At 38.4% G+C, this 72,089-nt stretch overlaps 2 protein-coding genes, 1 long non-coding RNA gene and 3 other non-coding genes across 6 annotated transcripts; 4 read left to right on the top strand and 2 right to left on the bottom strand.

The window, feature by feature from the left end:
- Nucleotides 1-15,452: 15,452 nt before the first annotated feature.
- On the top strand, nucleotides 15,453-15,524 carry Trnaa-ugc. Its single transcript has one exon. It is a non-coding gene; the product is annotated as a tRNA-Ala (tRNA).
- An 881-nt stretch (nucleotides 15,525-16,405) lies between these two features.
- Nucleotides 16,406-16,477, top strand: Trnaa-cgc. The gene has a single exon. It is a non-coding gene; the product is annotated as a tRNA-Ala (tRNA).
- Nucleotides 16,478-19,257: 2,780 nt separating this feature from the next.
- On the bottom strand, nucleotides 19,258-20,427 carry LOC103515472. Its single transcript, XM_008480413.2, has 2 exons — nucleotides 20,153-20,427; nucleotides 19,258-19,784 (listed from the first exon to the last, which is right to left on the bottom strand). Exons 1-2 carry the CDS (start codon nucleotides 20,276-20,278, stop codon nucleotides 19,371-19,373), a joined length of 540 nt encoding a protein of 179 aa, XP_008478635.1. The 5' UTR covers nucleotides 20,279-20,427; the 3' UTR covers nucleotides 19,258-19,370.
- Nucleotides 20,428-27,651: 7,224 nt separating this feature from the next.
- On the top strand, nucleotides 27,652-27,723 carry Trnaa-ugc. The gene has a single exon. It is a non-coding gene; the product is annotated as a tRNA-Ala (tRNA).
- Nucleotides 27,724-49,500: 21,777 nt separating this feature from the next.
- Nucleotides 49,501-51,093, top strand: LOC113470036. The gene is made up of 2 exons (XR_003393250.1): nucleotides 49,501-50,333; nucleotides 50,907-51,093. It is a non-coding gene; the product is annotated as an uncharacterized LOC113470036 (long non-coding RNA).
- A 4,364-nt stretch (nucleotides 51,094-55,457) lies between these two features.
- Nucleotides 55,458-65,620, bottom strand: LOC103515473 (myosin-2 heavy chain-like). Its single transcript, XM_026828172.1, is given in 8 exon segments — nucleotides 55,458-55,463; nucleotides 55,651-55,808; nucleotides 56,182-56,188; nucleotides 56,689-56,952; nucleotides 59,655-61,067; nucleotides 61,070-62,394; nucleotides 62,512-64,656; nucleotides 65,501-65,620. Coding segments are annotated over 7 exon segments (5,211 nt in total). The 5' UTR covers nucleotides 64,550-64,656; nucleotides 65,501-65,620.
- Nucleotides 65,621-72,089: the final 6,469 nt, after the last annotated feature.

A 72,089-nucleotide genomic window follows, 5' to 3' on the forward strand; every position in this document is an offset into this window, starting at 1 on the left:
TGAACGCGGACTCCGAAGAAGACGAGGATGAAGAGGAAGATTTCAACTGAAACAATTCAAGATTCAAGAAGAAGATGAAGTTTTTTTTCCTTTTTTTTATCTTTCATTCTTTTGATCTGGTACGTTTTTTTCTAGTATTTTTTTCTTTATATTTTCGTCTTTGACACTCTTCACTTTCTATACCTACAATCAATTTATACTTTGGTATAGATTAAATAACTAAAAAGAGCCTTATTAAGACTACACATTAATAGGTATGACTAAACAGATTGATACTGAATTGAATCTATTCAATTTCACACACAAAAGTCCGAACGTTCTTGGTGATTCATACATGAATGCCAAGAAAAGGTTGTTAAGCTTGGAAAAGAAGCTCGAGAAATCGCCGGAATTCAGACAGGGTTATAATCAGGTCCTACAGGATTTCTTGGACTCTGGTCACATGTCTCTCTCTGATAATATTTCAGGTGTTTTTATACCTCATCATGCCGTCATAAAGGAAAGTAGCACAACGCCGATCAGGCCTGTATTTGACGGCTCTTGTGCTACGACAAGTGCCAAATCACTCAATGATGTTCTGTTCTCAGGTCCGAATATTTATTCGGACCTCTTTATCATTCTAATCAATTTTCGTCTGTTTAAAATAGGTATTTCAGCCGACATCAGAAAAATGTTTCGGCAAATACTTGTCCGTTCAGAGGACCGAAAGTTCCAGAAGATACTGTGGCGTTTTAATCCACAGGATTCTATTTCTTCCTACACCTTGAACACGGTCACTTTCGGTTTAAAGCCATCCCCATGGTTAGCACTTCGCACAGTGAAGCAGTTAGCTATTACATTTAGTTCGCATGTTGTTAGATTCAGGCAGCATGAGTCATTTCATCACTTATCCCTGTGCAAAAAAGTTGGGTCTCACTATTGATAATAATCCGACTTCGGTTCAAGGTATTGGTTCTACATCCAAGTCTGTTTCAGGTCAGACTTTTTTCTCATTTTCATCTCGCTTTGATTCCAGTGTTTCATTTTCAGTTCACGCACTTGTAGTGGACCATGTGACTAACAAGTTACCAACCGCTCGCATTGATATTCAAGCTTTGAAACACTTGCAGGGTCTACAGGTATCAGATGATTCATTCTACGAACCTCAAAGTATCAGTGGTATACTGGGTGCCTCATTGTGGCCGCTTTTAATACAGAGTGGTCAAATCATTGGTGAACCTAACTGTCCGATTGGTGTTCGCACAAAGCTGGGTATCGTTGTCATGGGCAATGCCCCAACATATTGTGATGATGGTGACTCCAGCATCCTATTCTCTTACCACAGAAGGAACATGTAACTACACTCTTAGTAGAACATTATCATAAACATAACCTACATACAGGGTCTACCTTATTATTTGCACTTCTCCGAAATAATTATTGGATTCTGGGTGCGAGGAACTTGGTTCGCAAGAAACATGGTATTTTCAAAAGGCCAGTTGTTAAACTTTGTCCTTTACCTACCCAATAGTACCTACCTAACCAGACTCAACAACACATGCTCTTCTTATGTAATATTTTGTAAATAGTTATTTACCTCCTGTCATTTATTCAATTTTATGATTTTTTCAATTTAATTTTGTTGCATTTCAGCATTGTTTGCATTTTGCCTGCAATTTTTTTTGTAGGGTCTAATTTTTGTATATATTTATTTATTATTTATTCATTTTTATGATGATAGTTATTTTTTCTTTCCTCATAACTTTGTTATTTTTTGACCAATTTTCATGATTTTTTTTCTATTTTTGCTTCTTGCATATTCCTGTGTATCATAGCTTTTGAAAGCAGATCCTTTCAAAGTGGGGGGTATAAAGCATTACATTTAGAACTTGTTTCAGACATGACTACTTCAGCATTCATGGCAGCGTTGAAACGATTCCTGGCCCGCCGCGGTCCTATACTTCATTTGTATAGCGACAACGGTACCAACTTCATCGGAGCTAAGAATCAGTTAGATGAGCTTTATTCCTTTCTTAGTTCTTCAGATTACAGGGTGACTATGCAGGACGAGCTGAACAAGCATCAGATTAGTTGGAAGTTTAGTGTCCCCTCTTGTCCTCATATGTCCGGTATATGGGAGAGTGGAATCAAAAGTGTTAAGTCTCACCTGTATAAAATTATTGGCAATCAAATATTATCATATGAGGAACTGACCACAGTTCTTACTCAAATCGAATGTTTGTTAAATTCCAGGCCTTTATGTCAGCTGAGCACTGATGATTCTTCCGAACCTGTTGCTTTAACCCCCTCTCATTTTCTTACCTATCAACCTTTAGCTCACTTACCTTCACGTGACGTTCTTTCAGAACCTGCCAACAGATTAACTCGTTACGAGCTTCTGGACCAAATGATTCAAACATTTTGGAAAAGATGGAGCTCTGAGTATCTGAGTACATTACAAGTTAGAAACAAGTGGGACAAACAAAATAATACTATCTCTGTAGGTACTGTTGTTTTAATAAAACAGGATTCTTTTATTTCGCCTTTGCATTTCGCCTTTGCAATGGCTTCTAGGTAAGGTCACCAAGATATTTCCTGGTAGCGACGGTGTCATTAGGGTGGCAGAGGTGAAAACCAAACATGGTATTTTCAAAAGGCCAGTTGTTAAACTTTGTCCTTTACCTACCCAATAGTACCTACCTAACCAGACTCAACAACACATGCATTTCTTATGTAGAATTTGTAAATATTTATTTACCTCTTGTTATTTATTCAATTTTATGAATTTTTCAATTTAATTTTGTTGCATTTCAGCATTGTTTGCATTTTGCCTGCAATTTTTTTTTGTAGGGTCTAATTTTTGTATATATTTATTTATTATTTATTCATTTTTATGATGATAGTTATTTTTTCTTTCCTCATAACTTTGTTATTTTTTGACCAATTTTCATGATTTTTTTTCTATTTTTGCTTCTTGCATATTCCTTTGTATCATAGCTTTTGAAAGCAGATCCTTTCAAAGTGGGGGGTATGTTTGATAGTAATTAAACTTGTATAAACTTTGTCAAAAATGGTACCACTCTGAGTACCTAGCATAGGCTCGAGTGTCTATCGAATCTACATTCAGTTCGTTTCTAACATATTAACAGAGCGGTCAATAGCTTTCACTCTAAGATTCATTTATATCATTTGTGCTGCATCATATAAGTACCTTTGATTTTGGCCTTCAGCCTTTGTTATCAGTGAGTGAATAGTGTGCTCTAAGAACTCAAATTGCAATCATTTTTAATTGTATTTACCATTTAACCAAATTTCAATCAAACATTTGGAACTAAAACTACCTAATTTTACACCAATTTCAACCATTTAAAATCTATAAATAACCAGTAGAAAAAAGGCTTTCCTTTTCCTTTCTCCCTCCTTCTACCTCTATAGGGACCCCGTATTGTCGCATACCTACGCGCGCGACGCTTTCTAACTAACGGGTTTTTCGAATAAATTTATCTACTGGTACATGGTACGGTAAGTTTTCTGTTCTTAAAACATTCTTCATTTTCATTGAACCTATCCTATCATATATACAGTCCTCTAAATTTCAAAACCGATAACACTTTCTATCAGAGGTGCCTACACGTGTACGTAATTTTCAAAGACTGAAAATTTGGCTGCAATTGAAAAAGAGTACATCTACATATACGTAGTTCCAAGTAAAAACCATAAATGGGTACCTGATAGCTGAGAGTGTGATCTTTCTTTTAATATTATAGTGTCTGAGATGTCCAAATTTGGGTTTTTAGACCTTAACCATGTTACAACACCTCTACACCTGTTCTTAATGACCTAATCAGTCTCTGGCCAGGAATCATTTCAATGACAACCAAATGAAGAGCCACTCCTTTTCCATGTTGTCCCATGATCTGATATGGATCTTCACCGTTAATATAGTCATCACTTCACCACTTCCTTGTGTCATCAGAAAATAAAGCTCTCATCAATTATACCTGCTCTAATTATTTACATTCAGGTCTACATATTGTAGATACTGACACAAAGGGTTTGTAACTTCCTATACCATTTGGTGTGGGCAGAATAAAATGACCCATCTTTCAAAACAGGGATTTAGAGCAGCATTCCCTTATTAAGAAGCATCATTGGGTTGTAAGCTTGGAAGCCAGGACGTCAAATATTATGATTGTAATATTAGCAGAAAAATGAACAACTTGTAACCTGGTCAGGTCACTGAGACAGTACAAAGTGGCCCACTGAGCGTCTTTACAATTTTATTTTTATGTCACCCATCCAAATTGATTTTGTGCATGTATGGATTGGATAAAGGATTCCTAAAAACTATGAGTATTTATCCAACCTAGTGAAATAGTCAAATTTCCTCCTGTAACTCATACATAATTAAGAGACTTTCTTCAGCATCTTATTACGGGGCATTGAAAGTCTCTGGGTTGGGAATCGGGTCTTAGCTGTAGACCCAGCTTTTTAATTACATGTTTCTAAAGTAAACGTACAATGTACAAGACATAATAAACTGTTTTTTACACCATTACACGAATGCAACTGAGTAGATATACATAATATCCTGTACAGGGTAACTATTAACAGTCATCAGGCATTGAGGCCATATTCCCAAGAAATATCTTGGAAATTTTTTGACGGGCTAAAATCAGCTGAATGCTTAAATTCTTGATTTTTATCCCAGGGACTTCCTGACCTAGGGGTGGGTTTCACTAACCTTCTCTTTTGATGGAGACACTTTGGACTTTACACATTTGTATTTTACAAAAAAGATCTCATATTTGATTGTTTAAGATTTGGCACATTATAAATCAGATATGGTGAATTGCCTTCCACATTTTCGAATGTTTCAAGTGTACCTGCAAAAATGTGACGTCTCTTGAATGTATTTGATTATCCAAAGTGATTTCAACATACTCCTCAGTGATGTCAACTTGTCCTCCAAAGATTTCAGCATGTTCTCCAAAGGTTTCAACATCTCCTTTAAAGGTTTGAACATGTCCTCCAAAGATTTCAACTTGTCCTCCAAAGATTTCAACATATCCCTGTATATCATAGTTGCAGTGTTGTTCTAATGGAAACAGGAGGTAATGTAACTAGCTATGGGTCTGGAACAATGTCTGACATAAAGTTAACACGTAATGTTGACTTAATAACAAGGTATTTAGTAAGTTGCACTCTCATTATTCTCCCTTAACGTTATGCCTTCATTAGAATATTCCACAAGCTTACTGGAACTAGTTTCTCTATGAAGGGGTAACTCATACCTACTCACAGAAGCCTCCGGATATTTCTCAGTATTGAACTCTCTTTTCTTCTTACAAAATTTAATGTTGTTCGTAAATTTCTGGTTTCTCAAATTTCGGTACCGTTCTAAGTAGTGGTTTCCCCAATTTCAAGCAAAGACATTGCATCTGAAAGATTTGTTTTAGCAATTCCTCAAATGTACCTAACTATGTTTTTGATACATATCTCGTATGATGAAACCTATCCAAAACACTTTACAGCCACCCTTTTCTTCCCAATCCGGTGCACTTCCGCAGACACAATCCGGGGTCTCGAAAGAAGGTCAAGTGGAAACTTTTGCTGGAACTTGTGAATTCCTAGACGTAATTTTCTGACATGATGAGAAAACTGTTTCGCCTGCTGACTCCTTGTCAAGTGATGTTGTTTGCAGTTCTAATCCCATAATTCAAAGTTGTTATTTGCATATTGTATGCTATGATAACAAGCAAGGATATTGGCCGGAGTTATGTATGTGTGTATGAACATTAGCATTCTGTGTTACATGTATCTTACAAGTTTAGGAAGTCACTCGGCCGGGGAGGCTCGGGGATGGTGTGTTCAACTTGTTGAATGGAGACTTGTATGTGTGTATGAACATTAGCATTCTGTGTTACATGTATCTTACAAGTTTAGGAAGTCACTCGGCCGGGGAGGCTCGGGGATGGTGCGTTCAACTTGTTGAATGGAGACGTTTTGAGACAATTGTGCTGGGAATTTCTTGATTCATAAGAGTTCATCAACACATTGAATCCAGTAATAAGAGTACACATTTAGGAAAGCCATCTTCCATGACTTGTAACAATAATCTTTGATCCTGTTCATCTACGATCTCTTACTAGTATCTTGCGAACATTTGACGATAGGACTCGTCTAGGATCCAAACTTGGTTCAAGTTTCATTTCTCTTTTCGATCAAACCAACTCAAACTGCACTGCAAACTGCACCCCAATCCCTACAGATATGTCCAAACATATATAGTTGACTGGCCGTCGATCGACGAGGAGAAATTATGTTATCGAGGCAGTGTGGACGGTTCAGTCAACACCGATCGACGGCCGGTCAACTATGTGTGGACACACCTTAACAGATTCATATCCTGACATAGCCCCCAAGCCTACCAAATAACAACCCCACGATCCCCACCGAACATTGCTACCTAAGAATCGGTAACACTCCCACGATGATTGTAAGAATCGGTAACACTTCCACGATCATTGCTACCGAAGAATCGGTATCGGATCGACACGGACCAACCTCACGAGCCGGTTTGCAAAACACGCAAGATTGAGCTGTATTTGAATAAAACAAGGCCCGAGTGGAGGAGACCAGAAGACCCCTTGGTGTTCAACACGTCTTTGTTACATCCATAACTTCTATTTTAATCACCATCACCAGGAAACTTTAACACAACAAATTTGCTTTCATGAGAGAGGAAAAGAGCTGAACAGGGTGGCCGGATGGTTCAATGGTTTAATTCAATCACTTGTGAACAGTGGAAGGCATTGGAGCCACACCGCGAAAGAGAATGTGTGATCAATGAAATCCCTCAGATTGAAAGCAATCTCAGTGGGGTCTAATCGTTACCGTTATCCAATGAGGCAATTTCTTATATTAGACCCAATCGCCTGATCTGAATGATTAATATTGGTCCAATTTGAAGAAATAGGAATCCTTGGTTTAGGAAATATAAAAATTGAGTCATAAAAGACAAGTCAAATATGAATGTATATCTAGTCAAGAGAGGCCATCAGGTAAAAGATATTCCCATTATATTGAAACTATGACTAAGTTTCCGGAATATTACAATGCAGCTCATACTGAATACTCAAAAACTTTTGAAAACTTTTAAAACACGGTTGACACAATCGCCAATATGTTTTCACTTGTGAACAGTGGAAGGCATTGGAGCCACACCGCGAAAGAGAATGTGTGATCAATGAAATCCCTCAGATTGAAAGCAATCTCAGCGGGGTCTAATCGTTACCGTTATCCAATGAGGCAATTTCTTATATTAGACCCAATCGCCTGATCTGAATGATTAATATTCGTCTAATTTGAAGAAATAGGAATCCTTGGTTTAGGAAATATGAAAATTGAGTCATAAAAGACAAGTCAAATTTGAATGTATCTTGTCAAGAGAGGCCATCAGGTAAAAGATATTCCCATTATATTGAAACTATGAATAAGTTTCCGGATGCAGCAATGCAGCTCATACTCAATACTCAAAAACTTTTGAAAACTTTTACAATCGCCTTATAGAGGCAATCCAACATAAAACAAACCTGAACAACATTGAGAGCATCCTGTATGAGATGTTTGGGATTAGAATGACAGTAGATGAAGTGATAAATGAAATACAAGTCGACATTAACTTAGCAGTACTTCTGTTGTCTCAACAGGTCAAAATTATCAGCAGGCTACTGAGCTACGCAGGAGCTTGGATATCAGCATTAAAATTATGCTAAAAAATTGTCTAGCATAATTCTTGTTGAGCCTTGAGCCCCACGTAAATATATTCTAGCTTCATTGAGTCTGAGCATGAACGGTTTGGTCAGACTGGGATCATGATATCACGGAGTTGTCTTGTCTTGATTCTAAGAAATTCATCAGAAAAACTGTTTAGAGTCTTTGGAACTGAGTATCAGCGTACGTATAAAAGGAAATGCTCCTAGTTTTGCTAAAGAACTCACCATAATACATGAAATTATTTAATATAACTTTTACACATACATTTCCCAATTTGCATTCTGTTGACGATTCCCAAACAAAAGAGCATGAACGGTTTGGTCAGACTGGGATCATGATATCACGGAGTTGTCTTGTCTTGATTCTAAGAAATTCATCAGAAAAACTGTTTATAGTCTTTGGAACTGGGTACCAGCGTGCGTATAAAAGGAAATGCTCCTAGTTTTGCTAAAGAACTCACCATAATACATGAAATTATTTAATATAACTTTTACACATACCTACATTTCCCAATTTGCATTCTGTTGACGATTCCCAAACAAAAAAACTAGTCGGGATTACGGGCGCCGAGCTTGGCAAATCCAGAACAGTCAAAGATATTGAATTATCATTATGTAGAACATTGCAAACACTGGTTATATTTCATGCAGTGTGCTCGTTGTTCCATGGGAAATGTAAACAAACCATCGAGGCGGGAAATTAGATCCATGGGTTGTGATTAACTTTTTCATTATTACTAAAGCTCATGATTCCCCCTCGTTTCTATAACTTACTTGTCCCTTCCCTCTGCTGTCATTTTATGTCTTTATCTCGGGGATTGCATGAACATTTTGGAAATTTAAATAATAATGGTATCAAGTATAAGCGCTCCAGTTGATGTCGGAATTGTCATTCAGTTTTAGATCGTATTATTTACTCTCTCAAATGTATATCTTCACCTCCTCTTGTTCTTCAGGGTGGCGAAAGCTCGGAGGTTTGAGTGTTTTTCATGCTCGGTCGCAATTGAGTTCTTTGTGTTTGTGAGTCATGAGGATACCTTTACCATTCACTCATTTGACAGTCTTTCTGACGTGATGGAGTAATACATATGTGGCTAATGTCAATGGAGAAGAACTGAAAGAGGCTCAGAAATATAATATGTACCTGTGTATTAATAACAAAATAAGGCTGCCTACTTGTTGGTTATTCAATAGTTAAGTTTCTCTAAATCAAAATGTGTAAACAAAAAAAAAAATCAATTCAGTCCACCACGTCCTAACACATCACCATTTCGTTTTAATTAAATGACACACGCTCTGGCCCGCCACCCATCTTTTTTATCAACCATAAATATCTTCAGGGATTTGCGGAAATATCAAAAAATTATTAGATTGATCTGCACAGCCATGGAACGCGTGTTATTAGAGAACAGAATGTAAACAACAGCAAAAACATAAAAGAAGAAAAAAATAATAACCAGAAAGTGAAAGTTATTTGGAATTGACGATGACGAATATGTTTATAGAAACATTTTGAGAGGGGGGCAAGGAGAGGCTAATGACTGTGGGTTAGTTGAAGAGGGTGGGCTGATGGGTCAAAACTTAATGATGATGGATCAGGATGCGATATTCAAAGCCATTATCCGAACCCCACAAACACACCAGACCACAGAGCTGAGAAAATACCACAAACCTTTTGAATAAGTATTATCTCTGGTGTTCGAAATGTATAACATTTTGCGGAACATTTTGTTATGGATGCGCTATCGCTGTTCTATTAAGAGAAAAGAGGACCTATTGACCAAATGCTGAAATAAATCTTTTCGAAACTGTCATGAAAATTATGATGGTTATATTGAATGAAACTGCGCATTGTGGTTAAAGCTCATAAAATAATGTGATTACGAAACAGCTAAAAGAAGTACATACAGACAAAGGTCACCAAAGCAATTATGATGCAATGTGTTCAAAATAGAGGTCTTAAATCTACAAAATGAATACCTAGGTTTTGGAAAGATAAAATAATTGAACAGAACGTATCTAATAACAATAAATTATCACCAATTGAAATGGATGAACTTGGACAGTAAAAGATAAAAAACAGAGAATCTAAAAAAACAATAATGGGGGAAAAGCTTATTCAAATTAATTGAAAGTACACACCTAAATGAAAATAAATAACCCCGAAAAAAAATCCCAATACTTCTATCTAAAGCTGAAATCTTCCTGATCAGCATTCTCGATGTATTAAAAGGCGTTAAATATATCCTCTAAACAGTCTAAACCCTCTAAAGGACTACCCACATTATAAAGATAAAAATAAAGAAGAGATTGTAATTCGGTTTAATCAATTGAAAGTAGTTTCTGGTATAATGTTTGTTATTTCCTTTTGATATAAATGTGTTGGCAAGGATGTCGGTTCTAATGAAAACAAAAAGAAAATTGGAAGAAGAGAAAAAAATCTGTTCCCGCAGCGTTCATTGCAAGGGGTTTGAAAAATTGTGCTGGGAGATGTTTCTATGCCTCACACCACATTTCTCTTCTTGAATATATTTTTCCGACAGTGCTTCTCAGACTTTGTAAACTCGAAGAACATTGGAAACACAGATTCGTTTTAGATGTTTCTGTTTTGTATTTTGCTGATATTGTCATTAGAAATAGAATGGACAAGTCTATTTCCAATGACAATATCAGCAAAATACAAGACAGAAACATCTAAAACGAATCTGTGTTTCCAATGTTCTTCGAGTTTACAAAGTCTGAGAAGCACTGTCGGAAAAATATATTCAAGAAGAGAAATGTGGTGTGAGGCATAGGAGAAGAAGCAGAACCAGGAGTGGAAAGAGGAAATAAAAAGAGGATTCGAGAAGCAAGAGAAAATTGAGAGAATATTGGAAAAGAACGATGGGATGGATAAAGTTTAATTAAATGCTTAAGATGGAAACAGAGAAGGAACGGCAGGTACGGGAGATAACAGTGCTCCTTACTAATGTTTATAAATTATCCTCAATTCTTTTGCTTCTTTATTTGTATAGGGTCAGAAGTGGGCGTATAGACTTCCCAACTAGGCCTTTTCACAATTTTCTGACTACGACTGAATTGGGTCTTTTCTGAAAATATTTTCGCGTTGTTTGTCAAAACTCAAGCTTCTTTTGAACACCCATTTGATCTTTTTTGAGCCTCTTGAAAGATTGACTGATTGAACATCTTGGGGGTATGCTTGCTTGCTTCCTAACTAGGCCTTTTCACAATTTTCTGACTACGACTGAATTGGGTCTTTTCTGAAAATATTTTCGCGTTGTTTGTCAAAGCGCGTTCTTTTGAACACCCATTTGATCTTTTTTGAGCCTCTTGAAAGATTGACTGATTGAGCATCTACCGATAACCGATACCGCATTTGAATTTGAACTGATCTGAATCAAAAGATCTCATCAAGCTTCTAAAAGCAAAGCGTTTCGTTTAGTTTTAGACAGCTCTGCTAGGAGTTTTAAGAGTTCAATTTATCATTTCTGAAGGCTCTTTCCGTACCCCCCAATTCACCATTTTTCGGACAGGTAAGTTTTTTATACATGTACAAACTTCTGCCTTGGAGACCTGAAGAGTGTCTCATATTATTTAACCTACGCAAAGTTGCAAAGCCTAAATCAAGGTAAGTTTTTTATACATGTACAAACTTCTGCCTTGGAGACCTGAAGAGTGTCTCATATTATTTAACCTACGCAAAGTTGCAAAGCCCAAATCATCACTCACTCACACTCTCACACAATACATCACTACAATCGTCTGCACGAGGAAATCTATTCCAAATCCCTGATTGTCTCTCGGATTACGTGACCAAAGCCTCTCGAATTCAAAATTCCAACTCGGAATGCCATTCCGAAAAGTGTCAAAGTTGGGAGGGCGAAAAGATAACGGAAATGACACGTTACAAAAATTTCCTCACAGAAATCCACGCCATATCCCTGAGGATTTTGTGTAATCCTGTCAACCAATACAAAACTTTTTTCTTCTTCTTCAACGGATAACTTTAAAAAACAAGATATTCATTTTTTTTTTTTTTTTAATTTAAATATTTTTTTCCTCTCGCGTATTGATTCGATTTTCAAGAAATATAAAGTGTATTTTTACGGTTGTTTTCAAAGCCCACATCTTTTTCTCGTACCTTCCCCTTGTCACCAGCTGCAAAACCATTCGGTAACATTGGATTTTCTTTACAACAATGGTGAAAGATGTCTTGGTGTATGTTTATTGTTTAATGTTCATATTAGGTCCATACCTATGTATCACACCACACTCGTGGATACATTTCGAGAGTACAATGAATGGAAATCGTGTGAGTTACTCAGAAAACGATTTAACAGGAGCAAAATTTCGTGAGTCGGTCCATCATTTTGTGGTCAAATTCTCAAACAAGGATAAAATATTCCATGCCCAGGCTGGGATTGAACCCAAGCCCTTCTGTACACTAGACGAGCGTTTTGAACACTACTGCTACTCCACCGATGACGAAGTATGTATCCATATCCTAATAATATACTTGTACTTATAGGTTGTACACAACCGTGTTTTGAACACTACTGCTACTCCACCGATGACGAAGTATGTATCCATATCCTAATAATATACTTGTACTTATAGGTTGTACACAACCGCAATACAGTGAATGTACTCTGCAGTCCCGATCTTCAGCAAAAGGCAATCTTCATGGAAAACCAAGTCCCCATTTGTGACATTACACGATGTACAAAATAAGCGGTACCCCATTTGTCTCCTTGCTAATACATGCAAAATATTGCAAAACAAGTGCAGCGCGCGGGGTCTGATGTAGGTAAAAAGCTTTTATAATTCCCCCTCCCAACGCGCCGTGGAAGGGGTTGGGGTCTAAGGGTCGGGGGTGAGACATATTGAATTCCAAAGGGTGCACAAGATATGTGTTAATTCAAATTGATAGGGTGTTTATCTTGGCCTCCAGGGGTTTATAATGAGATAAAGTCATTTTCGAAAACACTCTCCCTGTGCCACCCCAGTTTTTCCTCTTGATATGTGTTAATTCAAATTGATAGGGTGTTTATCTTGGCCTCCAGGGGTTTATAATGAGATAAAGTCATTTTCGAAAACACTCTCCCTAGGTGCCACCCCAGTTTTTCCTCTTATAGGTCTTATTTAAAAGTTATCCTTGAGACTCGAGGGATTTTGTTCTTTGCAGTTTGTATGCCTTTTGTTCTGGCTATGTCGATAGTGTGTTTGTTGTCTATGTCAGTATTAAGGAGTCAGTAGGGCAGCGGTGGTGACGATTACTGAAACACATTTATAGCTGATGTATGTATGATCGGAGCTGTGGAGGAAGAGTGGCTGTAAACATTGGCAGTCCCTTTATCGTCCATTTGTCGTCGAAGGGTCACTGGTCAGGGGCCTTTTTTGTCGGACGAATCTTTTTCCCCAATATGTATCTGTAACGAATATTAGGACTGTTCTAATTGAACGTATTGAACTCCCTCAAGATTGATTTTTTGTCTCCAGCTATAATTTGGGTACGTCTACGTAGCTCTATGTTTAACATGGTTGTATTAAGTCAGGATGAATCAGGACCAATCTCGTCATCTGCTTGCAACATATTGAAGGATATTATTTGTGACTGGTCCAATTTTTACCGATAGAGGTTTCATATGTCCCTTGTTGACAAGAGCACAGTCCCATGTTCTACTTAGCGCGTTAAACATGTCAATTGGGGAACAAACATTACAATAACATCGCTGTCAAAAATAGAACACTCTCGAGATCCAGGTATCTCGGCGGTCCCTTTTGACTTGTCCTGCGAGGTTGACGTTTGACAGCTGTTGATAATTTCGTTTGTTTGTCTTGGGGATTCGATTTCAGTCGGGTACATCGGTTATCCTAAAATCAATACACCTTTATTTTTAGGGACTTGAATATTTATTTTTGGGGACCTTTTTTTGGGGGACACATCTAAAATGTTACTTGATACGTAATGTCATGGTTAGATGAAAATTATTTATCTTTGTTTAGTGGCTATCCAATACATCTCCGTACTAACTTTATGATTAATCCTGTCGGGTATTCCCATCCTTTACGGGATTACACGGTTCACAGTCAGGCCTTCTTCGCAAGGAGTTGGTTGGTGCTGCTAAACTTGTTCCACCGGGAATCGACAGATTAAAGATCTATGGAATTAAACATCCATGGAGACAGATTAAACATCTATGGAATTAAACATCCATGGAGACAGATTAAACATCTATGGAGACGGATTAAACATCTATGGAGACGGATTAAACATCTATGGAGACGGATTAAACATCCATGGAGACAATTTTAAAATAAAATGAAAAGTACTGCACGGTTTTCTGTAGGGAAATTCATATAAACAGACAAAAACAATGCTACACAAAAAAACTTTCACGAGAAAAGAAAACAATCCTACAAGCTTACCTACAGGGTTAAACTTGAGTACTTGGAGCTTTCGGGCGACAGTTAATAAGACAACTAACTGTACTGGGAGCTAGGACCAAAAAAACTTTCACGAGAAAAGAAAACAATCCTACAAGCTTACCTACAGGGTTAAACTTGAGTACTTGGAGCTTTCGGGCGACAGTTAGACAACTGTACTGGGAGCTAGGACTTTACCTTCCATAATTATCTCTAGAGTCTAGACAAGAGTATACCCTAATCAAATTACTAGATAAAAGTATCTATTAAAAAGGTTCCCTGTATCGAAAACTACTGATATGTTGTGATTCTAGCAAATAGTTAAAGTAAACATCTATGGAGACAGATTAAACATCCATGGAGACAGATTAAACATCTATGGAGACGGATTAAACATCTATGGAGACAGATTAAACATCCATGGAGACAGATTAAACATCTATGGAGACGGATTAAACATCTATGGAGCATTCATACTTGGTCATTGGTCTAAGTAGGTGTGTCATTTTCCTTAAATTCAAATTCATGGAAAGATATGGATAACCCGGAGCTGAGTTGCAGATTGCAGTATGGGTTGGCGATTCAAATTTGACCGAACAGCAAGAGAATATAAATTAAAAGCACTCAGTCAATGAGATACTTAAAAAATAATAAAAAAAATAGGTAGGTAGGTTTCGTGCATGTGCATATTAAGTTTCACGATGAAATAATATTGTCCTAAGAACTAAGAAGGGATCTAGGATTATTTGTTGAAATCAACAATAATGCGCGTATTGCATACTCTGAGGTAAACCAGGCGCACATACAATAAAATGTACCTATGTGTAAAATGGGATAATAACGTAGGAAATGTGACTCATCCTTTATTGTGCACCCTATACTTTTGTATAACCTCAAAATAATACAACAGTAGAAAAGAAGGTAGGCAAGCATTGTACGTCTTTAGAACGAGTTTATAACACACTATTTCTGCATCATCATTCAATATCCTTGTCTTCTCTTTTCAGATCTTTTCTTCCCCTTTCCCGACAAACTTCACCTTGCCTTTTCTCTAACTTTCTGATTGGTACTCTCTATAGTTTCAACGTTGTTTGTTCGAGTTGTGCTTGCTGATCGCTTGTTTTCGGTGTTCTCAAACCATCAGGAATACAGATCAATTTGAGATCGAGACTATTGAGAGTTCATTTGATAATTCTAATGAGTTAAAACAAAGGTTTCCTACCCTACTTCCTTCTTCAGATTCTACCAGTTCTGCATCATCATTCAATAGGGGATATAGCTCAGTGGTAGAGCGCATGCTTTGCATGTATGAGGCCCCGGGTTCGATCCCCGGTATCTCCAAAATTTTTGCACTGATAACTTACGCTAAAATCCATCCACTTGGTTTTTTTTCCATCTTCTATTTATTTTTATGAATTTTTTGTAGGTGTGGTAAGCTGGTAAGTTTCACATGAATTGCACTTTATTGTCAATAAGACCGCAATAAATAATAGATAGATACCTAAATTATTGTAAAATTTCCAATTTTCCATTTGATGCTGTCACTTGATCAGGCGGTATATGCTGCTAATTCACTTTCAAAACTGATTAATTAAAGGGATATCCGCCAGCCTAGTTGGCTTAGTTGATAGTGCGTCTACCTTGGGCCGCGGGTTCGATTTCGGGGACAGATTTTATCCCGAATTTTTGTTCTCGGATTTTATCCCGAATGTTCATTTTAGGAATGGCTAGCTTTCTCTTATCCTGTCTTCCTTCTCCCTTCGATTTTGGGACGATAAGACCTTAGCAGTTACAGTTCCCTCTGTCAAACCTCGACAGAAAGGGATTTCCCAAAGGAAGTAGTAGGACTCGCTGTAGGAGGCATTTACCTATTTGAATCAAGTATGGAAATCCTTTATTTTCATTTCTTATTCTTATTGTTTTACAATGGAAAAACATGGTATGTACCGGGCACATTGTACGCGTACACTGTAGTAGGCATACGAGTTTATGACCAACATCAATGAATTTCAAATATTCCCGCGCTTACTATTGATTCAATTAAAACTACACTCGCGCCATCTATTGCATAAGAAGAGAAGTTTTAGCAGAAGTGGCGATATTTTGTTCCCTGTTTTGTTATTTTCCACTAAAGTAGAGAATAGGTAGCGCCACATTAGAAAAGTGTTAATTTATGAAGCTTTGAGTTTTATATTTGACTTTTCTCACTCGTCACATTTCAAGGGGATATAGCTCAGTGGTAGAGCGCTCGCTTCGCATGTGAGAGGCCCCGGGTTCAATCCCCGGTATCTCCATTGTGATTTTTTTTTTATTATTGCTTGCCTCTTGCTATTTTAAAAAAATCATACTTACATAGTGAAATTGGTCCATAACGATTTTACATTTTAGTCTGTCTAGGAAGCTATCTAGACAAGGAAAGCGATACCAACTCGATTTCACTAAAGGCAATGTGGGGAAAATAAGAATGGTACATAAAGAGGTAGACAAATACTTAATACCTACATAGGTACAAATTCTTTTGTCATGAAATTCAAAGACCAAAGTACAAAACAAAGTACAAAAAGCGAACCAGCCCCCAAATTCAGCAGCATTTCTCACACCAACCACCACCTATGTTGAACACACAAAACGAAGTATTCAAATAAACCCACCACGTCGTAACAAATAACAATAGAGAAAAAAGCAATGACGATATTGGAAAAAAAGGTAAAAGGTACAATGTAGACTTGTAGACGTAAGAAAGGGAAATCAAATAAACACAGAATAACACCTAAATCTTGCCCGGCACCACACAGCTAGCCCCCCTCCTTGACAAGTTACCACTTTGTGAAACGTAAACTTGTAAACTGCTGGCAAGCGTCTAGGACGGAAATACGGCGTGGACTCGTCACAAAAGAAGGAAAATTTCTTAAATAGTGAGGAAACCAAGACATTTTATAACTCGAAATAGAATCTGGATACCACCTTAAGAAGAGCTGGTTCATATGGCTCCGAATAGAACTGATGGCATTCATTGTGAAAATCTGAATATGCCGGAACGCAATCAAAACCCTATTCGGAGCTTTGAACTTTACCTATGTTGTTTCGGAGGAAGGATTTTCCTGACAGACTTTGTCAAGTATGCCGTAATGCCATTCACCGAGGAAACAACGTCACATTCACACTGTATCCAAAAGATTGGAAGAAACGGGGGATGGATAAATTGAATAGAAACAAGGTTGGAAAAGCACAAGAGAGAACACCAACCAGCCTTTGTTGAAAAGCTCTCGGCTGAACAAAAGATTTTGAACTGCATCAGGCACCGTGTTTCTCATGTCGCCATTATTTTCTCCAGCTCAGATTTGTTGAGTTCCTCGTAGAACAAATAATAACTCTCCCTCTCCTTCCTCTTTCTCCTTGTCTTCTCTTTTCAGATCTTTTCTTCCCCTTTCCCGACAAACTTCACCTTGCCTTTTCTCTAACTTTCTGATTGGTACTCTCAGAACACCAACCAGCCTTTGTTGAAAAGCTCTCGGCTGAACAAAAGATTTTGAACTGCATCAGGCACCGTGTTTCTCATGTCGCCATTCATTATTTTCTCCAGCTCAGATTTGTTGAGTTCCTCGTAGAACAAATAATAACTCTCCCTCTCCTTCCTCTTAGAACACCAACCAGCCTTTGTTGAAAAGCTCTCGGCTGAACAAAAGATTTTGAACTGCATCAGGCACCGTGTTTCTCATGTCGCGAATATGCCGGAACGCAATCAAAACCCTATTCGGAGCTTTGAACTTTACCTATGTTGTTTCGGAGGAAGGATTTTCCTGACAGACTTTTTCAAGTATGCCGTAATGCCATTCACCGAGGAACTTGACATAGAATTTACGATTTTTATAATAAGAATAAATCCAGTTGCACATTTTTTTGGACACTCTGTTCTCTGTCAATCTATTGTACAACACCTCCAGATGCGTGTTATCGTAGGCTCCTACTATATCGAGAAAAGCTACGACAAAGTAGTGATTTTTAGCATATGTCTCCTGTATTTTCATATTTAAAACCCTTCCTCTTTCTCCTTGTCTTCTCTTTTCAGATCTTTTCTTCCCCTTTCCCGACAAACTTCACCTTGCCTTTTCTCTAACTTTCTGACTGGTACTCTCTTTCAACGTTGTTTGTTCGAACAACTTGAGATCGAGACTATTGAGAGTTCATTTGATAATTCTAATGAGTTTAAACAAAGGTTTCCTACTTCCTTCTTCAGATTCTACCTAGGAAGATTGATCCACAGAAAAACTTGACTTCTCATATCTAGTAGGTATTAGGAGAACTTGTTATTAAGATTATTAACCTTGTATTACCGACTCGTCGGATAAGAAAAGTCAAGATTGATAATAATATTTCTTTGTTTGACATTAGATTTTCACTTGACTTCTCATATCTAGTAGGTATTAGGAGAACTTGTTATTAAGATTATTAACCTTGTATTACCGACTCGTCGGATAAGAAAAGTAAAGATTGATAATAATATTTCTTTGTTTGACATTAGATTTTCATTTAGCAATCTTACAATGACAGGATTATACCCTACCAGAACAATGAACGAAAGAGTGAGTCGTCAAAACTTCAGACACAAAATGGAATGAGGAAGACAAGAGAAAAGCAAAGGCTCGGAGAGGGAAAGGGGCCGAGGGTTACCCTACCAGAACAATGAACGAAAGAGTGAGTCGTCAAAACTTCAGACACAAAATGGAATGAGGAAGACAAGAGAAAAGCAAAGGCTTGGAGAAGGAAAGGAGCGGAGGGCGAAACAGGATGAGGAAGCTGGTGGAAAGTAAAAATGTAACTTTAGGCAAATTGTATTGAAAGGATACGCACACATGTTTTATAGGAACATATACAATTTCGAGACGATGATGATGTGAGAGAGATTTTTTTTTGTTTTGTTTTGCTAATGTATTTTCCATGTTATCTAACAAGACTGTTAAGTGTTAACTTACGTATACTATTCTTATTTCTTTGCTTAGGTTTGTAAAGTTGTACTTAATTGGCACCTTTTATTCAAATAGGCTTTCCATTTCTAAGTTTCTAATTCTTTCAAGTTCCAAGCTTCCATGAAAGTAATCCATCTCGAGAAATTTGAGTATTGCCTTGAAATTGACAAAAAGAAAACAAGAGCCTACGTTCTACACCTGACGTGACCAAGTGACTAAATTAAAATGGGAACAAACTATAACGCGCCTCCGAATTCTGTGCTGATCCACTCAACGATTCATCCTTCGCTTGCTGACTGGCACTGGCTTTCGTTAGATAAACAGACTCGTACAACCCCACTGCTGACGACTCCAGCACCAAATTCCTCACAGACTCTTTCGTCTTATGTCCCTGACCCGATTCCTTGATGATTTGTTTGAGATCCTCCAGGATCCTCTTATCCCGTTCTTGTTTGTCCATGGCGAAGAGGTTCTCGAGATAGTTGGAATGCTGCTCGACCTCGATGAAGATGGAATCGTTAGGGGAAGGGGGACTACGGCGGGAATTGCCCGGGTTGTGATCGGGGAAAGGACTGTCACCGACTTTGTTGAGGACGAAGTATCCGTTCCCCTTGATGTTGACGTTGATGTAATGCTGAAACCAGAACAGATATATAGCCCTCAGCGATATAAAGACCACTGTAGCTGAACAGGACATTGCAAAGAGTTAGTTAGTTAGTTAATCGGGTTAGGGGTATATCAGAAACAGGTGCCGAACCCCTAGAATCTAGGGGTGACCTAGAAGCTGTAGACTAGTCTAAACTCTAGAAGTCTAGATCAAAATTTAGCAATTTAAAACCGCGAATTATTTGCTACACAGAGGGAGAAAAAACTGTCATGGGACTCAAAACTCAGTTTAACAGTTGTCGAGTTTTGCCGTTTCCAGATAAGCTTGGAACACAAAAGGATGTTCCCTATAAAACAGTATCAGGAATAGTCAGGATGGTACCGTTCTTTACTTACCGCTGCTAGTGGGGCAGGATCAAAATCAATACATAGAATCAGTTGGAAAAGGCTTGGTACAACAATCAGTAAGCACAATATGGTCATAGTCACCATGATCCTCAAGTCTATGTGGAATTTGAACATAAAACACCTAGTTGTTAAAATATTTTACACAACTGGACACTGGAGTAGTTAATAACATCATCAACAAGGATTTAGATCCAACTCAATCCAAGTCCATATTTTCCTACCCCTTTAGAAATCGATCTTTTTGAGTTTTCTTAAATTGAACACAAAAAGTAGGTGGTTAGTGTCGCTGGATCGGTAAATGCAGTTGTGTTGTTGTTCACGGTTTCATCTGGTGTCTTTGTGTTGTTCATTTGTTTACTGTGTTTGTTGTTTCATCTCTGGTGTCTTCTGGTGTTTCTTTACATTTCGCATATTTACTCAACAATTTTTCAATGTTTCTACGTCCATGAGTCCTTTTTTCTTTTCTTTTTCCCGGCATTCGTTATTTGAAATGGATGGACCACGCCTGAGCAGAATTCAGTGACGTTCAAACAGGATCGGCCTTTGTCGTCATTCTAGTTAGATGGGCATGAGCCTCTCACGCTCAGACCATCTGACAAACCACGGACTTTCACACCCTCGGAAAGTAGTTGTAACACATTCTAACTTTACAATTAAACCGTGGTCTAACAACCAACTAAGCCTAAACACCTAAATGAGAACCTATCTACAGTTCTAACACATTAATTTTCTTTAGACCCAAGTTCTCAATTATTAAAATCTAGTGGGCGGATTGGAATAGGTTTTGTCACCCAGACATATATGTATCAAACAAACGTGATAGCCTACATGGGGGTTAACAACAGGTGGTATCCATGAACACATACTGTTGGATCATAATTCACTAGCTTAATATCTGAGGGGGTTAAAGCCGTCTTTCTAAATGGGACAGTTTTATGGTAACCCTGGTATATCTTATATTATAAGAACAAGATCCATTCACTCATTCACATTTCATAGTTCACACACTGATCGCTCTATCTCCAGAACCACAACACCTAGAAAGCTGAAATTTGGTAGGCATATGCCTTGTATGGGCTAGCGCGGGTTCGATTCCCGCCCGGGGCGGATTTTATGCTGATGGGATAATGTTCGTTCTCGGAACGGCTGACTTTCTCCTATCCCGTCTTCCTTCTCTCTTCCATTTCGGGGAGATAAGACCATAGCAGTTACAGTTCTGTTTCCTCTGCAAAACCCTTAAAAAAAAAAAAAAAAAAAAAAAAAAAAAAAATCGATCCCCCTTCCATACCCTGACACCTTCAGCACTGGCCAGGAAGCTACGGGAACAAGTAGGTAACACATATTTATCGCACCAACAACATTTAAATCGGTACCTACCATGTATGATTAATACAGGATATTTTCCATCAGAGGTGTTATCGTCAGGGAAAAATAGACGAACATGTAGAGCAGGATACAACTTGTTATCTGTTTATATTATAGGTATAACAGCATACTTTCCAGCATGGTTTTGTATCGGCGTGTTGCTCTTCATGACAGCCACTCTTTCCATGATATCCACTCATCAGCCCTGTAGAAATGTCCTCGTTCCCTTTCCGGTTGTTTATCCATTCCTTCTTATTATTTTTATTAAATGAAAGCATGTATAATTTTCTTCCTAATGAACCTGGAATGTCTTCAAACATGATGTAATCATGTAACTATGTCTATGTATGTACAATGTAAGTACATATCACATACCTCCATGTGTATGTACGTAAGGGTATGTACTTGTGCATCTCGAATACTCATAATTTGAAGAAGAAAAGAAGAACATCAGTAACTTATACTCTTCACAGTTGGGGGGAGGGGGTTTTATTGTTTGTTCAGACAGCCAGATATGTTTCGCCATTGTTGGCATTATCCGTGTAAAACCTTTTTTAAAGAGGTTTGATAGAGGGAGGTGCTAAGGTCTTATCGTCCCGAAAGCGAAAAGAAGACAGGATAGGAGAAAGCCAGCCCTTCCGAGAACGAAATTCAATTCTCCTTTCCTATGAAACCAATACGTCCGTCATGTTTGTCTACATTTTCTACAATGCTGCTCATTTTTTGTTTTAATTTTTACCTAAGCAGGGGATACTCTTCACAGTTGGGGGGAGGGGGTTTTATTGTTTGTTCAGACAGCCAGACATGTTTCGCCATTGTTGGCATTATCCGTGTAAAATCTTTTTATAAACAGGTTTGATAGAGGGAGGTGCTAAGGTCTTATCGTGCCGAAAGCGAAGAGAAAATAGGATAGGAGAAAGCCAGCCCTTCCGAGAACGAAATTCTATTCTCTTTTCCTATGGAATCAATACGTCTGTCATGTTTGTCTACATTTTCTACAATGTTGCTCATTTTGGCATGACTATCTCCTACAATTTTCTCCATATTTGTGTTGTGATTGATATCAGTGGATATTAATTCCATTATTTCCACCAAGCAATACTATTATCTATCATTCATATGCACTATCTCTCAGTTTCACTCTTTTTTTGTGCCTAAGATCGCAAGTACAAGTACCTCATATTTGTACTCAAAAAGCCCACTCCAAGGCTTAGGTGTAGGGGCAAACAGCCTTAAAAGGATGGGTTAAGCTTCTACAAACAAGTAACTACCTCTTTTTAGCCCAAGATCGTACGTACAAGTACCTCATATTCATACACAAAAGGCCCACTCCAAAGCTTAGGTGTAGGGACAAACAGCCTTAAAGGATGGGTTAAACTCCTACGACCAAGTACCTCAAGTTGCATCAGTGTACAGACCACCCTGAACCTTCTAGACGTAATGTAGTACGTACCTAGTTCCCATATGACTAACATGAATGATGATGAAAGTTGACTGAGGCTCATAAATAAAAAACCGTAACACTCAGAAGTCAGAAGGTAATGTTGGACACAGGCCATACAGACTGCCATGCCCTTAGTAGGGGGAAATGTGAGTGACTAATAAAGCTGGGGTCTACAATCTCATGCTGTAGTCACACCTTACCTCTGAGAATGCTCTGAGACTATGCTCGAACAGTCTCCAAGCATTCGTAGTGGCAAAGATCAGGAGAATTGTTCTTTATTGCTTTGATCATGCCAAAGCCCAGAACCATTGACTTGTGTCAGACAGTCGGAAAGAGTAAAGCTGTCTCCAGACATAGTGGAACGCGTCGATCGACCATCGATCGGTGAATCTATGATGTTGAGACACCGTACAGTTTCAGTCGACGTCGATCGACGGGGTCGACTGTGTGGACACAGCTTAATGGTGCGTTTCTACTTTCTACTCACTCGGCATGATCTGTATTCATTTAAACATTTTAAGCAAATAACACCAGAAAACTTTTTTCAATCAGCAAAACCCATACAAGCAGATCTACGAAACCTCTTCTGACCACTAACCAATGAACCTGCACCTCCCAGACACGGTGGCACACATTAGTTCCAATGGACATAAGACACAGGATATGGGACTCGCGGTGAAAGGGGTATTCGTGTCCGCTGCTCAACCAGTTTTTAGCCTGATCTCAGAATCTCAGTGATCTCAGCAGAGAGGGGAACCGGGTTACATCATCATGGTTTATTGGCTTAAGGAACTTCGTAGCTCTCCTGAACTAATAAGGCTAGCCCCTCACTGTCAGGTAGACCTGATCAAGTCCGCCACCTGATAGTGTGTGTGTGCTCATCTGCTATCAGGTAGACTTGATAGGCGGAACTTTTCAGCCGCACCTGTCAGGTCTACATGATAGTGTGTGTGCTCATCTGCTATCAGGTAGACTTGATAGGCGGAATTTTTCAGCCGTAGCTGTCAGGTCTACCTGATAGTGTGTGTGCTCATCAGGTAGGTAAACCTGAGAGGTCTACCTGATAGTGAGTGGCTGGCTTAACAGAATGGTTTGAGGATTATCGTAATAGTAGGTGGTTAGTGTCGCTGGATCGGTAAATGCAGTTGTGTTGTTGTTCACGGTTTCATCTGGTGTCTTTGTGTTGTTCATTTGTTTACTGTGTTTGTTGTTTCATCTCTGGTGTTTCTTTACATTTCACATCTTTACTCAACAATTTTTCGATGTTTCTACGTCCATGAGTCCTTTTTTTTCTTTTAATTTACTCAACAATTTTTCAATGTTTCTACGTCCATGAGTCCTTTTTTCTTTTCTTTTTCCCGGCATTCGTTATTTGAAATGGATGGACCACGCCTGAGCAGAATTCAGTGACGTTCAAACAGGATCGGCCTTTGTCGTCATTCTAGTTAGATGGGCATGAGCCTCTCACGCTCAGACCATCTGACAAACCACGGACTTTCACGGTGTGTTTCAGTAAAACTTTTTCCTTTGGTATTTCTGGTACTCTTTTCTCTTTTGTCACCTGTTCTCAATAGGTACTCCTCTTTTGTGGGGATAAACGGACATATTCCTGACAGGTATTCATGTATTTCTCTGACACAAGTGAGTCCAAAGTTGAACTTTTTCGAGTTCCTCTGAAAGTGAGAGTGTAATCCCACCTCTTCCTGTTCACCCTTCCATCCCCTCTAACCTCCCTCTCCCCTCTTTCTCATACCTCAGACACCCCTGAAGGAATGTCACTCATCATCTTGCCCAGGCTCTCTGAAAATACCGAGAGGAAAGAGAAAAAAGGATATTTACAGGGGCGTGTCCACCTACTTCTGAACCAAATTTTTGCAAGGATGCTTTTAAGGTATTTTTCGGACAATTTTTAGTACAATTTTCGGATTTCGTTCTAACTTTTCACGAACTGAGCACAATCTTTGATTGACGTTTTTGCGTACTGGAAGTCAAAGCAACTATAAACGCGATACCGTATTAATCACCGTTCCAGATACTGACGAGGTGAAGATAGGTGAAAACTTTATCTAAAGAATTTGATCCTAACTCAGTGTTGAATAACTAGTTAGATACGGTTAGTCAAAGAACGTTTATACCATGGAGGTAGGAATTGCATGATGGTGTGGACATCAGCATGACCAAGATTCGTACAAGCTGAACCCATGTTTTGGGGCTGTTTACACCTTATAGCTTATACCTAAGCCTCGGAGTGGCCTTTTTGTGTATGATCAATTGATCACCATCATAACCAAGAACTTAGATCACCTACAGATTCATTTCGTCTTTATTTTAATCCAGTTTCGGACATTCATCCATCCCCACGATTTTTTTTTCTTTTTTTTTACGGCTTTCTTTCTCCTAGAGGAGCTCTTCCACCCAACCACTAGTTTTCGGTTGTATGATTTCTTCAGAAGTCTCGATCTCCCTACCATACCCTGACACCTTCAGCACTGGCCAGGAAGCTAAGGGAACAAGTCGGTCATATTTATCACACCAACAACATTTAAATCGGTACCATGTATGATTAATACAGGATATTTTCCATCAGAGGTGTTATCGTCAGTTCTGGATAATTTCATTGAGGTCATTGGTTTACCCGCACTGATTATTATGGAATGATTGGAATGACCCGTAACCGGGCACTCAATGCGAAGTTCTTGCCAAAAACAGTAAAACTTTTTCCTTTGGTATTTCTGGTACTCTTTTCTCTTTTGTCACCTGTTCTCAATAGGTACTCCTCTTTTGTGGGGATAAACAGACATAATCCTGACAGGTATTCATGTATTTCTCTAACACAAGTGAGTCCAAAGTTGAACTTTTTCGAGTTCCTCTGAAAGTGAGAGTGTAATCCCACCTCTTCCTGTTCACCCTTCCATCCTCTCTTACCTCCCTCTTCCCTCTTTCCCATACCTCAGACATCCCTGAAGGAATGTCACTCATCATCTTGCCCAGGCTCTCTGAAAATACCGAGAGGAAAGAGAAAAAAGGATATTTACAGGGACGTACCCACCTACTTCTGAACCAAATTTTTGCAAGGATGCTTTTAACTGAAGCCCTATCCATTCCTTCTTATTATTTTTATTAAATGAAAGCATGTATAATTTTCTTCCTAATGAACCTGGAATGTCTTCAAACATGATGTAACTATGTCTATGTATGTACAATGTAAGTACATATCACATACCTTCATGGGTACATACATGGGTATGTACTTGTGCATCTCGAATACTCGTAATTTCATAAATAATAATACTCGTATCTAACGTTGTACACAGAGATCTACACAGCAAGCTAGTAGGTAGGTTGTTACATAGTTACACTGCTGTAAAGAAATGTCAATTAGTAGATAAATCACGAGGGTGACTGTATCTATACTTACCTCAGGAACCATAGGCCGACCGTAACGAGTTTGCAAAAAAGACATCAAAAAGAGCACTCACAAAGGTAGGTATGTAATTATTCTTAAAAAACAACGAAAATACTCGAGACACTGCTGTAAAGAAATGTCAATTAGTAGATAAATCACGAGGGTGACTGTATCTATACTTACCTCAGGAACCATAGGCCGACCGTAAAGAGTTGCAAACAAGACATCAAAAAGAGCACTCACAAAGGTAGGTATGTAATTATTCTTAAAAAACAACGAAAATACTCGACAAACACTCAAAACACAATGTATAAAAACACTAGTTGAAAATGAAAACACAACTAAAATTAACTAAATAAACTGCTAGAAAAAAAAAATAATAAAATAAAATAAATTCCAAACCATTTACATAGGTACTATGACTGTTTAAAATGTCAAAAAACGAGAAACACTTGTTGCTTGATGGTGCTCAGAATCCAAATGCACGATTTTTAGGAAAACAGAAAGTTATTTTAGGAATACGGTTGGTCCAGCGCAGCAGTAGCCAATAGCACACGCACAATGAAATGAAATCAAAATTCAAAATTCCGTAACGGATTTTCCTTTCTCGCTCTTCTTTGTAAGGCACTCCAAATTCGAGTACTTGTAGGTATGCTCACGAATTTTCGCATCAGCAAAATGCAGGGTTGCCATTTATTCAACAAGACTGTCCGGAGTCCGGACCTACCTTTAGGACTTCGATATTTAATAATTTAATATGTGTTAGGTTAGGTGTCTAAGTATAAGGAGGTACCTAGGTAGCCGAAATTCAAAATTCCGTAACGGATTTTCCTTTCTCGCTCTTCTTTGTAAGGCACTCCAAATTCGAGTACTTGTACGTAGGTATGCTCACAATGCTCACGAATTTTCGCATCAGCAAAATGCAGGGTTGCCATTTTTTCAACGAGACTGTCCGGACCTACCTTTAGGACTTCGGCCCTTAATATGTGTTAGGTGTCTAAGTATAAGGAGGTACCTAGGTAGCCGTTTGGCAATTTTGGTGCTAATTAAAATGCTTTTTCTACCTAGCTGTATCGTTTATGAACCAATTTGAATTCAGCACACTCTCTCAAGACTATTAGTGTTTAACTTTAATTGCCAAATAATAAAAGCAGCTATATTTTCTCCTCAGATTACTATTTTAGTAGGTACACACGTAAATTACATCATTAAAAGCATGATAATTATGTTTAATTCTCTAAAAGTTATGTATCTTAGGAAAGTCATTCAATAGGGGATATAGCTCAGTGGTAGAGCGCATGCTTTGCATGTATGAGGCCCCGGGTTCGATCCCCGGTATCTCCAAAATTTTTGCACTGATAACTTACGCTAAAATCCATCCACTTGGTTTTTTTTCCATCTTCTATTTATTTTTATGAATTTTTTGTAGGTGTGGTAAGCTGGTAAGTTTCACATGAATTGCACTTTATTGTCAATAAGACCGCAATAAATAATAGATAGATACCTAAATTATTGTAAAATTTCCAATTTTCCATTTGATGCTGTCACTTGATCAGGCGGTATATGCTGCTAATTCACTTTCAAAACTGATTAATTAAAGGGATATCCGCCAGCCTAGTTGGCTTAGTTGATAGTGCGTCTACCTTGGGCCGCGGGTTCGATTTCGGGGACAGATTTTATCCCGAATTTTTGTTCTCGGATTTTATCCCGAATGTTCATTTTAGGAATGGCTAGCTTTCTCTTATCCTGTCTTCCTTCTCCCTTCGATTTTGGGACGATAAGACCTTAGCAGTTACAGTTCCCTCTGTCAAACCTCGACAGAAAGGGATTTCCCAAAGGAAGTAGTAGGACTCGCTGTAGGAGGCATTTACCTATTTGAATCAAGTATGGAAAGCCATTATCCGAACCCCACAAACACACCAGACCACAGAGCTGAGAAAATACCACAAACCTTTTGAATAAGTATTATCTCTGGTGTCCGAAATGTATAACATTTTGCGGAACATTTTGTTATGGATGCGTTATCGCTGTTCTATTAAGAGAAAAGAGGACCTATTGACCAAATGCTGAAATAAATCTTTTCGAAACTGTCATGAAAATTATGATGGTTATATTGAATGAAACTGCGCATTGTGGTTAAAGCTCATAAAATAATGTGATTACGAAACAGCTAAAAGAAGTACATACAGACAAAGGTCACCAAAGCAATTATGATGCAATGTGTTCAAAATAGAGGTCTTAAATCTACAAAATGAATACCTAGGTTTTGGAAAGATAAAATAATTGAACAGAACGTATCTAATAACAATAAATTATCACCAATTGAAATGGATGAACTTGGACAGTAAAAGATAAAAAACAGAGAATCTAAAAAAACAATAATGGGGGAAAAGCTTATTCAAATTAATTGAAAGTACACACCTAAATGAAAATAAATAACCCCGAAAAAAAATCCCAATACTTCTATCTAAAGCTGAAATCTTCCTGATCAGCATTCTCGATGTATTAAAAGGCGTTAAATATATCCTCTAAACAGTCTAAACCCTCTAAAGGACTACCCACATTATAAAGATAAAAATAAAGAAGAGATTGTAATTCGGTTTAATCAATTGAAAGTAGTTTCTGGTATAATGTTTGTTATTTCCTTTTGATATAAATGTGTTGGCAAGGATGTCGGTTCTAATGAAAACAAAAAGAAAATTGGAAGAAGAGAAAAAAATCTGTTCCCGCAGCGTTCATTGCAAGGGGTTTGAAAAATTGTGCTGGGAGATGTTTTCATTTGCTTGGAAAATCAAGGACAAGGATACTCAGATAATCCAACAAATTCATAATAATAAATGAGAGCTACTCAGTCTTTTCTCTCTTGATATTTATTTTGCTGATATTGTCATTGGAAATAGACTTGTCCATTCTATTTCTAATGACAATATCAGCAAAATACAAAACAGAAACATCTAAAACGAATCTGTGTTTCCAATGTTCTTCGAGTTTACAAAGTCTGAGAAGCACTGTCGGAAAAATATATTCAAGAAGAGAAATGTGGTGTGAGGCATAGGAGAAGAAGCAGAACCAGGAGTGGAAAGAGGAAATAAAAAGAGGATTCGAGAAGCAAGAGAAAATTGAGAGAATATTGGAAAAGAACGATGGGATGGATAAAGTTTAATTAAATGCTTAAGATGGAAACAGAGAAGGAACGGCAGGTACGGGAGATAACAGTGCTCCTTACTAATGTTTATAAATTATCCTCAATTCTTTTGCTTCTTTATTTGTATAGGGTCAGAAGTGGGCGTAGGCTTCCTAACTAGGCCTTTTCACAATTTTCTGACTATGACTGAATTGGGCCTTTTCTGAAAATATTTTCGCGTTGTTTGTCAAAGCTCAAGCTTCTTTTGAACACCCATTTGATCTTTTTTGAGCCTCTTGAAAGATTGACTGATTGAGCATCTACCGATAGCCGATACCGCATTTGAATTTGAACTAGTCTGAATCAAAAGATCTCATCTACTCATCAAGCTTCTAAAAGCAAAGCGTTTCTTTTAGTTTTAGACAGCTCTGCTAGGAGTTTTAAGAGCAGTTCAATTTATCATTTCTGAAGGCTCTTTCTGTACTAAAACAGTATCAGGAATAGTCGGGATGGTACCGTTCTTTACTTACCGCTGCTAGTGGGGCAGGATCAAAATCAATACATAGAATCAGTTGGAAAAGGCTTGGTACAACAATCAATAAGCACAATATGGTTATAGTCATCATGATCCTCAAGTCTATGTGGAACTTGAACATAGGACACCTAATTATTGAAATATTTTACACAACTGGAACCTGGAGTAGTTAATAACATCATCAACAAGGATTTAGATCCAACTCAATCCAAGTCCATATTTTCCTACTCCTTTGGAAATCGATCTTTTTGAGTTTTCTTGTCTTGAATTGATTTTCTTAAATTGAACACAAAAATTTTGATATTTTTCAGGCAAATTGTATTGAAAGGATACGCACACATGTTTTATAGGAACATATACAATTTCGAGACGATGATGATGTGAGAGAGATTTTTTTGTTTTGTTTTGCTAATGTATTTTCCATGTTATCTAACGCTCCTTAGAGTCCTTACTGCTTCTCCGACTCCTTAGAGTCCTTACTGCTTCTCCGACTCCTTAGAGTCCTTACTGCTTCTCCGACTCCATAGAGTCCTTACTGCTTCTCCGACTCCTTAGAGTCCTTACTGCTTCTCCGACTCCTTAGAGTCCTTACTGCTTCTCCGACTCCTTAGAGTCCTTAGACCTTAGACTCTTGGGTCTCATCCTTTGTGCTCCTTTCTTCGTCCTCGCAATCCTCTTTCTTCCTCACCTCTTCATATCTCTCCTTCTTCTCCCTAACGCTCTGTGTACCTATTTTCAGCTCCCGACTGATCACTGAAGCAAAGCAATGTTGTGCGTTGTGATCTGGTCTGGGGACCATCTGGACATTACGTGCTGAAGAAAAATAAATGTGGGCAGGTGGGCCAATAAATGGTACGTTTTTTAGGTGGACGAATAAATGGTACACTTACCCTATAAGTGGGTTCATTGGACGAACACTAACACAATCTTTGATTGACGTTTTTGCATACTGGAAGTCAAAGCAACTCGATATACCGTATTAATCACCGTTCCTGATTCTGACGAGGTGAAGATAGGTGAAAACTTTATCTAAAGAATTTGATCCTAACTCAGTGCTGAATAACTAGTTAGATACGGTTAGTCAAAGAACGTTTATACCATGGAGGTAGGTTTTGCATGATGGTGTGGACATCAGCCTGACCAAGATTCGTACAAGCTGAATACATATTTTGGGGCTGTTTACACCTATGTAAATATGTAGATGCAGTTTCTTTGTGTTATTATGTCACAACTTTGGTGCTCACTGCAGCATTGTAGTATTTTCCAAATATCTCAATAATCCTAAAATCCAATGTTTACCTACCATGCTGGCACCGGTCGCTATGCGCATTTATATGTCATAGCTACTCATTTTCCTCACGAGGCTGAGTGGGCCCCGGAACAGCCAGTCATGTAATCAATCCTTTGCAGATACAAATTTCTTGACCCCGCCGGGAATCGAACCCGGGTCTCCCGCGTGCAAGGCGAGTGCAGTGACCACTACGCCAATTTCTTGACCCCGCCGGGAATCGAACCCGGGTCTCCCGCGTGCAAGGCGAGCGCAGTGACCACTACGCCATGGGAGCTTTACGCCTATACCTGCCTAAGCCTCAGAGTGGGCTTTTTGTGTATGATCATTGATCACCATCATAACCAAGAACTTAGATCACCTACAGAATAACCAAGAACTTAGATCACCTACAGATTCATTTCGTCTTTATTTTAATCCATTTCCGGACATTCATCCATCCCCACAAAGTTTTCGGTTGTATGATTTCTTCAGAAGTCTCGATCAGATGGAATCGTTAGGAGAAGGGGGACTACGGCGGGAATTGCCCGGGTTGTGATCGGGGAAAGGACTGTCACCGACTTTGTTGAGGACAAAGTATCCGTTCCCCTTGATGTTGACGTTGATGTAATGCTGAAATCAGAACAGATATATAGCCCTCAGCGATATAAAGACCACTGTAGCTGAACAGGACATTGCAAAGAGTAAGTTAGTTAATCGGGTTAGGAGCAGATCAGAAACAGGTGCCGAACCCCTAGAATCTAGAGGTGAGTTGAGGACAAAGTATCCGTTCCCCTTGATGTTGACGTTGATGTAATGCTGAAATCAGAACAGATATATAGCCCTCAGCGATATAAAGCCCTCAGCCATGCACTGTAGCTGAACAGGACATAACAAAGAGTTAGTTAGTTAATCGGGTTAGGGGTAGATCAGAAACAGGTGTCGAACCCCTAGAATCTAGAGGTGCCCTAGAAGCTGTAGACTAGTCTAAACTCTAGAAGTCTAGATCAAAATTTAGCAATTTAAAACCGCGAATTATTTGCTACACAGAGGGAGAATAAACTGTCATATATAGGACTCAAAACTCAGTTTAACACTTGTCGAGTTTTGCCGCTTCCAGATAAGCTTGGAGACAAAAGGATGTTCCCTAAAACAGTATCAGGAATAGTCGACATGAAAATATCATTAAAATGACACAACATGTCTACAGTCCTACGAAACATGCACTTTCCTTCCCCCCTTCCTCTCTCTCTCTCTCTCTCTCTCTCTTCCTCTCTCTCTCTCTCTTTCTTTCTCCCTCTCTCTCTCTCTACCTTTCCGTCTTTCTCTCCCTCTTTCCACTTCCCACCCCATTGTAAAACTTTATTTTGCCACTCTAACTGCCATTGTGATGGAACTTTGAAATGACACTGAAACGTAGTGTCTTGAAAAATAATCCAAGGCCTGTTCCTTGTTTACTTATTTCCGGAAATTCCCAAGTTTAGTATTCAAGGAGTATCTATCCTTTAAATAGTTATAGGTAGGTAAATATTGAAATCGAAATCAGTCTTCCTTGAATACACCCTCCTTGATCACTTTCTAGGGAATTTGTAATCATGAAAATTAAGGAGCTCTCCTTAGAATAATTAATGTAAGGCGTATTTCAAAACAAGAAACCAAGTCAACCAACACAAGAACATAATACGCGAATAATACAGGGTATCTGTAGTAGATAACCATCAGATATAGGTACTGTGGTACTGACCGATAACATGAAAGAGAGCGAATTCAAGTCCTGACCCGGTCCTGCGCGGTGTATGAAATTTCGTCATCGGTTTTAGAGTTTTAAATCATGGTATACTGATATCCATAACTCTCAGCTCTACTGATAAGGTGATAGAGAATACCTTAAGCCCCTGAAGGAGAGACCATTTAGGCGAAAGCCTAATAGTCAAGGATGATTATAACACCTAAAGAAGTCAAAGAAATCAGTCGTCAAAAAAGAAGGCCTTGGTAAGAAGTCTTCTAGATAACTAAAGGGAAAGTCACAAAAGATCTAAACAGGTCGCAGTGACATAGGGCGTTTATTATAGCCGATGGCCCCTCTTATACCGGCACACGGACCAATGGCTGAAACTTTGGATTTAGGCTCTGGGGACATCAAAACGTGTTTTTTGCTACTAAAAATTGACCATCGAAAATTTTGTCAAATACATTAATGCTTCCTTCTTTGCAGACCAATTCCAAGGAATATGCAGCCATGATAGAGCATTGGTCTTTTTGGTTTTTTTTTTTTTTTTTTTTTTTTTTTTTTTTAATCGGCGGAACTCTTGGACCAATCAAAGGCCTCAAAAATATATGTTTACTACCCAGAGAAAACAGCATGGTTATGTTTTGTAGAAAAATTACAGCTTGATTTGGCAGACTTCTTTCATGAATTGAACAAGATACTCTCGAACAATACAGAGAATCCTGGATTTAAGAGAAAAAAAGGGTGGTGCCCTCGATTCTCTTATATCCAGTTTCGACTGTACTGTCGAATACAGAGAATGCCATCTTACCTTCCATGGCATGGAATCAATCCTACAATTAAATCCAAATTGTCCTTTTTCAAACTTTTCGTGAGTTCCCTTATAAGGTTGTCTCGTACATCTGACAACACTGACGACAGTGTATTGGAATATTGGATATGTGGCGTCTATTGTGCAGATATTATGCCATCCGTGAATCTAGTAATAGTCATAATTATCATACCACGTGACGAGTATAAAGTTCGGCCATGCCTTTTGTACAAGTTTGGCCATGCCTCGGGATGAACTAGCGGTATTCCGGAGCGAAGCGACGGAATTCAGCTAGTGTTCTGATAAGATCCAAAGCAGAATAAAAATATATCAGATTTTAATGCTGTGGGGTGAAGGGACTTTTCATCTAATGCCCGCCACTCGCGCTTGGACCGTCTGAAAGATCTGGGTCTTTGTCTGACATTCGGAACATCTGTGGCGGAAAAAGCTCGTGAACTAGGTCTGTCAGATCATCTGAGAGATTGCGGTCTGCAGCTTTTCTGGCCACACACCTTCCGACTTCCGAGGGTCTGAAATCCAAGATGGCGCATCATCGGAATCGGTTCCATTTCCGAAAGGGAAATACACCTCATGTCCGCTTCTAGATGAAGGTGTAGATCGGACAAAAAGTTGGACATATTTGGTAGTGGCATCGCCTTTCATCTCGAGAGGGCTGACGGCCAAATGAATAATTCATCATACGTCTAATAAACAATCCTACAATTAAATCCAAATTGTCCTTTTTCAAACTTTTCGTGAGTTCCCTTATAAGGTTGTCTCGTACATCTGACAACACTGTATTAGAATATTGGATATGTGGCGTCTATTGTGCAGATATTATGCCATCCGTGAATCTAGTAATAGTCATAATTATCATACCACGTGACGAGTATAACAGAATGCTATAGGTACTTGAACTCTACACGTCTCAAGAGTACTCCAGAGGCACCAACAAGACTAGCTGGTAGTAAATAGAGGTACTTTGAATATGGCAGGATGGCCATCAGCTATTCCATGCCATGGAAGGTAAGATGGCATTCTCTGTATTCGACAGTACAGTCGAACCTGGATATAAGAGAATCGAGGGCACCACCCCTTTTTTCTCTTATATCCAGGATTCTCTGTATGTATTATGTTCGAGAGTATATTGTTCAATTCATGAAAGAAGTCTGCCAAATCATGCTGTAATTTTTCTACAAAACATAACCATGCTGTTTTCTCTGGGTAATAAACATACAAGAGTTCCGGCGATTAAAAAAATAGCCTAAACTGACAGCTGACTTCTTTCATGGATTGGACTGTAGCTATCTAAAGTTATATTGCCAGGTGCTGCGTAAGATCCATGCGTAAGATCTTCAAATATATTGACCAAATTCAAACATAGTGCAACCAAGAAGACGTAGAAAATTCGCTAAACTGAGGGAGTTTATAAGGGGATTTAGATATACGATCTCTTCATATGTCTTACTTGTGTCTTTATACTTCCACTGAAAAGCAATGTGTGCAAATAACGAGATAGAAAACATATCAAATGTCTGTTCGGAGAAAATGTTTGAAGAAATTCAAGCCAACACTAGTGACTGCAGACTGTAGTGTAGATAGATACATAGAGTCAGGCAGAAAGTCAATGTTGTGCAGAAATTTAACACCAATGTGTATCAAGATTCAAGATAAGAATAAGGACAATGCTTAGGGTGACAGCAAACTTATCTACTTATAAACTGTGTTTTCACCACTTCGACCAATGCTTTATCAACTTGCTTGTACCAATGGTCGAACATTTGAAAGGGATGAAAAAGAATCACTTACGCAGACAATTTTAGCAGGGACAAGGTAGGAGATAGCAGTAGTAAAGGGACTTTTCAGTCCTATCTCAGTCAGCAGGATAAGTCCTAGTATTCTAGGGTAGAAATAGAGTCATTTGATTCTAGGATACATACGAGTACAAAGTAGATTAATATATTAGGCTAAAATCGTTTTATGTTCTAGGCTTCTAGGGTAAAAATAGAGTCGATTCATTCCAGGTTGCTGATTGGTCAAGTTCTAGGTCATCAGTGTTACCTACACTCGTCAGGCGGATCCATAAAGAAGAGGTTTCAAAACAAGAAACCAAGTCAACCAACACAAGAACATAATACGCGCATAATACAGGGTATCTGTAGTAGATCGTCAGAAATACCGACTGTCTGTCAAGATAACATGAAAGAGCGCAGAGTGCGATCGAATTCAAATTCTGATCCAGTGAGGAGTATGAAGTTTTGTCGTTGGTTTTAGAATTTGACATCATGATATTCATGATATACTCGTAGCTCTCAGCTCTACTTATTAATGGATAGAGAATGCCTTAGGCCCTTTAAGGAGGGACCATTTATTAGGCGAAAGACAGCAGATGTCTCTTTTCAATTATCACAAACGACTGCTTTCCTTCTGAACGATAATCATAACACCTAAAGAAGTCAAAGAAATTTGTCTTGAAAGAACCCTGGCCTTCGTAAGAAGTCTAGGGCACTTCTAGATAACCAAAGGGAAAGACAGAAAAGATCTAACCAGGTTGCAGTGACATAGGGCGTTTATTTGGCCCTACTTATACAAAAACCCTTTTCAATTGCCCACAAGGGGTGGATGGAGAGACTACTAAAAAGAGTATCAAGGCATTAACGTCGCCTGGTGACAGGAAAATTTCAGCTTAAGAGTCTAATGAGTTACAATTGACGAAGAAGTCTTCTTCTAAGCATTCAATCATGATATCGTGTTCACCTTGTATACGAGCTCATAACATACTAATGAGTTACAATTGACGAAGAAGTCTTCTTCTAAGCATTCAATCATGACATCGTATTCACCCTGTATACGAGCTCATAACATATAAGTATGAGAGAGGAAATCCATACCTAGGCAGGATGTGCACCATAATGTTTCACGCACGTCATAGCTGCTAGCTTTGAGGCCCCAACACTTGTCTTCAGTCACAAGGAAGATATAAGTCAACATTGGTAACTTTATTGCTTGGCCAACTTTCGCAGAAGATGTCCTACAGGAAAATATTAAAAAAGACAAAGACAATGCGGAGACATTGTTAAGGTAGGTATGGTGTTTAAGCCCCCAACACTTGTCTTTAGTCATAAGACTCGAAGAAGATAAGTCCCCATTGCATTGGTAAGGTTATTGCTTTTGCTTGGCCAACTTTTGCTGCCATTGCTGAAGATTTCGTACAGGATGAAAACATTAAAATCTGAGACATTGTCAAGATATGGTGTTTGAGGCCCCAACAGTCCCAACACTTGTCTTCAGTCATAAGGAAGAAATGTCCCTATTGGTAAGTTTATCACTTTTGCCGTCACTGCAGAAGATGTTTTTTTTTTATTATTTAATTTTTTATTATTTTTTTTACTTAAAATTGTTGTGTTCAGGATGTGTTCACTCACTGTTCACGCATGTTCACTGTAGAAAGTTCACGTCTCCATGACTGGACACAATGGTGAATGTCCAATCACCAAATGACCTGGTTTAAGCTGCTAGCTTTGAGGCCCCAACACTTGTCTTCAGTCACAAGGAAGATATAAGTCAACATTGGTAACTTTATTGCTTGGCCAACTTTCGCAGAAGATGTCCTACAGGAAAATATTAAAAAAGACAAAGACAATGCGGAGACATTGTTAAGGTAGGTATGGTGTTTAAGCCCCCAACACTTGTCTTTAGTCATAAGACTCGAAGAAGATAAGTCCCCATTGCATTGGTAAGGTTATTGCTTTTGCTTGGCCAACTTTTGCTGCCATTGCTGAAGATTTCGTACAGGATGAAAACATTAAGACATTGTCAAGATATGGTGTTTGAGGCCCCAACAGTCCCAACACTTGTCTTCAGTCATAAGGAAGAAATGTCCCTATTGGTAAGTTTATCACTTTTGCCGTCACTGCAGAAGATGTTTTTTATTTACTTATTTTTTTTTCAATTTTTTTACTTAAAATTGTTGTGTTCAGGATGTGTTCACTCACTGTTCACGCATGTTCACTGTAGAAAGTTCACGTCTCCATGACTGGACACAATGGTGAATGTCCAATCACCAAATGACCTGGTTTACCTCTGAGGTTAAACAATGACATTTCCAATATTTGCCTCGCGGTTGACATTGTTTCGCAGGTTTTGTGTTTTTTACATTTTAATTTATTTGTTTAGTTTTTACCGGAATGAAAATGAAAGAAATATGCATAGGAATGTATTTTGTATTTTCGGTGGTCCTCTTTAAGCTGAATAGCGGACATATTCATAATAAAACTTGAAATTCTAACTGGATACAGCGAGGGTATGCATAGGAATGTATTTTGTATTTTCGGTGGTCCTCTTTAAGCTGAATAGCGGACATATTCATAATAAAACTTGAAATTCTAACTGAATACAGTGAGGGTTTTGAAAACACCGAACTGGTGTCTATCGTAACCAAACGGTAAGAATTTCTCACTGAGAGCCAGTGGTTCTAGTATCTCCAGAATATTTTCTGCTAATTTTTCTTTTTCCCGGCATTCGTTATTTGAAATGGATGGACCACGCCTGAGCAGAATTCAGTGACGTTCAAACAGGATCGGCCTTTGTCGTCATTCTAGTTAGATGGGCATGAGCCTCTCACGCTCAGACCATCTGACAAACCACGGACTTTCACACCCTCGGAAAGTAGTTGTAACACATTCTAACTTTACAATTAAACCGTGGTCTAACAACCAACTAAGCCTAAACACCTAAATGAGAACCTATCTACAGTTCTAACACATTAATTTTCTTTAGACCCAAGTTCTCAATTATTAAAATCTAGTGGGCGGATTGGAATAGGTTTTGTCACCCAGACATATATGTATCAAACAAACGTGATAGCCTACATGGGGGTTAACAACAGGTGGTATCTGTGAATATAAACTGTTGGGTCATAATTCACTAGCTTATCTGAAGGGGTTAAAGCCGTCTTTCTAAATGGGACAGTTTTATGGTAACCCTGGTATAACAATGCCTCGGTGCCTGCGAAAATATTGAATACCGTGGTGTGCCTATTGTAACTCAAGATATAACAATGGATACCCTAGCTATATAGGTCTACTTGTTTCTACTCTTGGCGTTATTGTAGAGTATTGTAGCTGGGTTTGTAGAAGACTTGTGTATGAGTGTGTGTGAGTTTAGCCATAGGTCATAGGGGGATCTGAAAGAGGTCTGATGACCAAAATGTCCTGTCTGATTTAAGTGTCTCCAAGAGGGACTAGCTGATTGATCATAAGTTTTCCAACCTCACCCCGTCTGAAGGCAAGTGAGGTGATCGTATGTCTGCTCTTGTCCACATTCACAGTGTAATCCTTTTTAACACTTTGAAGTTATAGGTATTACACACTGCCATCTTCAGGTTATCCCCATTTCTTTAAGTGGAACCTGCTAGTTAAAGGAGAGGTCTTAGAGTCCAAGAAATGTAAGCGTGGTCTATCTACCTTGGTAAGATTTCCACCGGTATCTAAACCTCATCAGTATAGGTACATACTTATTATGTTCGAGTAGTCGTAGATATTTTTACATAGCATGTAGTTAATAATATTGCATTACGTCACCAATGAATGGTTTCCTATTTTTATTATTTATCATTGAAGACAAAGCTGTTAGTAATCACTCACAGATAATAATTAGATAATTACGTATTTACCGCACAAGAAACCAAAGATCATACCTAGATATGTTGTATTTAGGTAGGTACAATGGTACACAGATTAGATAGGTACATAGATTGGTAAGAAAAACCAACTAATTGATGAACTGATCAATCTTCCAAGGTAAAACTAAGATCTCTGAAAACCACTTTGGTCTACCACACATCACCTAGTTGTGACTTGAGACAAAAATTTCAAATTTTAACGGGATGTGTGATGTAAGCCATAAAACAACATCCTTTTCAGGTATCTTATATGGTCCACAGGATAACAGGCTGTATCTTATATGGTCCAAATACCTGACCAATGCCTTGGAAATTACTATCTGTTTGTATTTTCATCCTAAAGAGCTAACCTGTAGGCAAAATAATTACGTGCTTATGTAGGTACTTAGGTTGTTAGGTATTGACATGGTTATACCACAAAGGCAATAGACGCTGACGATCGATCACAGTGTATAAATACTGTTTTATTTATTGTCTTCTCTTGACCAACCTACTTCCTAGTATGAATCAAAGGATTCCAATATATTATTTCCATTTCCATATATTCTTTCATATATACCATTAGGTATTGACATGGTTATACCACAAAGGCAATAGACGCTGACGATCGATCACAGTGTATAAACAGGTTAAACAATGACATTTCCAATATTTGCCTCGCGGTTGACATTGTTTCGCAGGTTTTGTGTTTATTACATTTTAATTTATTTGTTTCGTTTTTACCGGAATGAAAATGAAAGAAATATGCATAGGAATGTATTTTGTATTTTCGGTGGTCCTCTAAGCTGAATAGCGGACATATTCATAATAAAACTTGAAATTCTAACTGAATACAGCGAGGGTTTTTGAAAACACCGAACTGGTGTCTATCGTAACCAAACGGTGAGAATTTCTCACTGAGAGCCAGTGGTTCTAGTATCTCCAGAATATTTTCTGCTAACGTATTGAAATAACCATAACAATGCCTCGGTGCCTGCGAAAATATTGAATACCGTGGTGTGCCTATTGTAACTCAAGATATAACAATGGAGGTATAGAGGTCTACTTATTTCTACTCTTGGCGTTATTGTAGAGTATTGTAGCTGGGTTTGTATGTAGAAGAGTTGCTGTATGTAGAAGACTTGTGTATGAGTGTGTGTGAATTTAGCCATAGGTCATAGGTGGATCTGGAAGAGTTCTGATGACCAAAATGTCCTGTCGGATTTAAGGTTTGAGGCCCTAACACTTGTCTTCAGTCACAAGGAAGATATAAGTCAACATTGGTAACTTTATTGCTTGGCCAACTTTTGCAGAAGATTAAGCACAGGAAAATATTAATAGAAAAAAAGACAAAGCAATTTGGAGACCTTGGCAGGTATGGTGTTTAAGCCCCCACCACTTGTCTTTAGTCATAAGACTCGAAGGAAGATAAGTCCCTATTGCATTGGTAAGGTTATTGCTTTTGCTTGGCCAACTTTTGCTGCCATTGCTGAAGATTTCGTAATACAGGATGAAAACATTGAAATCTGAGACATTGTCAAGATATGGAGTTTGAGGCCCCAACACTTGCCTTTAGTCATAAGACTCGAAGGAAAATAAGTCCCCATTGCATTGGTGAGGTTATTGCTTTTGCTTGGCCAACTTTTGCTGCCATTGCTGAAGATTTCGTACAGGATGAAAACATTAAAATCTCAGACATTGTCAAGATATTGTTTTTAAGCCCCCAACACTTGTCTATAGTCATAAGGAGGAAATATAACCGTTGGTGAGTTTATCATTTTTGCCGTCACTGAAGATGTTTTTTATTATTATTATTGTTTTTTTTTTTTTTACTTAAAATTGTTGTGTTCAGGATGTGTTCACTCACTGTTCACGCATGTTCATTTTATTCATGTTCACTGTAGAAAGTTCACGTCTCCATGACTGGACACAATGGTGAATGTCCAATCACCAAATGACCTGGTTTACCTCTGAGGTTAAACAATGACATTTCCAATATTTGCCTCGCGGTTGACATTGTTTCGCAGGTTTTGTGTTTTTTACATTTTAATTTATTTGTTTAGTTTTTACCGGAATGAAAATGAAAGAAATATGCATAGGAATGTATTTTGTATTTTCGGTGGTCCTCTTTAAGCTGAATAGCGGACATATTCATAATAAAACTTGAAATTCTAACTGGATACAGCGAGGGTTTTGAAAACACCGAACTGGTGTCTATCGTAACCAAACGGTGAGAATTTCTCACTGAGAGCCAGTGGTTCTAGTATCTCCAGAATATTTTCTGCTAACGTATTGAAATAACCATAACAATGCCTCGGTGCCTGCGAAAATATTGAATACCGTGGTGTGCCTATTGTAACTCAAGATATAACAATGGATACCCTAGCTATAGAGGTCTACTTGTTTCTACTTTTGGCGTTATTGTAGAGTATTGTAGCTGGGTTTGTATGTAGAAGAGTTGCTGTATGTAGAAGACTTGTGTATGAGTGTGTGTGAATTTAGCCATAGGTCATAGGTGGATCTGGAAGAGTTCTGATGACCAAAATGTCCTGTCGGATTTAAGGTTGTGTTTATGAACAGGGCTGAGATGAGCTCGGACGAGGTGAGATAGGATATTGTTTCTACAGTTTTGCATTGGAGTGGTAACTTAACCAAGGATAGCGTGGGATTGTTGGGCTTTTTTTCTGACCCTCTGTCCCGGCGGCAATTTTTAAAATTTATTTTATATTTATTTTTGTTTGCTTTGTAATTCGCTTGTTTGTAATATCTAATTTAAATGAAAAGTATAATATAAACGTGCAAACTAGAGATAAAAAGTAAAAAATGAATTCAGATTATACGCGTTGCGCAAAAAAAAATCAAAATTTCGAATTTCCCGCCAACTTTACAAGTTTACAAGCTCATGAAGGCTCTGTGTTAAGTTACCACATCATTTTCCACTTGCCAAGAACATCTCAGAATGGCCTATCTCAGCCCTGTTCATAACCACGGCCTAAGTGTCTGCAAGAGGGACTAGCTGATTGATCATAAGTTTTCCAACCTCGCCCCATCTGAGGGGAAGTGAGATGATCCTATGTCTGCTCTTGTCCACATTCACGGTGTAATCCTTTTTAACTCTTTTAAGTTATAGGTTTACTTGTAGGTTCTTCTTCTGCGTCTTCTGCAACTACTGCATCTTCAGGTTATCCCCATTTTTTTTAAGTGGAACCTGCTAGTTCCAGAAAAGGTTTTAGAAGACAAAATGCTCTAAGAAAAGCAAACGTGGTCTACCCACGTTGTTAAGATTTCCACCAGTATCTAAACCTCATCACTTAAAAATTATGTACGAGCAGTGGTAGATATTTTACATATCATGTAGTTAATAATATCGTATTACGTCACCAATGAATGGTTTCCTATTTTTATTATTCAGTGGCGTAGCGTGTATGTATGGCGTGTATGGCGGCCATACAACTCAAAAGTTCACTCTAATGCCCATAAATATTAATGACATGTAGGTACCTACTGTGATGGGACTTGGTAGACCTGTGCATGAGCCCTACAAGGCCCTACACTTGAATTTAGACCACGCTACGCCACTGATTATTTATCAATGAAGGCAAAGCTGTCAGTAATAATCACTCGGATAATAATTAGATAATTACCTCTTTACCGCACAATAGAGCATAGATCATTATTTAGGTAATAGGTAGATAGGTACATAGATTGGTAAGAAAAACCAACTAACTGATGAACTGATCAATCTTCCAAGGTAAAACTAAAATCTCTGAAAACCACTTTGGTCTACCACACATCACCTAGTTGTGACTTGAGACAAGAATTTCAAATTTTAACGGGATGTGTGATGTAAGCCATAAAACAACATCCTTTTCAGGTATCTCATATGGTCCACAGGACAACAGGCTGTATCTTATATGGTCCAAATACCTGACCAATGCCTTGGAAATTGTATTTTCATCCTAAAGAGCTAACCTGTAGGCATAATAATTACGTGCTTATGTAGGTACTTAGGTTTTTAGGTATTGACATGGTTATACCACAAAGGCAATAGACGCTGACGATCGATCACAGTGTATAAACACTGTTTTATTTATTGTCTTCTCATGACCAACCTACTTCCTAGTATGAATCAAAGGATTCCAATATATTATTTCCATTTCCATATATTCTTTCATATATGCCATATACTCCGTATATTACTTTCCAGGTATAATATAAACAATTAATTACAGCCTCAGTGGTGCAGTTGTTAACGCGTTGGACTTTGGATCTGGAGGTTGGTGGTTCGAGTCCAAGTCATGTCATGAATTTTATCTAGGTCAAATAATCGGGGAACGATGTTTGTGACAAGCATTTAAATATGCTTAACACAATTAAAATTCCTTTTCTCAATTAATTACAGCCATAAATTCAATTACAATCCCCATAAATATTGATTCAGCTGGTCTACCGGTGCCATTAACAGCAAACGTTACATAAGTTTGTGTCTTTTAATGAAATCAGAGATTTTTATACACTTCTTGGGGATTTTTTTGATCATGTGAAATTTTTAGTCGCCGAAGTAATTATTTCCAGACTTGGATGTAAAGGTTAACATGAAAAAAAAAAAAAAAAAAAAAATATCCTATGGGATAATGTTCGTTCGGAGCGGCTTTTCCTATCCTGTCTTCTTCTTCTTCGATTTTCGGGACGATAAGACCATAGAAGTTACAATTTTCCTCTGTCAAACTTTAAAAAAAAAAAAAAAAAAGGTTAAAGTGAAAAAAAAAAAAAAAAAAAAAAAAAAAAAAAAAAAATCCATTGATATACTGTTGGGGCTATATAATTATTATTATTATTTTTACTCATACTATGTAGGTACATTAATTTATTAATTATAATTATTGTTTAAAATATAACCATAGTGGCGACAAAGACTTGCCCTTACAAAAATGCTCGATTGTCGATTGGCATTATCTTCACCCTTTAACTTGCAATAGTGAGTAGGTATCTACAAGTATGTATTATGAAATAATCATTAAAAAATATTTAGGCATCAAAACAGTAATTTTATTTTTATTATTTTAAAATTATTATCATTAGGTATTATTTCTTTATTGTAACTCTCTCTTATGTGGTGAGTGAATCAGTGATCACTACTATATTAATGTTTCACGAAGTTGATCGGTCTCCAAGATATCATCGGTTGAACTTTTACCGAAACTTGACCTACTATTGAACAAATATCTCAAAAAGTTCAATTAATCACATTGTCCTGTTCCCCCCCCCTCTTCAGTGGTCAAATTTCACAGACAATTTTTCAGTGAGAAAGAATGTAAATCCCATGAAAATTTCAAATATGTTAAATAATTAATGAGAAAATAAAATAAAGGTTGCATTGTAGGTGGTAGGTATTCAGAATTTTTGAATCATCAATAAAGAAAAAAATGGGCCTGATTTTTTTTTAACATAAAAATACGTAGTCTCAAGTCCCATAGCCTATAGGTTACGTGTCAGTACTGATTATAACCCTATGACCTTCCATTGAAATAGCTATCCATAAAGCAGGCTAAAAATAAGTTAATAACATTCTGAATTCACTAAAAATTTAGACATAATGTATAATTAGGCTTATTTCGTCACAACTCCCGAACGGTTCGTTCGATTTTGATGAAATTTGGCAAACATGTTCAACACATGCATTAAGAAAATTTGCTCATTAGATAATAGATATTCGTACACAAATTAAAGTTCACAGAACCCTAAATTGCAAATGGATTTCTGAAGTAAAGATTTCATTAGGGGCCGAAGTACAGGATTCCTTATCTATTAAGTTAGTGAAGACACCATTTCATTTGTCTTGAAGCGCCTAAAAAAACACTTTTTTCGTTGCTCAACATCTCTCCAAATTTGAAACAGGGCTACATTCCTGTGCAACTTTCCATACTTGCACTTGACATTTCGGACCATTTCGACTTTTGACACAGTTCATGAGGTGAATTAAAACTTTCCGTGGGTGCAAGTCGTGCAAGTCACGTTATATGCAGGTAACTTGAGCTGCAATAAGAGGAGATACGAAGCGATAACATTGTCTAGGTTGCAGCAACTTCTGACATTACGTAAGGCATACAAACGTGAACATCCACGTTATTATCTGTTCGAATCTCGGACCTTGCACAAGCTTTTCTTCAAATAAAGCTCCAAACCTGCGTAGCGTGGTAATTACGGGTCGAAGATTTCACAGAATCAGTATCTAATATAGCTTTTATTCTACCATTTCCAGAAGACATTAAACTTTTATAGTCTCCCCCTGTACTGTGATTACTAGTAATGAAGATTGCTCTCCAAGGTTCCAAGATTGGACCAAGTCTTGTTCACACGATAGCCGAGACTTGACTTTATATGTATAGGTGATGGAGAAGAGAGAGGGCGAGGGAGAGAGAAAGGAATCCCCAATGTCTGTGAATTTAGACAAATATGTAATAAAAGAGGAGATACGAAGCGATAACATTGTCTAGGTTGCAGCAACTTCTGACATTACGTAAGGCATACAAACGTGAACATCCACGTTATTATCTGTTCGAATCTCGGACCTTGCACAAGCTTTTCTTCAAATAAAGCTCCAAACCTGCGTAGCGTGGTAATTACGGGTCGAAGATTTCACAGAATCAGTATCTAATATAGCTTTTATTCTACCATTTCCAGAAGACATTAAACTTTTATAGTCTCCTCCTGTACTGTGATTACTAGTGATGAAGATTGCTCTCCAAGGTTCCTAGATTGGACCAAGTCTTGTTCACACGATGGCCGACACTTGACTTTATATGTATAGGTGATGGAGAAGAGAGAGGGCGAGGGAGAGAGAAAGGAATCCCCAATGTCTGTGAATTTAGACAAATATGTAAGTACAAACAAGCTAGCTTTGTTAATCCGGCACAAAGGACCAAATATTAAACCACTTCATGATAACACCTATAGGAGATTTGTTTGTTTTGAGCTCAATCGTCCTCCGTTGAGACTCCTTTCCCAGCGAGAGTTCTACAGAACTGTAAGTGGCTTAGTAAATAAGTGCAGAATAGAATAGACTCTACCCTGTTTATACTGCCGAAATGAGACTGAAAAGTCCCTTTACCCCCGCAGTCTAAACAAGGTCTTATACCTTTGGTACGGAATGGTACAGGAACAGAAGGTACAGGTTGTGTCCAGTTTCGTATCCTGTTCTAGAACTCTGTTTAAAACGCCTCAATAATATGAACGTGGCGGTCCCAACACTACTTCAAAATAGGTATAATGACTGTACCAAGTTGGATAATTACTCAACATTTATATCAGCTGGTACTCCATGTGCTGCAGAGAGAGAGATTCAACAAACTTGTTTTCACTTTTTATAATTCTCTCAGCAATAATTCTCCACATAACATTGTCAGTTGAATACCCACTTATCCAGTTAAGATAGACGTTTAGGTACTGACTTACATGGAGTAAAATGTTAAGTTTATCCAAGATCGTCCCTAATCAAATGAAAACATCACCAACCGATGCGATGCACCGATCATAATTAAAAGTTTCGTGTTGCATCCTTGTCACATTTGAGAGCTATACATACCAAATTTCAAGTTTCTAGCTCTTACCGTTCTCGAGGTATTTTTTTACACTGACACTGACTTACATGGAGTAAAATGTTAAGTTTATCCAAGATCGTCCCTAATCAAATGAAAACATCACCAACCGATGCGATGCACCGATCTTAATTAAAAGTTTCGTGTTGCATCCCTGTTACATTTGAGAGCTACATACCCAATTTCAAGTTTCTAGCTCTTACCGTTCTCGAGATATTTTTTTACACTGAGAGGCACACGGACCAATGGCTGAAACTTTGGATTTAGGCTCTGGGGACATCAAAACGTGTTTTTTGCTACTAAAAATTGACCATCGAAAAATTTGGCAAATACATTAATGCTTCCTTCTTTGCAGACCAATTCTAAGGAATATGCAGCCATGATAGATAGAGCATTGAGTGCTTATTTATACTGCTCGCATAGGACTGAAAAGTCCCTTTACTCCAGCAGTAGGCTACTACTATTATTGTCAAATTCTCAAATTATGTTGAGGATAAAATTCCATACCTCGGCTGGGATTGAACCCACGCCCTCCTGTTTACCAGGTGAGCGCCTTGACCACTACACCACCGAGGCAGGTAAGTACAAACAAGCTAGCTTTGTAAATCCGGCACGAAGGACCAAATATTAAACCACTTCATTGTAACACCTATAGGAGATTTGTTTGTTTTGAGCTCAATCGTCCTCCGTTGAGACTCCTTTTCCAGCGAGAGTTCTACAGAACTGTAAGTGGCTTAGTAAATAAGTGCAGAATAGAATAGACTGTACCCTGTTTATACTGCCGAAATGAGACTGAAAAGTCCCTTTACCCCCGCAGTCTAAACAAGGTCTTATACCTTTGGTACGGAATGGTACAGGAACAGAAGGTACAGGTTGTGTACAGTTTAGTATCCTGTTCTAGAACGCTGTTTAAAACGCCTCAATAATATGAACGTGGCGGTCCCAACACTACTTCAAAATAGGTATAATGACTGCACCAAGTTGGATATTTACTCAACATTTATATCAGCTGGTACTCCATGTGCTGTAGAGAGAGATTCAACAAACTTGTTTTCACTTTTTATAATTCTCTCAGCAATAATTCTCCACATAACATTGTCAGTTGAATACCCACTTATCCAGTTAAGATAGACGTTTAGGTACTGACTTACATGGAGTAAAATGTTAAGTTTATCCAAGATCGTCCCTAATCAAATGAAAACATCACCAACCGATGCGATGCACCGATCATAATTAAAAGTTTCGTGTTGCATCCTTGTCACATTTGAGAGCTATACATACCAAATTTCAAGTTTCTAGCTCTTACCGTTCTCGAGGTATTTTTTTACACTGACAGGCTTAAGGCTTTTTTTTGTTTTTTCCCCCGTTCCAGGGGGGTGGGGTTTTTTTTTTTTTTTTTTTTTTTTTTTTTTTTTTTTTTTTTTTGTCAGCCTCTCAAACAGCCCTGGGGCGATTGCTTTGGGCTGATATTTGGTTTTGGCAAGATGCCCTTCGCACCCAACTTTTCGCTATTTCGTTAGTAAGGGAAATTTCAGGCTGGTTATCCTCCCTGTTTAAAGTCCCCCCAGCCAGACTCAATGGAAGACCCAGTAAGAGCATTGGAAATGGTCTGCTTCAGTCTGGCATATACATACATTTCACTAAAACATATTTTTTTTAGGTATAGGTAATGATATTAATGCAGCATAGAAAATATCTACAGGGTTTTATCACAGTTTCCCGTGTTCAGACGGGGTCGGCGTTTTTTTTGTCAGCCTCTCAAACAGCCCTGGGGCGATTGCTTTGGACTGACATTTGGTTTTGGCAAGATGCCCTTCGCACCCAACTTCTCGTTATTATTTCGTTAGTAAGGGAAATTTCAGGCTGCTTATCCTCCCTGTTTAAAGTCCCCCAGACAGACTCAATGGAAGACCCAGTAGGTACAGGCAAAATCCTCGAGACCAGAGCGTTACTAACTAACCGAAACAGTTGAACCAAGCAAGAAATTACCCAGACCAGACTACAGAGTTGTGACCGTCACTTGCTATGGAAACTATTGGCTGAGAAATCCCCATGTTAGGAATATGTATGGCCATTGGCCAACATAGCTTGGCTGAAAACTGAGTTTTTTTTTAACTCAATTTAATTTGGTTCAGAAAACCCATGAAGGCATAGGTATGTATGGCTAACACAGCTTAGGATTATTGAAATATTTGGAAAATCCTACAGTGCTGCAGTGAGCACCAAAAATTGTGACATAATAATAAGTAATAACACACACACAAAATTGCATTTATTTTATTAAATTTCAGTCCAGGATTCAATACAAAGAAATTGCATTATTTATCTAATTTCAGTACAAGATTCTTACGAACAATGAGCACCAAAAATTGTGACATAATAATAAGTAATAACACACACACAAAATTGCATTTATTTTATTAAATTTCAGTCCAGGATTCAATAGAAAGAAATTGCATTATTTATCTAATTTCAGTACAAGATTCTTACGAACAACTCAGTTCTGATTCCACAAGGAAAACAAGCTTACTACTGGTATTGAATGAGGAAATCATAGGGAAAAACTCTCACCACACAAATCATTACACCATAAACTCCCCCCGTGTCTGGCACTAACCACAATTTACCACAACTGCATAAGGAATTATATGGGAAAACGCCAGAAAGAGAAATTACCCTAGTCCATAGTGAGATAGATACATTTCCATGTTTGTAGTATTGACTAGATATTAGAATTGGAGATTGGAGTCTATTAGACATTGTACAGTTGAGTGACCAATGCCTTGAGGTAGAAACACACTACTATCACGTCACGTGAGCTCATGGGGAGTCAGAAAAATGTGGTGCAAAGTTCTACCAAAATTTAGTAGGTGCCAACTAACCTCAGTAGTATAGTCGTTAGCACGGTGGACTTGGAATCTGGAGGAAACCCTATTAATCGGGGACCAACTTTTGTGAGAAGCATTCATCATGCTTACCACAATTATAATAAACCCCTTGTTGTACTTCAGGTTGTGAGTTTGAACAGGAATAGTAATCAAAGGACATCTACTCACCTACCATCTACCTATCAAACAGAAAATGTAAAGCCTACACGTCACATCTACAGCCATGTAAGCAAGAAGTAACTCACAAAGATATCATGTACTTATGAATAATGCTATGTTGAGTGACATCAGAACCATCCTATTGAATAGCAAGACTACCTATGATTAGGAATAAAATAAGGTGCGTATGTTTCAAGGTTCACACATAGCCAAGGCTTACATAACTCTCTCTTGTTCATCTCAACACAGTTCAATAGTCATTTTCTGTTCAATAGTTATGTTGTGTTCAATAGTTATATTATGTTCAGTAGTCATGTTACGATCAATACATAGTAATGTCATGTTCATATTCAATAGTTATGTTTAGTTGTGAACTGAAAATTGTCTTGCAATGTTGACATGACACAGATGTATTGAAGTATTTCGTCTGCCATGTATTCAAGTTCTATTTGAACTAGATTTCAAACTAATATTGGAACAGACTAGTGCTTCAGTCAGTTGATATGGGGATCCTAAAGCTAAAGACTCGATAGAGATTCATCAAATGAGCAAAATTCCTTTAGATGCTGAAGAACATTGCCAAATTTCACAAAAACTTTGACGACTGTTCAAGAGTTATTATAAAAGAAAACAGACAACTGTCAAATCCCATTTATGCCATTTTTATTGCCAAATCGTCAGTTCAAGCTGGGAACTCACATCGGTCTTTCAATTGTATAATTGGAATAGAAAATTTGAAGTCCAACATTTTCAGATGGCGAAGTACCAGATACCAGACTTGCTACAATAACACCAGAATGCCTTTAAAACTATGGATAGATAAAAGCATAGTCGTCCAATATGGGCGTATTACCTACAGTACAAGCACAAAGCAAATTAAACCTACAAAGAGTCTTAGAACAAATACACTACAAAGAGTCTTAGAACAAACACAAGCCAACAGAAAATCACCCGGTCCAGCTGCTCTCTGCTTTGACTCTTGAAGAGTAAATCCCCTGCAGAGCGTCGCTTGGCGTTGGCGATGGCTAGAGCAGACGCAGAGTTTGACATCTCTCCCCCCGATGCTAGACGTCCTCTAGAGTCAGACACCATGAGGGCAGACTCGAAATGCAAACCATAACGTATACATATGTGCAAACGCTGAAGGTGAGATCATAACGTACCTATATACGTTATGCTGAGAGTGTCAAGGAAGAGACCTTGAAGAAAAGTTTCACACGACATCGACAGGAAGCATTTCTAAATTTAAAACAGATAGGTTTTAATTAGAAGATACCTTTGATACTATAAACAGATACCTTTGATAGTATAACACAGACCTACCTTTGCTTATAAAATAGATATCATTGATTCTAGTACAGACACCTTTGCTTCTAAAACAGACAAATTTGACAAAAGACACCTTTGGTTCTAAAATGGTTGATATCAAATGCTGGGACTTGACTTTCAGGTCATTTTTCTAACTAAAATAGACACCTTTGAAGGTGAGATTATCAAATATGTATGTAGGTACCGTATCATTATCAGTTTTATTATTTAACTACCTCGGTTCACACATTCCAACCTTCTATAAATAGCCATTCTTTGAATATAAAAATATCCTTTCTTTTAATATGGATAACCATTTCTTTCAATACCTACAAATAGCCCTTGTTTCAATACAAAAGGCCAGACAAGGCAACCTGACTGAGCAAAGACAATAACATTGGAAAACCCCCTACAACATACAGTATACTTGAGAAACAACGATACAGACATTATCAAAGTCATTAGTCTCATTACCCTGGCACCACTACAGGGTGCCTCAATCACAAGACCCTGCCCAGGTACTTAGAGAGTACCACGTGCAGTCGTGACACCACATCCGGGCCATCCTGTAGGAACAGGTAACACGAATTGCAAATGCATTACGTCAGGATGGAGTCACACATAAAACAAACTACATCGTTAAAGTCTAATATCACTTTTAATTTCCCCTCTTTTTGCCTTACAAAACAAAGTTGCAAAAAAAAAAAAAAAAAAAAAAAAAAAAAAAAAAACCCCCACTTTTTTAAAAAACCCGGGAAAAATTATAAAAAATTTAAAAAAAAAAAAAAAAAAAAAAAAAAAAAAAAAAAAAAAAAAAAAAAACATACCCAACGCGATTAAGTATAAATATAGGGCCCGTTCCCATTTGTCGTGAGTTTCATCCGATTTTTTAGACCGTCCTTCCTTTATTAATAATAAAAGGTATAGTGGACGGGCTATTGTATTCGCTTCGGTGTCGTCTGTCTGTCGGTCTGTTCCCATAGAAGGACTTATCCAAACCTGGTCGACCTATATATCAAATTAAAGTTCTTTTTACCAGGAAAACGAAAGTGGTGGTGCAAATTTTGTCCAGAAAACCAAAAAAACGAAAAAGAAAAAAAAAAAAAAAGGTTTTTGGGGGATTTTTTTCACATTTTCTCACATAAATGAGCTCTGATCTTGAAATTTGTCGCGACGATCTATGAACTCAAAGCGAGAAAGTTTTAAACTGTCGTTAAATTTAAGACCGGTTTTAGCGTCACCTATGTTAAGCTACGCCAAGCAAGGCCAATAAATGATGGGTGACTTAAAAGGAATAAAGGGAGAACGGGCTCTAGTCTTGATTTTAAATCATTACATGACAGTAAAATCAAATCAATAATAATAAACTGAATATTAAACAATTAGGTAGGTACATTACATAGGTACTAATTTTCTTTAACCACGATCGAATAAACTACGGGCTAAAAAATTCCCGGAGGGACGAGCCCAGCTTGTTCCCGAATGTTCTTGTAGGAAATGTAATTTAAGAGTGTTCCGACTTACATACGACACGATTTTTTATCCGAACGACAAGTAGGAACGGACCTTTAGACTTTGCCTCTTTACGTACATAGTGAAAAAGATTCAGTGTTTCATCGCAGTTTTTATTCCGAAGCATCAAACCCGGGACCTTCTGCATGGCAAGCAAGTGCGTTACCACTGTTCTAACCGTGTCCCCCTTTGACCGAATATTAGTAGGAGCTCCTCCTTGTTTTTCAGCATTTGAAACTAAGGGCCCCCCATTCCTTCTGCCCATGATAATAAATTCAGAATGAATATTTGAATATGAACGGAGCACAACTGAGTAAATAAGAGGGTCGGAAAAATACACTGGTGACGTCATGGTACAGTGATGGTCAGGCAGATTGTGCATGTGAGGACACGGTTGGTTCAGGAGTAACTTGCTTGTCACGCAGAAGGTTTTGGGTTCGATTCCAAGAGTTGACAAAACAGTTTGCGCTCGTTTTTTGATGGCAAATACTCGTATTTCAACGGGGTCGTGGATTCGTATAAGCTTAACCCAACTATTGGGGCTGTTTGCTCTACACCCAAGCCTCAGAGTGGGGTTTTAGTGTACGAAGTTAAGCTATTTCAAGGGGTTACTTTTCGTGTTCTCGTGCTGACCCAGCTTCTAAACGGGACGTACACCCCATATGATGAATCAATGTATGAAATGCTTAGGTCGCCAAAGGTACCCTGCACAAGATGCAACTACTCGTACAAAGTATGAAACGTAAGAATGGCGAATAGTACCCAGTATGATTGACATCTATGAAATACGTTGTTCGCCAAAGGTACCTTGTAAAAAGTGTATGAAACGCGAGTTGTACTTCGTATGAAAAGTATGATTCGCGAGTTGTACCATTGTATGAAACATGTTAACCACGAGTAGTACCCTTGTATGAAACGTATGAATCGCGAGTTGTACCCGGTATAAATCGTACGAATCGCAAGTTGTACCCAGTATAAATCGTACGAAAATACGTTGTTCGCCAAAGGTACCTTGTAAAAAGTGTATGAAACGCGAGTTGTACTTCGTATGAAAAGTATGATTCGCGAGTTGTACCCCGTATAAATCGTACGAGTCGCAAGTTGTACCCGGTAAGCCTGCATATTGACCAGACTACCCCAGATGGTATGAAGAATGAAATCGTTCTAGTACAGTGACTATCTGTTCCGTTATGTACTGTGCTTGTACCTATTCACTCCTCGACAGTACCTTATACTGGGCTAGTACCTATTCACTCCTAGCAGTATACCTTATACTTGAAGAATGAAATCGTTCTAGTACAGTGACTATCTGTTCCGTTATGTACTGTGCTTGTACCTATTCACTCCTCGACAGTACCTTATACCGGGCTAGTACCTATTGACTAGGTATATCCGCGGAGTACCTTACCAGGTTGGCTGGTACTATTCACTCTATCCTGCCAGCCTAGTTAGCTTGGTTGGTAGCGTGTCTGCCTTGTAAGCGCTAGGCCGTGGGTTTGATTTCCACCCGGGCAGATTTTATCCTGAAGGGCTCTGGCTTTCTCCTTTCCTGTCTTCCTTCTTCGATTTCCGGACGATAAGACCTTAACAGTTACAATTCCCTCTATCAAACCTCTAAAAAAACTCTATCGCTGGTCGTACCTTACCAACTGAATTGGCTGGTACATATAGCTACTGGTATACCCCGAGTGTGCGGAGATCCATGCAGTTTATTATTGTCATACATATTAAATGAGGTTTTTCTTACAAGAACCGAGAAAATATGAATTCCCCACACAAGATACGAGATTTTCTTTGCACTTTGTTTCATTATTAGAAATCTAGTGCAGATTGGTAAATTCATTTAGGTAGGCAGTAGGTACCAAAAAACCTAGACTGGTTGTCAAGGGACTTTTCTGTCTCAGATTAGGCAGGAAAACCGTTCACTTATTCAAATTCTAATAATAGATGTTCAATTGGAAGGTAGCCACTAGGTGACGTATGGTACATATTTTCTACCATCTAGTTCGGTCCAAGGCCCAAATGTAGACTTCTAAAGCCAAAAGAATGAATGTATTTACATATTTCACGTTGGTCATTTGAAAAGTAATTCATAGCTTAATCCTGTTCTAGAGTTCAATGGAGTTTTGAGGGGTGTGTGCCTTTTTGGCTGGTATGACATGCAACCATGTAGGACATTAGGTATATCGTGCATGGGGATAGAAAGATAAGTAGAGCATCCCCAAGCACATGACACACAAGGCAATGTACACAAGAGAAGTTTAATAGGTAAAGGGAAAGTTTCTGTCTCATATTAGGCAGGAAAACCGTTCACTTATTCAAATTCTAATAATGGATGTTCAATTGGAAGGTAGCCACTAGGTGAGGTATGGTACATATTTTCTACCATCTAGTTCGGTCCACGGCTCAAATGTAGATTTCTAAAGCCTAAAGAATGAATGTATTTACATATTTCACGTTGGTCATTTGAAAAATATTTCACAGCTTAATCCTGTTCTAGAGTTCAATGGAGTTTTGAGGGGTGTATGCCTTTTTGGCTGGTATGACATGCAACCATGTAGGACATTAGGTATATCGTGCATGGGGGTAGAAAGATAAGTAGAACATCCCCAAGCACATGAGACACCAGGCAATGTACACAAGAGAAGTTTATTAGATAAAGGGAAATTTTTCAGCACAGGAATGGTTTTGGAGCTGTTCTCAAAGTAGTCCCAGTCCGCTTCATCCATGAACCCGATGGCACCCGAACAAGTAGAAGAGGCGTCGTCAGATTGAATTTCTTCACGAGATGAAGAATCTGAGCCGCTCAGAAACACCAACTTGTAGTCTTCACCATCTGAAATCAAACAAGAAAACGTACCCTTTGCTAGAAACTAGAAACTTTATGCTTGTTTTCCGTTCATCAAATAAGAGTTAAAACTATTTACTGAAAACCAGCAAAAAAGTTCACAGTAAAAAAATCAAAAATCACCATTAAAGACTTCAAAAAACACCCAGACTGAAAACTTTTACTATTTTAATTGTACTAGGGAGTATGGAGTTACAAGAAAGTGACTTGGCTCCGGTCACGTATCGTACAATCATTTCTGAACAACACCAAAGTTACCAAACAACTAAAAGAAGTTGTACTAGGGAGTATGGAGTTACAAGAAAGTGACTTGGCTCCGGTCACGTATCGTACAATCACTTCTGAACAACACCAAAGTTACCAAACAACTAAAAGAAGCGATGAATCCAATTTTTAGTTGAGATTAAAATATCCTATTGTCATTCAAGAAGCGGGCCAACAAGTATCTTATCCAAAAACAGAGATGCCCAGTTCAAAGTTATTGTTGTGGGATTTAGTTTTAACCGATTGTTGTTACCAAAATGTCGGAATCTTTGTGACTCATTTGGACTTCTTTGAATGATTGCCAAAGGTTTGATCAGCCCAAAATCTAGTGAGCAAATGCCCTCTAAGTTCTACAGTAAAAGTGACGTTGAATCTCTACAGAAAAGTCTTTGTTAATTTGAAATAAAATTTATTTGGAACCCTTCATTGCACATGAACTCCTATCTCAGTGCCAAAGGTTTGATCAGCCCAAAATCTAGTGAGCAAATGCCCTCTAAGTTCTACAGTAAAAGTGACGTTGAATCTCTACAAAAAAGTCTTTGTTAATTTGAAATAAAATTTATTTGGAACCCTTCATTGCACATGAACTCCTATCTACACAAACCTTGTAGATGCTAGGACTTGCACCTGATGTAGGGAGGCGGGGCAAGGAGTTGGTACCGGCTGAGCAAGAGGTCTGCAGGCTGCGAGGTAAGGTGGTACTCTTGCCTATCTCTACATCATCCTCACTGTCCTCCTCTCCATCTGCTGAGCCGCCAGAATTAGCGGCCGAGTCATCTGGCACACTACTCCGCCGCCGCTTCGGATGTTGCCTTAGTCCCCAGATCTTATCTTCCACGCTGCCGCCAATACTACCACAGGATCTCACCCGGTCGTGGTGTAAGCTGTGTCCGTCTCCTATTATCACGTCTAGGTGGCGCTGTTACTCCACTCCCTCGGCTGCTATACCCAGGTGGTCTATACCGGGCTGACTTCACATTGACATATTGTGCTGAGTGCGCCTTGTAGATAACTGGTGACGTCATGGTACAGTGATGGTCAGGCAGATTGTGCATGTGAGGACACGGTTGGTTCAGGAGTAACTTGCTTGTCACGCAGAGGGTTCCGGGTTCGACTCCAAGAGTTGACAAAATAGTTTACGCTCGTTTTGCGATGGCAAATACTCGTATTTCAACGGGGTCGTACATTCGTATATAAGCTTAACCCAACTTTTGGGGCTGTTTGCTCTACACCCAAGCCTCAGAGTGAGCTTTTAGTGTATGGAGTTAAGCTATTTCAAGGGGTTACTTTTCGTGTTCTCGTTCCGCCCGGGGCGGATTTTATCCTGATGGGATAATGTTCGTTCTCGGAACGGCTGGCTTTTTCCTATCCTGTCTTCCTTCTCTCTTCGATTTCGGGACGATAAGACCATAGCAGTTAAAGTTCCCTCTGTCAAACCTCTTAAAAAAAAAGTTGACGTAAAAATTGGATATCTTTTTCTGATTTTTCAAGGCTCTTTCAGATTTTCTTATCGAAAATATTGATGAGAAAGAAAATTTGTGGCCCTTTAAATGCTGAGAACCTCCCTGCAACGCCTTTCTAGTTTCCACTGAATAAATAGAACCATTTTGAGCTTATCGTGTGAAATAGCATACAAAAGAGACCCAAGTAGTATAGATCTTGATAATGATCCGATAAGTTTTGTAAAAATGGTGACAATAATTCCATTATTGGAATGTAACCTATCCATTTTTGGATGCCACTGTTGGATCTCAAATTAAGAGCTTTTCCGGAAAATGTTTGCCAAGTGCCATTTCAACTCAGTAGATCACCAATTTAGAGGTTTGTCACGTAAATTCAAGGCCATCCTGTAAATAGGTACTCTACTCAACATTCTAACAGAAATCAACTTTACGATAGGTCTACTATTAATTATGCATGTCTACCAAACACATAGCAATCCGCCACACAAAAACATAACCTAGAGATACTTTCTGGTACCTACTGGAATTAAATCTCACTTTCAATTTACTAGCAGCATATGTAGATAAATTTAATACACATATACACAGGCGGTTTACTAGTGTGTAGATAGCATACATAAATTTAACACACACAGGTTTGCCAGACTGAAAACTTTTACTATTTTAATTGTACTAGGGAGTATGGAGTTACAAGAAAGTGACTTGGCTCCGGTCACGTATCGTACAATCACTTCTGAACAACACCAAAGTTACCAAGAAGCGATAAATCCAATTTTTAGTTGAGATTAAAATATCCTATTGTCATTCAAGAAGCGGGCCAACAAGTATCTTATCCAAAAACAGAGATGCCCAGTTCAAAGTTATTCTTGTGGGATTTAGCGATTGTTGTTACCAAAATGTCGGAATCTTTGTGACTCATTTGGACTTCTTTGAATGAGTGCCAAAGGTTTGATCAGCCCAAAATCTAGTGAGCAAATGCCCTCTAAGTTCTACAGTAAAAGTGACGTTGAATCTCTACAAAAAAAGTCTTTGTTATTTGAAATAAAATTTATTTGGAAACCTTCACTGCACATGAACTCCTATCTAATGCTCTGTGTTCAAGTGTTCATTAAGTACAAAACAAACAATCGAATCGTGAGACTGTGTGATTTCGTTGGCCTAGGTCTTACTAGGTAAGAAAAAGAATGGCACTGTCAACATAAGTTTAACTGATAGATCAAGGATACGTTTGAGTCCAATTCACAAAACTTCTCTCGTCCTCGTCAGATTTATTTCAAGATTATGAGAAGAGAAATATAAGATATTTTGGGTGTAAAACCTTAGTCTACTTATGACAGTTATATCAAAAAACAAACTTGGTAATGCCGCCAATAAACCGCCTACAATTTCGCTATCCGATGAAGCTTTGGAGTACTTTGGAGACAGTCTAATCGACTGTAGGTAAAATTTGGTGAGATCTGTATCTTCTTTAGTATTTCGGATATTATGCTGAGATTAAATCAAAGCTCTAATGTCGTGTCTTGTCCCTCACAAAAAAATACCATTTTTCCTAACAGCCTCGAGGCAAATGCATAAAGCAACAGTGACATACTATTAAAATGGCAAAACAACATGAGAATGCATTAGAAGGAAGCAGGGGACAATGCAAAGACTCATTCACACTCTGGTTGACGCAAATGCAAACCATAACGTATACATATGTGCAAACGCTGAAGGTGAGATCATAACGTACCTATATACGTTATGCTGAGAGTGTCAAGGAAGAGACCTTGAAGAAAAGTTTCACACGACATCGACAGGAAGCATTTCTAAATTTAAAACAGATAGGTTTTAATTAGAAGATACCTTTGATACTATAAACAGATACCTTTGATAGTATAACACAGACCTACCTTTGCTTATAAAATAGATATCATTGATTCTAGTACAGACACCTTTGCTTCTAAAACAGACAAATTTGACAAAAGACACCTTTGGTTCTAAAATGGTTGATATCAAATGCTGGGACTTGACTTTCAGCAGGTACACATTTGATTCTAATTGCTTTCTTTGATTGTTTATTCCCTAATGAAATCGCTTCTTAATTAGAGCGGACCTTATCTCTCACCCGGTCCAGCTGCTCTCTGCTTTGACTCTTGAAGAGTAAATCCCCTGCAGAGCGTCGCTTGGCGTTGGCGATGGCTAGAGCAGAGGCAGAGTTTGACATCTCTCCCCCCGATGCTAGACGTCCTCTAGAGTCAGACACCATGAGGGCAGACTCAAAGCTACCGCGCCAACTAAACCTCTCGTTATCACTCGCTTCCTGTCGTGCCTCCTCCAGTAGAGGATCATGAGACTTGGAGCGGGGGAGGGGGGAGAACTCTTCCATAGGATCTTCCTCCTCCTCTGTCGTGGTGGAGATGTTAGACAGCTTGGGCTGCACACGTCTGTGATATCTGGACATGCGAGGACTAGGTGCCCCTTCACCCGAGGATACTTCATGCATGAGAGCTACCAGGCGACTACCTATGTGCTGCATGACTTTGGCGATCAGGGGCGGAGAGTTCTGAGAGGCAGAGGAATCAGAACTTGCTGTGTCTACTTTATGGAAGGAAGCGAGTAGCCTCTGATAAACCAGTGCCGAATCTCGTGTTTGTTCTGGACTCAGTCCGCCATGTTTCTTACAGCCGACATCCAGGTCTGAGCTTGTATAATCAGAAGAATCATACGAGTCACTCCATGTGTCTTCACTACTCAGGTACTCTACTATCTCTCTCACTTGATCTTCTCGTATACCAGGTACGGTCTTCATCAGTCTTGTCAGTTCATCTTCAAAGTAAATCAGTTGTGGAGGTTTGTGAGGTCTGGGTTTCATCAGTGTTGGACTTGAAGGTTTCGGTTGATTTGCAACCATCGTCTTGAAGAATGCTTTCATCTTCGACATCATCAGATTTGTTTCTTCATCAGAGCTCCAGTTATTGAAACTATCTTTCCTGGACAATGCCGTGTTGGGAGGAGTGGAGATGAGAGGGGTCTGTATTGTATTCACGCTTGATATCACTTCATCTTGTTCTGATGATGGTGATGGTTTCATCTCAGGCGTGGTTACTTCTTCTTCTATTTCTTCAGTTAAGCTAACATCTGGCTCCACGGTCTTGGTTTCTTTGATCAAATCATCACTGCTTCCCATGAACCCACTGTCACGACTCTGGTGCTTATTTCTGTCTGATTGGTGGATCAGCTCCATTTGATCGTCATTTTCGTTTTCTGAATTTGCTTCCTCTCTATTAGATTCATTCAAGCTATGTTCTTCAGGTACATCTAACATTTCCAGAGACGGTGCAGAGGTCACTGACCTTTTCTTTTTCTTCGTTCTCTTTACAGTATCGAACTGACCATCGTTCTTATCAAAGGAAGAGCTATCATCACGAGAGTCTGTTTCAGAACTTGAGTTTTCAGATTCAAGTTGCATTTCTACTTGTTGTTCTGACTCGGTTAGATTATCTAGTGATGAGGAGTAATGTCTGCCAGTACCTCTCAGGTCACTGACCTTTTCTTTTTCTTCGTTCTCTTTACAGTATCGAACTGACCATCGTTCTTATCAAAGGAAGAGCTATCATCACGAGAATCTGTTTCAGAACTTGAGTTTTCAGATTCAAGTTGCATTTCTACTTGCTGTTCTGACTCGGTTAGGTTATCTAGTGAGGAGGAGTAATGTCTTCCAGTACCTCTTGCTCTTACTAATCTCTTTCTCCTTTGTTCTGGACTAGGTCTACCTTCACTATCACTACCAACACTGCCATCCGAGTCTCTTCTGCTGAAACCCATGAACTCTGTGAGGAAATATTGTTCCAGACGAGATGTACCCAGCTCTGATGTATAAGGTTTGGTTATTTCCTCTTGTTCCAAATTATCAGCCGACTCCACATCCTCGCTGAATATAGAACTTGTTTCAGAGATAGCGTCATCAATCTTCAGACTGATGGTATCTCCTCCTCCTATCCCTTTCAAGAAGTAATTCTCAAGCTGAGTGGGTAAACTTTTCTCATTTTCAACTTCACTTTCCTCACAACTTTCTTCAACAATAGTAAATAGTGAGTAGTCAATAGCAGTTCTATGGTAGCCTCTTAGTTCTTCTTCTCTGTCTGGGAAGTCTTGTTCTCCTTCAGAGGAATCTGTGATGGGTAGTTCCTCTCTGTCTAATTCTTCTACCCAGGAGTCATCATCAGCCAGACCTTCCTCAAGACATACCACTGCAGACAGTGTATTTCCTCCTGTGACAACTCGCACTTGTTCCTTCTCATCATCATTATCATCCTCTGATTGCACATCAAGCTCAGCTGTATTGCCACTGGTCTCACTCTCTGTAATATCCTCAGAGGAATGTGAAGTATTCAGAGTGAGCTTAAATTTCTCTTTGTCTTTTGAGGGAACAAATGTTGTCGTGTCACTGGTAACTACATTCACATGGACTGGCGAATTTCTTTCACTTTCATTTTCTGTGGTCACATGCTCTTCGGTGATCATGATCAGGCTAGTGAATGGACCTGCGCTGGTACTCTGATCTCTGGAACTTTCACTTGTAAGGATATGACCTTGGTCCTCATCGTGAGGCACAAGTTCCATTGATTCCGTACCAGAAAATTCATCCGAACTTCTGACGTCACCAGAGTCAACATGTTTTATATCACTAAGATCTAATTTATTTTCACTGTGGTGTGAGCTATCAGAGACACTTTCCTTATTACTTACATGACTATTATCACAAGGGGGCGATTGATGAGGGAAGCTTTCTGCTTTGAGATCACATAAGGTGGTGGAGCTTGCTTCGATATCTCCTGGTTTTTCCACTTTGCTGTCTTTTACTTCTGACGTCACCAGAGTCAACATGTTTTATATCACTAAGATCTAATTTATTTTCACTGTGGTGTGAGCTATCAGAGACACTTTCCCTATTACTTACATGACTATTATCACAAGGGGGCGATTGATGAGGGAAGCTTTCTGCTTTGAGATCACATAAGGTGGAGCTTGCTTCGATATCTCCTGGTTTTTCCACTTTGCTGTCTTTACAGCAGACTCCACATCCTCGCTGAATATAGAACTTGTTTCAGAGATAGCGTCATCAATCTTCAGACTGATGGTATCTCCTCCTCCTATGCCTTTTAAGAAGTAATTCTCAAGCTGAGTAGGTAAACTTTTCTCATTCTCAACTTCACTTTCCTCACAACTTTCTTCAACAATAGTAAATAGTGAGTAGTCAATAGCAGTTCTATGGTAGCCTCTTAGTTCTTCTTCTCTGTCTGGGAAGTCTTGTTCTCCTTCAGAGGAATCTGTGATGGGTAGTTCCTCTCTGTCTAATTCTTCTACCCAGGAGTCATCATCAGCCAGACCTTCCTCAAGACATACCACTGCAGACAGTGTATTTCCTCCTGTGACAACTCGCACTTGTTCCTTCTCATCATCATTATCATCCTCTGATTGCACATCAAGCTCAGCTGTATTGCCACTGGTCTCACTCTCTGTAATATCCTCAGAGGAATGTGAAGTATTCAGAGTGAGCTTAAATTTCTCTTTGTCTTTTGAGGGAACAAATGTTGTCGTGTCACTGGTAACTACATTCACATGGACTGGCGAATTTCTTTCACTTTCATTTTCTGTGGTCACATGCTCTTCGGTGATCATGATCAGGCTAGTGAATGGACCTGCGCTGGTACTCTGATCTCTGGAACTTTCACTTGTAAGGATATGACCTTGGTCCTCATCGTGAGGCACAAGTTCCATTGATTCCGTACCAGAAAATTCATCCGAACTTCTGACGTCACCAGAGTCAACATGTTTTATATCACTAAGATCTAATTTATTTTCACTGTGGTGTGAGCTATCAGAGACACTTTCCTTATTACTTACATGACTATTATCACAAGGGGGCGATTGATGAGGGAAGCTTTCTGCTTTGAGATCACATAAGGTGGAGCTTGCTTCGATATCTCCTGGTTTTTCCACTTTGCTGTCTTTTTCATCTTTTTTCTCGTCCGAACGTAAATTGGAATCAAAGTTTAAAATTGCACTGAGGGATATGTCGTTCTTGTGTATGGATTGCTCCTGTTTGTCAGGAATCACGTCGGGTTGATCCTCCTCATCACTAGAACATTCAGAGGAGTTACTACTACCACTAGTTGACAGCACGTCTGACTGCTTGCCATCTGATTGGTCACTTCTGTTGAACCTGTATTTCCTTTTCACTGGAGATTTAGATGATGAGGAAGAACTGTCCGAAGAGTCTGAGAGAGAACTAAAATGTCCATCATCCGGGTGTAAGGACACTACCTTGCTGAACCCGTCTTCATCAAACTTTTTATATGTTTTCAAAGTAACGGCCGAGTCCTTAGGGACGTCCTGGATGGATTTGTTCGTTTTCACAAGCATGGGTTCACTTTCACTGGGTAGATTATCATTTATAACACTGGCAATATGTTCACTATTTGTTGCAATCACTCGCGAAGTTTCCATACTATGGTTAGATCGCGTGAGGGACGAGGCAGAATGATGCTCGTTGTTATTAAAGTTATAGAAAATGTCATTATTTCCATTCGACAGTTGATTATTTGAGAAAAGATTATTTAGGTTATTTCCATTAGACGACAGAAAGTTGGACCAAAAGTTAGGCGACAGGTAATGCTCGACGCGAATCGTAAGCTCGGGGTTATTACACGGTACAGGTACGAAAATAGGAACAGGGATAGGCACAGGTATGGGCAAAGGTACACACGATCCGAAGTCCGCGAGATAACTAGAGTGACTGGCATTGCTAGCACCACTACTCACACTATCTGCTCCCCCCACCACTTCACTTCCTTCCCCTCGCCTTCCATCTTCCTCTTGTCGTTCGTTACTCTCTCTTTCTATAGGAACTAGAATGCTCTTCTGAGTTTTGCGTGCATTATGAAAATCTTCCAAGTTTTTCAGCACAGGAATGGTTTTGGAGCTGTTCTCAAAGTAGTCCCAGTCCGCTTCATCCATGAACCCGATGGCACCCGAACAAGTAGAGGAGGCGTCGTCAGATTGAATTTCTTCACGAGATGAAGAATCTGAGCCGCTCAGAAACACTAACTTGTAGTCTTCACCATCTGAAATCAAACAAGAAAACGCACCCTTTGCTAAAAAGAAACTAGAAACTTTATGCTTCTGTTTTCCGTTCATCAAATAAGAGTTAAAACTATTTACTGAAAACCAGCAAAAAAAATTCACAGTAAAAAATCAAAAATCACCATTAAAGACTTCAAAAAACACCTCGTAATCTATTAAAGGAAGGAACCTGGTTATCTGTTATCTGTAGAACTGTGGAGAGGATATTGTGTATGCTTTGGTGATAGGTTTTATCAACAATGTATTGTTTGTAGTGTAACAAAGCTAGCGTTCGTGTAACAGCCATAGATCACGTAAGTGTGATGTTAATCAGGACACAAACAATGGCTTAAACGTTAAAGGCCATTATATTGAAGTTTAAATAACTTACTCAAAGCCGTTAATGAACTTTTAATTAATTGTGATATCACGCACTATCGGTCCTATCACTTATGCAGTCCTTATTTCTGTTATTCGGCATTATTTTTTAAGAGGTTAGATAGAAGAAACTGTAACATTCTGGCTTCCAGGGTCTCATCGTTCCGAAAGCGAAGAGAGAAGATTTTGGGTGCCATTTGTCTGTCTGTTTGTTCCAGCTCTCTTGTACGGTTTGCCAATTTAGCAAAAATGTTCATCATATTCATTAAGGAAATTTGGCTCATTAGATATTTGTACACAAAAAGCCCACTTTGAAGGTTAGGTATAGGGGCAAACAGCCCTAAAGGCCTAAAGGTCGGGTTAAGCTTATTATGGAATCTTTGGAGGTCAAGTAGAGACACTTTATCTAAAAACACCCTTGTTCAAGTCAACTTACCAAAAACCCGTAAAAAATATCCTGAACCTTACCTGGAATAAACACCCGACCAGTGCCAGGTTCATAGAATGGAGTGCATGCACCCTCAGGTGTCAGGGGGTCTTCTAGGCGTCGACCATTCACAAACAGGCGTCTACTTCGCGGTGGTGTTACGCCTGAAATCAGTCAAATGATTGGTGTTCATGAAAACGGAGGTTACTCGTATTTAGGATTATGGTTATGAATACTCAAAAGACCATACATATCTGAACTAAATACACCTCAGAATGTACAACTTTAGGAAAATAGGAAGGACAGAAACTTTAGGAAGTATGTAAATAATCTGGTCTTTTGAGCCAAGAGGAATTTTACCTTCGCCTTCATGGAACAAAAAATAAAATAACAAAATGTTTCGGACTTGAACCACTAACTCTTGAATTGCGTGTCCACTAGGCCTCTTCCTTTTACATCAATGTTGCGTAGAACGTGTATTCAAAAGAGGAGGTTAAAAGGGGCTATAGTTTATTTGGATAATGATAAGACAGGTGCAATATTCATTCTGCACCCTCAGGTGTCAGGGGGTCTTCTAGGCGTCGACCATTCACAAACAGGCGTCTACTTCGCGGTGGTGTTACGCCTGAAATCAGTAAAATGATTGGTGCTTGAGAACAGAGGTTATGTAGGGTGATATGGTTATGAACTTATGAACACACGAAGTACACCTCAGGATTTAAGGTCGTATCGTCCCGAAAGTGAAGAGAGAAGGAAAACAGGATAGGAGACATCCAGCCGTTCCGAGAACGAAATCATCTGGTCTTTCGAGCAGATGGGAATTTTATCTTCACTTTCATGGAGCAAAAAGTAAATAAAAAAAAATAACAAAATGTTTTGGACTCGAACCACTAACTCTTGAACTGCGACTCCACAGGGCCTCCTTCTACTTCTACCACGTCCATGACAGTCCATGTTTGGTAGAACGTGTATTCAAAAGGGGAGGTTAAAAGGGGCTATAGTTTATTTGGATAATGATAGGACAGGTGCTACATCCATTGTGTTAGGGGTTGAAAATTAACAAACACAGGTGTGCGTCGGTCCTTTAATACAAAATATAGGTACACCTACAAACCTATTACAACTATACTACACCTACAAAATGAACTAACCTAATGCTACATCCATTGTGTTAGGGGTTGAAAATTAACAAACACAGGTGTGCGTCGGTCCTTTAATACAAAATATAGGTACACCTACAAACCTACAACTATACTACACCTACAAAATGAACTAACCTAATGGTCTGTGTTCAAGTGTTCATTAAGTACAAAACAAACAATCGAATCGTGAGACTGTGTGATTTCGTTGGCCTAGGTCTTACTAGGTGAGAAAAAGAATTGCACTGTCAACATAAGTTTAACTGATAGATCAAGGATACGTTTCCAATTCATAAAACTTCCTCGTCCTCGTCAGATTTATTTCAAGATTATGAGAAGAGAAATAAAAGATATTTTGCGTGTAAAACCTTAGTCTACTTATGACAGTTATTTCAAAAAACAAACTTGGTAATGCCGCCAATAAACCGCCTACAATTTCGCTATCCGATGAAGCTTTGGAGTACTTTGGAGACAGTCTAATCGACTGTAGGTAAAATTTGGTGAGATATGTATCTTCTTTAGTATTTCGGATATTATGTTGAGATTAAATCAAAGCTCTAATGCCGTGTCTTGTCCCTCACAAAAAAGATACCATTTTTTTAAATTTATTTATTAAGTAAATATGTACATACAAATGAAGGTTGATAGCAAACATTAGTATTTACACATATTAAATGGGTAAAAGATAAACAACATCAATTAGTTATGTTAGAAAAGATCACACGGTATTTAGAAATAGCCTTATCTCTAATCGTTTCTTTAGGACCTTTAGGTGATCTGCATCAGTAATACGCCATTGGCCCGCGGAGGTGGTACCTAAATATCAAAGCTACACGTATTTGGTAGAAGAAATTTCTCACACCGAGACTTAATTCTTGTCCATACATAATACTATGTAACTTACTATCTAACTTAATTTTTGGCCATACATATGTAACATTTCCAGCATCTCCTAAGTATTAAAATTCTTGTACATTCTCCATATGTACATAACTCAGCTTGCAAAAATACTATCTCTCAATTTAAACCAAGTTCTGAATGAAAGTTTTATTAAAACCTGAGATTTTTTTTTTTTCCTTGTATACTCCAACAAAGAACAAACCAGCATATAACAGATTGTTCTGTTCAAAGTTTTACTTTTCAAAGAGAGTCATACGAATTTGAGGTACACATACGCCATTGGCCCGCGGAGGTGGTACCTAAATATCAAAGCTACACGTATTTGGTAGAAGAAATTTCTCACACCGAGACTTAATTCTCGTCCATACATAATACTATGTAACTTACTATCTAACTTAATTCTTGGCCATACATACGTAACTTAAATTTCCAGCATCTCCTGCGTATTAAAATTCTTGTACATTCTCCATATGTACATAACTCAGCTTGCAAAAATACTATCTCTCAAGTTAAACCAAGTTCTGAATGAAAGTTTACGTTTTTATTAAAACCTGAGATTTTTTTTTCCTTGTATACTCCAACATAGAAGCATATAACAGATTGTTCTGTTCAAAGATTTACTTTTCAAAGAGAGTCATACGAATTTGAGGTACACACAATACACAAAAAAATCCACTCTCAGGCTTAGGTGTAAGGGCAAATCTGAGGTAAGCATGCTATTACACTACTAAGACCGAATTGAATTGGATTCAACTGAAATAAATTTAACCAACAGGTTATTACTCTTCTTTGCAAAAGTAAACTCTAATTGATATTTAAATAGTGGACTTCAACTCTCAAGTATCAAGTATCATGCAATCAGTGGGCAGACTTATAATTTTATTAATGTACTTTTGCATGCAACCTGGGATCATTCTTAACTTAATGGTAAGTTTTGATGAGCTAAACTCTTACTGCTAGGTAGGAAGGCACTTATTAAATGTACTTGTTTCATTTCAGTTGGCAGTATTCGCGTATTCTGACTCGGGTGTTAAGAAAGCACTTACCAGAAGGAACCCGACAAACCGTGAATTTCAGTTTAAATTCACGAATATAAATTCATAATTGACATATTTTGGGTCACATATCGCCGTTAGAAAGTCAAAGGGGCGTAAGTGATTTTATCAAATTTTTCAGGAGAGGCAAAAAAAAAAAATCTCATTGATGGAAAACACATTTGTGTTTGTTTCTGCTTGCTACAAGATGATACACTACTGTACACAATAATAAACATGGAGAGTCAAAAAGGCGTAAGCGCAATTAAGTCTATTTGTGCTGCAATTATTTCCGCAAATATCACATACGCCTAAACATAAAAAAATCAAGGTATCTTCACAATGGTTTAGAAATCACATACGCCTGTTCCCTGTTCGTGCTGTCAATAGCAATATTACTGCTTGTCAAAGATGTTAAAAGTTTTTATCGCCGGAGGTTTTATCCTCCATTCGATGATAAGCTACCTGCCAATCCTGGCATACACAGCCTGATATCTTTTCTTTATTCTGCCATCAACATTCGGCGAACGCTAAGGCCGCTGACACAACAACAAGCTACCCGCCCTCTCCACGCAAAAATTGTTCAACCCTGAGTGGGGCCGGGAAAAGTCAGCATTACGTGATTGTCCGTATGGTGGTATGGTGACTCATCAAAATCAAAAGTTAGGTACAAAATAAAATTTAATCCAAACAAGCAAACAGAGAAGTTAAATAAAAGCTTATAATGAAGAGTTTTTATGCTTTTTATCATTTACTTTAGGAACCGAATTAAGAATACAAAACACTCATCAGCCAAATTACTACCGACCATAATAGCTCTTAATAGCCTTACGCACTTCATATTTTTTCCCATAAAAGTATGGCCATATAACATCATATTATCCATAAATATATGACCATATAATATATAATATCATACTATCCTTAAATATATGACCACTTATCATAGGAGCAGACACAAACAAACGGATAAATCTCAAAAACAATCTGATGGATCTTCATCTTGTTTAGAAAGTGTTTCTTTGTCTATTGTACGGCTACAATTAATGTTTTTGATTTCCATTATTCCATTGAAAAGTATTGGAAGGATTTCACAAAGACTGCACATTATAAAACGCGTTTTACCCCAAAAAGGGCCCAAGGGTTAGCCCCTTTTTAATACATAGGCATTGTATAATACGTCCATCATCCGGGTGTAAGGACACTACCTTGCTGAACCCGTCTTCATCAAACTTTTTATATGTTTTCAAAGTAACGGCCGAGTCCTTAGGGACGTCCTGGATGGATTTGTTCGTTTTCACAAGCATGGGTTCACTTTCACTAATTGCATACTAAGACGTGCTCTGTCAGTGTCACCCTAATAAAATTTTATAAATAATATCGATGGGTTCTGATATAAAGAATTTCAATATTCAAATCTTCACAGGGAAACCGAAATTTTTTTAGGCAAAATTGGGACAGTACCAGCTCAATCCCTACCTACTACATTAGGGCAATCCCATTTTATGCTTAGGCCCTAAAATCCCAAGGCAAACTGTTCAAAAACCACGTCAAACAGGAGCGTTTCAAAAATCACGACAGACTTTCCATGTGAAAATATAATTTCCCTACAACGTCAAAACGTTACAATTGTTACAAAACACGAACAAAAGTCACCACAACCTCCGAGACGACAAATAGAAAACTGAAAACTCTCCGCGAAGAAAACACAATGATGCGACTCACGGGTTCCGAGAACGAACATTATCCGTTCAGGATAAAATCCGCCTCGCGGCCTAGCTGACATGGTTCAGAGATTCATCTTATGGTACTCTCTTATACCTCCATGGTACTCTCATATCATATCAAGAATAACGCCTTCAAATTATTGAAGATACTACGAATGGACTCCAGGTAGAGCGTAGAGTATACTCAAGAAACATTTCAGGCGTTACGAGCAAACAAAACGTAAAATTTTCTGCTGTTTGGTGGTTCAGTTCCCTTAAGGCACTTTTAAAAGGAGCCTTATAACCTTTTAACATCGCTTAGGTTGCCTTAGGTACTCAATTCCAATGGGATTTCGTCACAAAATTGCCTTAAGTCTAAATCAGAGAGGCTGAATTTTCTTTCAATGTTTAGACGGGGTCGGCATGACTCACGGAAAAAAAACAATGAATGGAAATGAATGGGAGAATCTATGGAAATAATATTATGCAAGACAGTCATCGTCACAAGGATATTGGAGAAAGATACTCATCATAGTGATAGATAATATAATCAAAGATAATAATCGAAGAATACTTACAAAAGCAAAAGACAAACAAGCAAGAAAGATACACATCACATTGGTAATGAAAGAATACTTACCAAAGGAAGGATCAAAGAATAGTGATAGATAATATAATCAAAGATAATAATCGAAGAATACTTACAAAAGCAAAAGACAAACAAGCAAGAAAGATACACATCACATCGGTACGAGTAATGGAAGAATACTTACCAAAGGAAGGATCAAAGAGTATTACATACTCATCATAGTGATAGATAATATAATCAAAGATAATAATCGAAGAATACTTACAAAAGCAAAAGACAAACAAGCAAGAAAGATACCTACACATCACATTGGTAATGAAAGAATACTTACCAAAGGAAGGATCAAAGTGTATTAGAATACGAAAACGAAGAACGGATATGGAAGAATCGAAGTATTAGAATACGTATCTTGTACGTATATTCGTACCTTGTACGTATACTCGTATCATCAGAATATTGACTCTCAACGTACTTTGTTGTAAAATAAGACACAGCTATCCAGCTGAACTCTCTGACTATTTCTGACCGAGCTTTTATCCGAGCTGAGAGCATTATGCAGACTTGTACGAACTTGCAGGCTGGCTGATGACCCCTGGGAAGTTCAAGCTTTAAACCAACCAAGGTGTTCTGGGTTCCGATTTTACTTTCCTTATACCTATAGGAAGGAAAGTACTGTAATTCTCCATAACTATACCCTTCCTCTTTTCCTATTCTTCTTTTGTGTCATATCCTCATTAGACGTTGGCGTTCGTTTTGGACGTTGACGGTCAAATGTCTTTTCGTATACCCAAAATTAAAACTGGCCGCTTAGTCAATACCTTAACCGATAAATGAACGGACTAGCGGGATAGGTGGTAAAGTGGTTAACGTTTTGGAAGAATCGAAGTATTAGAATACGAAAACACATAAAGAATACGAAGAAGGAATATGGAAGAATCAGTATCAGAATAAGAAACACATAAAGAATATGGAAAGAAAGGATATAAGAGGAAAGAACCGATGTGACCTGAAGTTATTGAGGAAACTGGCTACCTTCTAGCACTAGCATACCCAAACCAAAGGAAGTACTGGTCACACACGCACGAGTATTACGGGATGCGGGCTGATGGCCTACAAAATATGAACGTGCTTCAGAAACCCGGGATCTCCACACAGCTATCCAGCTGAACTCTCTGACTATTTCTGACCGAGCTTTTATCCGAGCTGAGAGCATTATCCAGACTTGTACGAACTTGCAGGCTGGCTGGTGACCCCTGGGAAGT

Source organism: Diaphorina citri, unplaced genomic scaffold (assembly GCF_000475195.1).
Source record: "Diaphorina citri unplaced genomic scaffold, Diaci psyllid genome assembly version 1.1 scaffold1350, whole genome shotgun sequence".
Taxonomy (NCBI): Eukaryota; Metazoa; Arthropoda; class Insecta; order Hemiptera; family Psyllidae; genus Diaphorina; species Diaphorina citri.

What these genes read in the sequence shown, in the direction of transcription:
- LOC103515472 (XM_008480413.2), bottom strand. Translation starts at nt 20,278, where the DNA reads ATGTTCAAATTCCACATAGACTTGAGGATCATGGTGACTATGACCATA. An exon ending in ATCCTGCCCCACTAGCAGCG is followed by an intron (nt 19,785 to 20,152) that starts GTAAGTAAAGAA and finishes TTCTGGTTTCAG; the next exon opens with CATTACATCAACGTCAACAT.